A 72,089-nucleotide genomic window follows, 5' to 3' on the forward strand; every position below is an offset into this window, starting at 1 on the left:
GAGGGAGAAATTAGAGTACGAGAGAAAGCTAGCTAGACATATAAAAACAGACAGTAAGAGTTTAGACAGGTAGTTAAAAAGGAAAAGAGTAACTAAAGTAAGCGTTGGTCCACTAGAGACTGAGTCTGGGAATTAATCATGGAGAATAAGGAAATGGCAGATGAATTGAACAGATATTTTGCGTCCGTCTTACCTGTCGAGGATACAAATAACATGGCAGAAATAATTGTGAATCAAGAGATGACACGGAGGGAGGAACTTAAAACATTTACAATCACCAGGGAAAGGATTCTGAAAAAAATTTAGAACTAAAAGCTGACAGGTCTCCAGGTCCTGACGGACTTCATCCTAGGATCTTAAAATAAGTGGCTGCAGAGATAGTCGATGCCTTCGTTTTAATTTTCCAAAATACCCTAGATTCTGGAAGGGTTCAATTAGATTGGAAAAAAAAACAACTATAACTCCTCTAATCAAGAAAGGAGGGAGACAGAAAGCAGGAAACTACAGGCCAGTTAACTTAATATCTGTCATGGGAAAATGCTCTAATCTATTGTTAAGGAGGTAATAGTAGGGCATGTAGAAAATCTCAATGCAATCAGAGTCAACGCGGCTTTGTGAAAGCGAAATCGTGTTTGACTAATTTATTAGAGTTATTTGAGGAAGTGACAAGCAACGTGGATAAAGGAGGCCCTGTGGATGTGGTGTACTTGGATTTCCAGAAGGATTTTGACAGGTTGCCACATCAAAGGCTACTACAGAAAGTAAGAGCTCATGGTGCAGGGGTAACATATTAGCATGGATAAAGGATTGGTTTACTTACAGGAAACAGAGAGTAGGCATAAATGGGTCATTTTCAGGTTGGCAAGATGGAATGAGTGGAGTGCCGCAGGAATCATTTCATGGGACTCAACTGTTTACAATCTATATCAATGTCTTGGTTGAAGGGACCGAATATATGGTTGCTAAATTTGCTGATGGCACAAATATAGGTAGGAAAGTAAGTTGTGAAGAGGACAGAAGTGTCTGCAAAGGGATATAGATAGGTTAAGTGAATGGCAAAAATTTGACAGATGGATTATAATTTGGGAAAATGTGAACTTGTCCACTTTGGCAGGAGGAATAGAAAAGCAGTATATTACTTAAATGGAGAGAGATTGCAGAGCTCTGAGGTACAGCGGGATCTGGGTGTCCGAGTACATGAATCACAAAAAGATAGTTTGAAGGTACAGCAAGTAATTAGGAATGCAAATGGAATGTTGTCATTTATTGCAAGGGGAATGGAATATAAAAGTAGAGATGTATTGCTGCAGTTGTACAGGGCATTGATGATGCCACATTTAGAATACTGCGAGCAGTTTCGATCTCCTTATTTAAGAAAGGATATAATTGCTTTGGAAGTGGTTTAGCGAAGGTTCACTTGACTGATTCCTGGAATGAGGCGGTTATCTTATGATTAAAGGTTGGACAAGTTGGGCCTGTATACAATGGAGTTTAGAAGAATGAGAGGTGATCTTATTGAAACATATAAGATCGTGAGGGGACTTGAAGGGGTAGATGCTGACAGGATGTTTGCCCTTGTGGGAGAGACGAGAACTAGGGGCACAGTTTAAAAATAAGGGGTCTCCCATTTAAGACGGAGATGAGGAGATTTTTTTTCTCTCAGAGTGTTGTGAGTCTGTGGAACTCCCTTCCTCAGAGAGCCGTGGAGGCAGGGTCATTGATTATTTTTAAGGCTGAGTTAGATAGATTCCTAATTAACAAGGAAGTCAAAGGTTATAATAGGTCGTCGGGAAAGTAGGTTTGAGGTCACAATCAGATCTGCCATGATCTTATCATATGGCAGAGCAGGCTCGAGGGGCCGAATGGCATACTCCAGCTCCTAATTCGTATGTTCGTATGTTCATATCAATAATGTTGGAGGAGCGTCACCACCATTAATGTTAGAGTACTGTCACCACCAGTAATGTTAGAGTAGGGTCACCACCAGTAATGTTAGAGTAGGGTCAACACCACTAGTGTTACTGTCGGTTCACCACCAGTAATGTTGGAGTAAGGACGCCATCAGTAATGTTACAGCAGGGTCGCCATCACCAATGTCACGGTCGGGTCACCACCAATAATGTTAGAGTAAGGTCACCTTCAGTAATGTTAGAGTAGGGTCACCACCAGTAATGTAAAGGTGGGGTCACAATCAGTAATGTGAGAGTAGTCTCATAACCAGTAATCTTATTGTGGGATCACCACCAGTAATGTTAGAGTAAGATCACCATCAGTAATGTTAGAGTAGGGTCACCACCTGTAATGTTAGTTGAGGGTCATCACCATTAACGTTAGAGTGGAGGGTCCATCAGTAATGTTATTGTAGTGTCACCATCAGTAATGTTAGGGTGGGGTCACCATCAGTAATGTTACAGTACGATCATCACCAGTAATATTAGAGCCGAGTCATCACCAGTCATCATCAGGGTACAAAACAAATTGCAATATGCAATGAATGATCGAAGACTTCACCGAATTATTGGATGCCTCAAGAACCGAACGTCGAGTCTGGAAGGGATGCTCACTTTAGGTATCACTGAGCATGCGCACAGGTCATTTTCTCTTGGATTCCTTTCTGCTCATTGTTTTTATTCGACGGAGTTTCACAGACTGATGTGTACAATTTCCCCATTGACTTCCCAACGGACAGAAGGGAAAATCGTGCCTTGTTTGTTAAGTGACTGTAACAAATGCCAATTATTGTGTAACCTGATTTTCTCACCGGACACCGATTCTTCTATAAAGGGGGAATATTTACGGATCTCAGATACACTCCAATCGGAACTGTAAAGCCGGACAGAATTCACCCATTATTCTATAAAATGGAACTGCCAATAATTTTACAGATAAAAGATACCTACTACCCTATTCTCGCGGCCTTTGGTGTTCCAGGTAAGTCAATGAGTCCTGATGTTTAATAGCTGTTGACTGTCTCACTGTTAATGAAACAGATTCCGAGATTGTTCTCATTGTAGAGTCACTTATCGGGATAAGTTGGTGAATATCAGCAGGAATCTTACCGGTCCTCAAGGCCGGCGAGGCGCTGTTCTGGTCGATAGATTGTGGGCAACGAGCGATCAACTTTCTTCATCATACCGAGGGAGGGCGAGACTGATTCCCCGGCCCAATTAACAATACATCGATTATTAAAACGTGTTGCTTAGTGTCCATGGACACCATTTTATTTGTACCTTTGTTCCCGGTCCAGTTTAATTTGATAATTCCTCGGTCTGCAGCCACCTGCACCCAACAAGGGCCTTTGAAAGATAATTTCAGAAATAATTTCTTTCACGGAGCTGCTCTCCTCCCCTCGGCTGCAAAAAAACCTTCGCTGTTCCACTAGCTCCCGCTCTGGTACCTAGCGGCTCCCCCGGGGCGAATATAAATAGAAAAAACTCAGTCTCGACCTGAATTGAATGCATTTGCCTCAGCGGAATGTTTTATTTGAATTCATATTTTTCCAGTAATTGCTATGAAATGATATTTAGTACTTGACGATGTCTGACTGAAGGATACTGGAAGGACGGCGGTTTTAGTCCCTCTATTGTTCAATGATTGCTTCCTTTTAAACAAACTGTTGTCAATGTTCGCCTATATTAATAAAAAATAATCTGTGCTCAAAGCTTACGCAGGGACACATCTAAATATTTCTCCACAATATGCTCTGAGATTTATCTGAGTGTCCCCGGTAATTTCCTCTTGTTCCTCTTTCTTACAGCGAACCTGGTGACAATCGTGATTCTCTCCAGAGGAAATTGCGGCCTTTCCAAATGTATTTCTGTCTACATGGTGGCCATGGCAACAGCAGATCTACTGGTCATCATCTTCCATGTAATAGTGTATCACATTTTCAGTTATCACTTTCCATATTCATTCCTGTCCTACACTGCCGTTTGTAAGTTCATTCTTTACATGAATCCTGCTACGCTGGATATTTCGGTGTGGTTCACAGTCGTGTTCACATTTGACCGATTTGTAGCTATATGTTGTCATAAGTTTAAAACAAAATATTGCACAGTGAGAACTGCGTCTGCGGTTTTAACAACCGTCACTGCCCTGTTCTGTTTAAAGGACATCCCCTTTTGCTTTGCATATGAACCTGAACGAATAATTAACAATGTTCACTGGGGTTGCCGCTCCAGAGTAGACTTTTTTTCAAAGCCTGCAGGCGTCGTCTACTCTTGGTTACAAAGTATTTTAATTCCATGGCTTCCTTTTGCTTTGATATTACTGTTTAATTGTTCGACAGTCAGACGTATTGTCGTAGCCAGTAGAGCCCGGAGGGGAATCCGCGGTCACAGCACTGAGAATCAGAGCGATCCAGAGATGGAGAACAGAAGGAAATCAATCGTTTTACTCTTCACGGTTTCGGGCTGTTTTATACTGTTGTGGCTGACAGCTGCAGTGAGCTTTTTAGCTACCAAATTGACAAACACCGTGCATTATCTAGGCGATTATGGAACCCCTGCGTTTATCAGCACTGAAACCGGATATCTGCTCATGTATTTGAGTTCCTGCACAAACACGTGTATTTATGCAGCTACCCAAACTAAATTCAGGGAAGAACTGAAGAAGATGATGACATTTCCTTGGACGTTTATTCTGACATTGGTTAAATGAATGAAAAATCTAACCCAAGCTTCCTCTCCTAACTAAAGCTCAAATATAGAATTATAGAATCTTGCAATCCATCGTGACTGTGCCTGTTCTTGAAAGACCGATCCAATTAATTCCACTCCTATGTTCTTTCCCAACTTCTCTTCATTTTTTTACTTTTCAAGTATTTATCCAAATGCCTTTTGAAAGTTACGATTGAATCTCCATCCGCCACCCTTTCAAGCAGTGCATTCCAGATCAGAACAACTCGCTGCTTCAAAAAATCCTCATCTCCCAACTGCTTCTTTTGCAAATGTTCTTAAATCGGTGTCCTCTGGTTATGAATCCTTCTGCCATTGAATCCAGTTTCTGCCAATAAACCCTTTCAAACCCATCATCATTTTGAACACCTCTCTTAAATCCCGCCTCCACCTACTCTGTTCTAAGTAGAACAATCACAGCTTCTCCAGTATCCCCACATAACTGAAGTCCCTCATCCCTGGTAGCATTCAAATAAATCGCCTCTGCACCCTCTCGAAGGCCGTGACATCCTTCCTATAGTGTGGTGCCCAGAATTGGACAGAATACCCCAGCTGAGGCCTAACGAGAAATTTATAAAGGTTCAGCAGAACTTCCTTGTTTTTGTAATCTATGCCTCTTTTTATAAAGTCCAAGGTGCCGAGTGATTTTTTTTAACAGCCTCATCAACTTGTCCCGCAATCTTCAAAGATTTGTGTACGTAAAGCCCCAGTTATCTCTATTCCTGCACGCCATTTAAAATTGTGCCATTCAGTTTATATTGCCACCCCTCATTCTTCCTTCCAAAATACATCCCCTCAGAATTCTCTGCATTAAATTATTTCGGTCACGTGTCTGCCCATTTCACCAGTCTATCAATGCCCTCTCGAAGATTGCCACTATCATTAGAATCACAGAAACGGAGAATCTTAAAGGACAGGAGGAGGCCATACGGCCCATCGTTCCTGTGATTTGGGACGTCCCGAGTTCATGAAAAGCAAGACATAAATGCAAGTCTTTCGTATCTTTCTTTCTTATTCAGTCTCCCCTTAACCTTCTCTGCTCTAAGGAGAACAATCCCAGCTTCTCCAATCTCTCCATATAGGTGAAATCCTTCATCTCTGATATCATCCTGGGATACCTTCTCTGTACGCTCCCCAAGGCCTTGCTATCCTTCCTAAAGTGTGGTGCCCAGAATTGTACAAAATACTCCAGCTGCGACCTAACCAGTGATTTATGAAGGCTTAGCATGAATTCCTTGTTTTTGTATTCAATGTCCCCATTTACAAAGTCAAGTATCCCATACGCTTTCGTAACCACCTTATCAACTTGCCCTGCCATATTCATGAGATTTCTGAACATGCAACCTCAGGGCCCTCTGCTGTTGCAGGTCCCTCCCCTCAAAATTGTACAGTTTATATAATACCGCTTCTCCACGTTATGCCTCCCAAAGTGCATCACTTCAAACTTATCCTCATTAAGGTGTACCTGCCATGTGTCTGCCCATTTCACGAGTCAGCCTTTGTCCTCCTGAGGTCTCCTACTATTCTGCTCACCATTAACTCCGTTGCCAAGTTTTGTATCATCCACAAACTTCGAGATTGTAGTCTCTATACCCAAGTCCAGGTTATTTATATATAACAACAATGCAATGGCCCCAATACCGACCACTGGGGGACCCCGCTGCATACCTCTCTCCAGTCAGAAAAACATCTGTTCACCACTGCTCTTTGCCTTCTATCCCTTAGTCACTGTTTCATAGATTTCCGAGTTTCGTGTCATCTGCAAACTTTGACATTATAACCTGCATGCCCAAGACCAGGTCATTAATATATATCGAAAAGATCAATCGTCGTATGATTGACCCATGAAAAAAAAACAACCGTTCATCAATGTTTGCTTTCTGTATCTTAGTCAAATTCGTATCCATGGTACAATTGCCCAAATAATCCCATAGACTTTAATTTTGCTAACAAGTCAATTTTGTGAGACTTCATTACAAGCCTTTTTGAAAGTCCATGTACACAACGTCAACCGTTCCACCCTTATCTCTATTATTTCATGGAAGAACTAAATCAAGCTTATCAGACAAGATTTGCCTTCAACAATTTTATGTTGGCTGTCATTTATTAACCCATTGCTGTCCATGTACAATTTAGAATTGGCTTATTTCGTTTATGAAGAAAACGGATTGTCCTTGTGAAAATGAACAGGTATCAGAAAACATTTCTTCCATTTTGTGCCATGCTTTTGATGTCTGCTGCTTTCTGCGGGTGAACAGAATCATTTATTCCGGAAACAGCGGAATTTCCGCTTAAGATTCAAAGAGAACATTCATGATTGAGATTCAGCAGTGAAGGGGGCGTCAGCGTTAACTGTCTGAGGCGTGTCAGATTAATCAATAGATAAAGTTTTCTGTAATGTAGAAATCAAAATGTGTTACAATCGTGGTCATTTGTAATTCGTCTGTAATTTTGTTGTGAATATTGCAGCCGCTGGTCTCCCCAACAGACTCCGCCAGCCTCCCCCCATTGTTTCCTGGCCAAATTGAACCCGTCCCGGCCCTCCTGATAAGTTAGTTGGAGGCAATTGGAAGTTAACTCGTCAATCCGACGTTAGGCATCTTAGTTTGCAGATATTTACTTGAAGTGTCAACTGACCATCAAAATATTGGAATATTATACAAGGGGAACAAGTCAATCGACCCAACCAGTCCTTGTTGGCGTTTTCCTTCCAACTGAGAAAATAGTTCCAATTACTTTACCCACTCTACCTCGACATCCCTTCAACCTATTTTTCCTTATCTAACTATCCAATTTAATCTTGTATATTGATCGAATTTCTGCTTCCATGAATTCGGCAACCTCCCGAATCTCCATGTATAGGTTTCTCCGACCCTCAGTTCTAAATCTCTTCAATGTATTCATTCACCTTTGGCCGTTAGTTCTTGATCCCTCAACGAATGGAAGCAGTCTGTTTCTATCAATCCTGCAGCATCCCTTCTTAAACTAAATCACCCGGACACGACTCGCTAATAGATATCAATATGCAGTCCAGTGAAAGTCAGGAAAGTCGGTAAGATAGTTAATTGTTATCTTTCTCTTCGAGATAGTTGAGTCCTTGCTTATATGGGAAAAATACATTTGATGTTTAGCCACTACCCGAAACATCGGGACCGTGCAGGGGGACATTCTAATCAAACACCTCCAGGCCCCACGATCTATTGAGAGAGATCCAGAAAGGGCAGGAATGGCTTGTATCGGATGTCTCGTGCTGCATGATCCTGGGATATCGCTGTGTACAGAAGTGACGTGTTACACATGAAACAGCCAGCTTTCGACATGCATGATGAAAATGCACTGAAGAACGGATCCAAGGCATGGTCAGTCTCCTGATAACAACACTACATGAAATGGGTAATGAGGCTCTGGACACATATGTAAAATCAGTAGGCAGAGACCCGCGCAATACAATAGATCGAGATGGATAAATGATGATGAGATATTGTTCACTGTTGACCTTAAATACAGTAACGTCAACAAAGAGTGTGCTCTATGAAAAGGTGAATCAGACTGTCATGAGATCTGATAATGTTTTACTGTATTGGTTTAAATTAATATTGTAGTATTCTTAATATTTAGCCTTTGCCTGAGAAGCATCGAAGAAAAAGTCAATTTCAAGTCCCACTGGGCTGTTGGGCCAGGGCTGACCCTGCAGCAATGGTCAGTTTCAGGATAAAGTAGTCAGAGATTTAATTAAACACATGCAATTACATGCTGATTGATCAATTTCAGAGAACATTAATGATTTGTTAACAGTGTGGGAAAGTAGGTAGTTCTGCAAATGGAAATAAACTGGGCATTCTTCATTCATTTTAATTCGCACAAATAATACAGAAAGAAAGGCAGACTTATATTTATAGATTTCACTTCGTCGAATTGCAATTAAATAGATCAAGAGTGAAGTTGTTGAAAAGATAACGAACTAAGTGAATTTTCGGAGTGAGACGAACTGGGAAAGAGGTTGTTAGGTAAGGGAAAATATCGTTCTTGAAAAACAACATCAAAAACATCAGCAACAACTTGCAATAATATCGCGCCTTTAATATAATAAAACGGCACAAGGCGCTTCACAGGAGCGTTGGCAAACAAAGTTTATCACCGAGTCACATTCGGAGGTATTAGGACAGGTGAGCAAAAGCTTGGTCAAAGATGTAGGTTTGAAGGAGCGTCTTAAAGGAGGAGAGAGTGGTAGAAGGCGGAAAAGTTTAGGTAGAGGATAAAGGAAAAGTCAATTCAATTCTCCATGTGTGGATTTGTATTGTAACTGTTATATGACTATGAAATGCAGAATTGTGTAAATTGACACGCACAGTGAGTCAGAAAATGTATAAAAAGTGGCAAGTTGTGATGAGAATTCTTATTCGTAAAGGCCGAAGAGAATAAGCTCAGAACTGGAACAAGTTTGATCCCCAACCAACAGCTGTCGTTCTAATCACTATGTTTTAATTGTAGGTTTAAGCACTATTGGATGTTCTGTGTGTTCAATAAACCTATGACACCTCACTTCAATTTGAAAGAGCCTTGTCTAAAACCTTATACTAACGATAACCTTTATACTTTAATTATATTGTACTTAATTTACTAATTGTGACTAAGTGCCCAGTTTATCCGTTACTATTTAACCTTCGACAACAACCTGAGATTCTCCAAAAGCCAACTTCACATAGTTACAGGTCCTCGTGTATCCCAGGCTCTGCCAATCCGGCTAGCGTCCAGCTTTGGGAGGAAGTGGTGATGAGTTGCGGGCACTTCTGTGTAATAGGCATATTCTCATTTAACTGCATTCAGACGGCCAACAGTATTTAAGATAGGAGTCCGGCATCAGGCTGAGATTTACATTCCATCAGTCAGCGTAGCATCTGCAACCAGTTATAACCGTGAGAAAGCGATGTGCAAGGAATCAACGATAAATTGGAAAGCAAAGTATTCCCCTGACCCCTACTTCTACATTAATGTTTACTGCGTTCCGCTGCTCCCATTTCTAATTAAACAGTTACTATATTTTCTTAAATTCCCCTCTCCTCTATTCTTAATATAACAGTTGCATTGTCCCTCTAATTTCCCCTCTTTAATTCAGAGACTGGGGTAAGTATCAGACTGTGTGAGATTGTGTTTATAATAATTGGATGTCTAACACTGTACATTATTATTAGTATCAGTAATAGTGTTTTTAATAAACACTATATTGCTATTAGTATCAGTAGTAGTGTTATTAATAAACAATGTACATTATTATTAGTTCCATTCGCAACCACTCAGATAATGAAGCAGTCCGAGCCCGCATGCAGCAAGACCTGGACAATATCCAGGCTTGAGCTCATAAGTGGCAAGTAACATTCGCGCCAGATAAGTGCCAGGCAATGACCATCTCCAACAAGAGAGAGTCTAACCACCTCCCCTTGACATTCAACGGCATTACCATCGCCGAATCCCCCACCATCAACATCCTGGGGATCACCATTGACCAGAACAATAACTGGACCAGCCATATAAATACTGTGGCTACGAGAGCATGTCAGAGGCTGGGTATTCTGCGGCGAGTGACTCACTTCCAGACTCCCCAAAGCCTTTCCACCATCTATAAGGTACAAGTTAGGAGTGTGATGGAATACTCTCCACGTGCTTGGATGAGTGCAGCTCGAACAACACTCAAGAAGCTCGACACCATCCAAGGTAAAGCAGCCCGCTGGATTGGCACCCCAACCACCACCCTTAACATTCACTCCCTTCACCACCGGAGCACAGTGGCTGCAGTGTGTACCATCCACAGGATGCACTGCAGCAACTCGCCAAGGCTTCTTCAACAGCACATTCCATACCCGCGACCTCTACCACCGAGAAGGACAAGAGCAGCAGGCACATGGGATCAACACCACCTGCACGCTCCCCTCCAAGTCACGCACCATCCCGACTTGGAAATATATCGCCGGTCCTTCATCGTCGCTGAGTCAAAATCCTGGAACTCCGTTCCGAAAAGCACTGTGGGAGAACCGTGACCAGACGGACTGCAGCGATTGAAGAAGGCGGCTCACCACCGCCTTCTCAAGGGCAATTCGGAATGGGCAATAAATGACGGCCTCGCCAGCGACGCCCACATCCCATGAACGAATAAAAAAATAGCATCAGTAATAGAGTTAATGATAAACACTGCACATTATAATTAGTATCAGTAATAGTGTTATTAATAAACACTGCACATTATTATTAGTATCAGCAATAGTGTTATTAATAAACACTGCACATTACTATTAATATCATTAATAGTGTTATTAATAAACACTGCACATTATTATTAGTATCAGTAATAGTGTTATTAATAAACACTGCACATTATTAATATCATTAATAGTGTTATTAATAAACACTGCACATTATTATTAGTATTAGAAAGAATGTTATCAGTAAACACTGTACATTATTAATAATTTCAGCAATAATGTCATCAATAAACTCTCTGCATTATTATTATCAGCAGTAGTATTATCAATTAACACTGCTTATTATTGTTAATATCGGCATTATTATGAATTAATCTACGCTTTGATTTACGCTAATATCTGTCATTTCTCTCTCTCTCTCTCTGATCCCCAGTCTGTATGATAACGATCTTGCAGATTCCTTTGTCAAGGATATCTGCTCCGCTCTCAATACAAACCTGTCACTAACGGTTCTGAACATGGGTAAAAATAAACTGGGAAACTCAGGAGTGAAACTATTATCTGCGGCTCTGAAGAACCCGGATTGTAAAATGCAGAAATTGGAGTCGGTACCAGACTGCGTGTTTTGAATAAGTGGATCTGATCTGAATTCTCTGCCGTCGTATCTGACATAACTTCTCCCTCCATATCAACTCTCCTACCCCGATTCACGGCCGCCCCTCGACCTTCCCATCTCGCATGGCCTCCCCATTCCCATCGTTTCAATCACAGATAAGGCCACAGTATCATCATCGGTAAAACACAGGAGGAGGCGATTCGGCCCATTGTGCCTGTGCCAGTTCTTGGAAAGAGCTATCGAATTAATCGTACTCCCTGCTCTTTCACGGTCGCCCTGTATTTTGTTTTCCCTTCAAGTATTTGTCCAATTCCCTTTTCAAATGTTCCATTGTATCTGCTTCCACCATTCTTTCGGTCAATGCATTGCAGATTATTACACCTCGCTGTGTAAACACATGTTTCCTCGTGTCGGCTCTGGCTCTTTTGCCAATCACCTTAAATCTGTGTCCTCTGGTTACTGATTCTTCTGCCACTGGGAACAGTTTCTCCTTATTTACTCGATCAAAACCGTTCATGATTTTCAACACCTCTATTAAATCTCCACTTGACCTCCTCTGTTCTAGGGGGAACAATCCAAGCTTGTCCGGTCTCTCCACATAACTGAAGTCCCTCAACCCTGGTACTATTTTAGGAAATCTCCTCTGCACCCTCTCTAAGGTCTTGACTTCCGTCTTAAAGTGCGGTGCCCAGAATTGAAAACAATACTCCAGCTGAGGTCTACCAGTGTTTTATAAATGTTTAGCGATCTCTGGTCGCTTCCTTGTGTCCCTCACCACTCACAAACCCTCCTCTCTCCCAAACCTCAATTCCTTCTGCATCCATCACTGGAAAAAGCTTTTCCCCAAGTCACTAGCAACGACACTTTCAGATTCTGAACTTAGACCTTTGGCCCTCCAGCCACCACGATATTTCTGCTGCTGCCAATCTGCTCAATCGCATCCTCACCTCCACCTGTGATGACGTTGTCCCCGTTAAAACCATTACTCTCTCTGACCCTGGCTGTTCCCTCTGCTCCCCACCACCATCAACGCTCCCTTGTCCAAGGGCCAAAGACTTGAACGCTTATTCCGGACAACTGTTTCAGCCATTCTGGCTGGATCGCATTAAACACTGTCGAGTCCCGCTCTCCTCTGCCAGAACTCCTCACAACTCCAGGATCATCACGGAATGCAAAGATAAAGGGGTGGATAAAGGGGAACCAGTGAACGTAGTGTATTTAGACTTCCAGAAGGCATTCGACAAGGTGCCACATAAAAGATTATTACTTAAGATAAAAAATCACGGGATTGGAGGTAACATTCTGGCATGGGTGGAGGATTGGTTATCGAACAGGAAGCAGAGAGTTGGGATAAATGGTTCATTTTCGGACTGGCAACCAGTAACCAGTGGTGTTCCACAGGGGTCGGTGCTGGGTCCCCAACTTTTTACAATCTATATTAACGATTTGGAGGAGGGGACCGAGTGCAACATATCAAAATTTGCAGATGATACAAAGATGGGAGGGAAAGTCGAGAGTGAGGAGGACATAAAAAACCTGCAGGGGGATATAGACAAGCTGGGTGAGTGGGCGGAGATTTGGCAGATGCAATATAATATTGGAAAATGTGAGGTTATGCACTTTGGCAGGAAAAATCAGAGAGCAAGTTATTTTCTTAATGGCGAGAGACTAGAAAGTACTGCAGTACAAAGGGATCTGGGGTCCTAGTGCAAGAAAATTAAAAAGTTGGTCTGCAGGTGCAGCAGGTGATCAAGAAAGCCAACGGAATGTTGGCTTTTATTGCTAGGGGGATAGAATATAAAAACAGGGAGGTATTGCTGCAGTTATATAGGGTATTGTTGAGACCGCACCTGGAATACTGCATACAGTTTTGGTCTCCATACTTAAGAAAAGACATACTTGCTCTCGAGGCAGTACAAAGAAGGTTCACTCGGTTAATCCCGGGGATGAGGGGGCGGACATATGAGGAGAGGTTGAGTAGATTGGGACTCTACTCATTGGCGTTCAGAAGAATGAGAGGCGATCTTATTGAAACATATAAGATTGTGAAGGGGTTTGATCGGGTGGATGCAGTAAGGATGTTCCCAAAGATGGGTGAAACTAGAACTAGGGGGCATAATCTTAGACTAAGGGGCTGCTCTTTCAAAACTGAGATGAGGAGAAACTTCTTCACTCAGAGGGTGGTAGGTCTGTGGAATTTGCTGCCCCAGAAAGCTGTGGAAGCTACATCATTAGATAAATTTAAAACAGAAATAGACAGTTTCCTAGAAGTGAAGGGAATTAGGGTTATGGGGAGCGGGCAGGAAATTGGACATGAAGCTGAGTTCGGATCGGTCAATGCCCTGTGGGTGGCGGAGGGGGCCCAGGGGCTGTGTGGCCGGTTCCTGCTCCTACTTCTTGTGTTGTTTAGATTTGTGTTTGGGATCAGATCAGCCATGATCTTATTCAATGGCGGAGCAGGCTCGAGGGTCCGATTGGCCTACTCCTGCTCCAATTTCTTATGTTCTTATGTTCTTATAACATCGACTTCTCTTCACTATAAACCAACTATTTAAACCCTTCGCCCCTGTCTCCTCCACCCTTACAACAACAAGACGGACAATTTGCATTTATATAGCGCTTTTAACGCAGGAAAACGTCCCAAGGTGCTTCACAGGAGCGATTATCAAACAAAAATTCTCACCGAGCTACATAAGGAAATATTAGGACAGGTGACCAAAAGCTCGGTCAAAGACGTAGGTTTTGAGGAGCGTCTTAATGCAGGAGGGAGAGGTAGGGAAGAGGAGAGGTTTAGGGAGGGAATTCCAGAGCTTAGGGCCGAGGCAGCTGAAGGTGAGGCCTCCAGTTGTGGAGCGATTAAAGTCAGAGATGTGCAAGAGGCAAGAATTGGAGGAATGCAGAAATATCGGAGATTTGTAGGGCTGAAGAAGTTACGGAGATAGGTCGGGGCGAGGCCATGGAAGGATTTTAAAACAAGGATGAGACATTTAAAGTCGAGATGTTCCAGGATCGGGAGCCATTGCAGGTCACCGAGCATAGGGGGTGATGTGAGAACGGGACTTGGTGCGAGTTAGGATACGGACAGCAGAGTTTTGGATGAACTCTAGTTTATGAGGGTGGAAGATAGGAGGACAGCCAGGAAACTATTGGAATAGTGGAGTCTGGAGGTAACAAAACATGGATCAGTGTTTCAGCAGCAGATGAACTGAGGCAGGGGTGGAAACGGGCAATGTTACTTGGGGGGGAAGCAGGGGTTCTTTGTGATGGAGCGGATGTTTGGTCGGAAGCTCTTCTCAAGGTCAAATAGAACGCCAAAGAGGCGACCGGCCTGGTCCAGCCTAAGACAGTAGCCAGGGAGAGGTATGTAGTCGGCGGCTGGGGAACAGCGTTTACAGCAGGGACCAAAGACAATGGCTTCAGTCCTCCCAATATTTAGTTGGACGACATTTTTGCTCATTCAGTGCTGGACGTCGGAAAAGCAATGTGAGAAATGAGAGACAGTGGAGGGGTCGAGGGTGAGGTAGAGCTGGGTGTCGTCAGTGTACATGTGGAACCTGACTTTGTGTTTTCGGATGTTATCGTTGAGTGGCAGCTTGTAGATGAGAAATAGGAGGGGGACAAGGATACATCCTTGGAGGACACCAGAGGTAACATTGCAGGAGTGGGAATAGATGCCATTGCAGGAGATTCTCTGGTTATAACTGGAGAGAATGGAATTGAACCAGGCAAAAAATCCACCCTTGATCCCTCTGTCCTTGCAAACTACTGTCCATCTCCAACCTCCCTTTCCTCTCCAAAGTCATTGATTGTGTTGTCGCCTCTCAAATCGGTGCCGATCTTTCCCGCAACTCCATGTTTGAATCCTTCCAATCAGGTTTCCGCCCCGATACTGAAAAGGCCCTTATCAAAGTCACAAATGACAGCTTATGTGATTGTGACGATGGTAAATTATCACTCCTCATCCTTCTCGACCTCTCTGCAGCCTTTGAAATGGTTGACCACACAATCCTCCTTCAACCCCTCTCCTCAATCGTCCAGCTGGGTGGGACTGCCCTCGCCTGGGTTCCATTCTTTTCTATCCAGTCGTATCCAGAGAATCACCAGCAACGGCTTCTCTTCACGCTCCCGCACTTTTACCTCAGGAGTCCCCGAAGGATCTATCCTTGAGCTCCTCCAATTTCTCATCTACATGCTGCCCCTCGATGACATCATCCGAAAACATACCGTCAGGTTCCACATGTTTTTTTTTATTCGTTCACGGGATGTGGGCGTCGCTGGCAAGGCCAGCATTTATTGCCCATCCCTAATTGCCCTCGAGAAGGTGGTGGTGAGCCGCCTTCTTGAACCGCTGCAGTCCGTGTGGTGACCGTTCTCCCACAGTGCTGTTAGGAAGGGAGTTCCAGGATTTTGACCCAGCGACAATGAAGGAACGGCGATATATTTCCAAGTCGGGATGGTGTGTGACTTGGAGGGGAACGTGCAGGTGGTGTTGTTCCCATGCGCCTGCTGCTCTTGTCCTTCTAGGTGGTAGAGGTCGCGGGTTTGGGAGGTGCTGTCGAAGAAGCCTTGGCGAGTTGCTGCAGTGCATCCTGTGGATGGTGCACACTGCAGCCACAGTGCGCCGGTGGTGAAGGGAGTGAATGTTTAGGGTGGTGGATGGGTTGCCAATCAAGCGGGCTGCTTTATCTTGGATGGTGTCGAGCTTCTTGAGTGTTGTTGGAGCTGCACTCATCCAGGCAAGTGGAGAGTATGTACGCTGACGACACCCAGCTCTACCTCAGCCCCACCTCTGTCGACCCCTCCACTGCCTCTGATTTATTACACTGCTTGTCCTACAATCAGCAATGGATGAGCAGAACTTTCCTCCAACTAAATATTGTGAAGACTGAACCCATTGCCTTCGGCCCCACCATTAAATCCGTTCCCCAGACACCGACTCCATGCCCTTCCCTGGGGTCTATCATTGGCTGAACCAGACTGTTCGCAACGTCAAGGGCCTATTTGACACTGAGCTGAGCTTTCAACTCAAAATGCATCACCAAGACCGCCTACTCCATCCTGTGGAATAATGTCCGTCTCTGCCCCTGCCTAAACCCATCTGCTGCTGAAACCTACATCCATGCTTTTGTTATTTGCAGAATCGGCTATTCCAATGCTCTCCGTCAACTTGAGCTCATCCAAAACTCTGCTGTCCATATCCGAACTCGCACCAAGTCCCGTTCTCCCATCACCCCTGTGTTTGCGGACCAACATTAGCCCCTGGTCCGTGAAAGCCTCAAATTTAAAATTCTCATCTGCACTGCATGGCCTCACCCATCCGTATCTCTGTAGAATCCTCCGAGATCTCCGCGCTCCTTCAATTCTTGCCGCTTTTGCGTCCACAGTTTCCTCACCTCCACCACTGCAGCCGGGCCTTCAGCAGTCCAGACCGTAAGCTCGGGAATTCCCTCCTAAACCTGTGTACCTCTTTCTCCTCCTTAAAGACTCTCCTTAAAACTACCTCTTGTCCTAATATCTCTTTAGGTGGCTCGGTGTCAAATGTTGCCTGATAACTCTCCCGTGACCCACCTGGGGTTGTTTTACTACATTGAACGCCTAGTATAATTGGAAGTTGTCGTCGTTCTTGAATGTCTCACACGGTACAATAATATCAGTGTAAGTTACAGTGTTTTTAATAATCACGGTACATTAATTTTAGTGTAAGTAATAGTGTTATTAATATCACTGTACAATGTTATTAATAAACACTGTATGTTATTACTAGTGACAGTAACAGTATTGTTAATAAAAACTACATTATTATTAGTGTCATTAATAATTTTATTAATAAGCTCTGTACATTTTATTAGTATCAATGATAGTGTTATAAATAAACACTACATTATTATTAGTGTCATTGATAGTGTGATTAATAAACACTGTACATTATTATTAGTATCAGTAATAGTCTTACTAATAAACACCGTATATTATTAGTCAGTAATAATATTATTATTAATAAACACTGTACATTTTATTAGCATCATTCATAATGTCATTAATAAACACTATATTGTTATTACTGTCAGTAATAGTGTTATTAATAAACACTGTACATTATTATTAGTATCAGTAATCATGTTATTAATAAACACTGTACATTATTATTAGTATCAGTTGTAGTGTTATTAATAAACATTGTACATTGTTATTAGTGTCAGTGATAGTATTATTAATAAAGACTGTAAATTATTATTGGTGTGAGTAATTGTTTTATTAATAAACACTGTACATTATTATTAGTGTCAGTCATCATTTTATCAATAAACAATATACATTATTATTAGTATCAATAATAGTGATATTAATCAACACTATATTATTTTTAGTGTCAGTAATAGTATTATTAATAAACACTGGACATTATTGTTAGTATCAGTAATAGTATTATTAATAAACACTGTATATTATTATTAGTGTCAGTAATAGTTTAATTAATAAACACTGTACACTATTACTAGTATCAGTAATAGTGTTATTAAAGCACTGTACATTATTATTACTATCAGTAGTAGTGTTATTAATAAACACTGTCCATTACTATTCGTATCAGTAATAGTATTATTAATAAACACTGTAAATTATTATTAGTATCAGTAATAGTGTTATTAATAAACACTGGCTATTTACTATGATTCCTGTTATATCTCTCTCTCTGTCTCTCTGATCCCCAGGCTGCATTGTAACGGTTTCACAGATCCTTGTACGGAGGATCTGGTTTCCGCTCTCAGTACAAACCGGTCATTGACGGGTCTGTCCTTCGGGTTAAACTCCTTCACAGACCGATCTGTCCCCGCTCTCCGCAGCCTCATACTGCCCTGCAGGAGTCTGGAATAGATCCGGTCAGTGTTTGTGTAAAGTTTAATGTAATAAATAAAATGTAGATGGGATTCAGTCACTATCATGGGTGATATTTGTCTGTAATTATTATTGAAATATTAAGCCCAGTCTTCCTGTTATTTACACTATTGTTCAATCTGCTTATTTCCTGTTTAATCTTTAATCTGTTTCAGGCTGGAGAAGAATCAGTTCAGTTCAAACGGAAAGAATCAGCTCAAGTCGCTGCAGGACACAAGACGCGGACTGAAAGTGGACTTGTCATCGTTTCAATTTATGAACATTAATGGTCTCATTATTTGGCCGATTTTCTGTCCCTCCCCTTTAAATGGCCGCGCTCCAGGTTTAAATCCGAACGGCCGTTGAACGGTTTCCAGCTCGAGCTGAGCGAGCGCCATCTCCCGTTGTGACGTCATGAGGCCGAGCAACAGGGTCACGAGACTCAGTCACCGAGGTCCCCAGCGCTGATTCTGCAGGATATCCGGGGCTGAATGTTCTCCAATGGGGCAATGGGTAAATGTGGAGAGAGGAAGGGCCGAGGGTGGGGCTCAGTCTGGGCTGCAGTTGGACTCAGTGGGTAAATGTACAGACAGGAAGGGCCCAGGGTGGGGCTCAGTCTGGGCTGCAGTGGGACTCAATGGGGAAATGTACAGACAGGAAGGGCCCAGAGTGAGTCTCAGTCTGTGCTGCAGTGGGACTCACTGGGGAAGTGCACAGACAGGAAGGGCCCAGGATGGGACTCAGTCTTTGCTGCAATGGGGCTCACTGGGTCATTTTACAGTGTGTGTGTGTCTCCCAGTGACGTGCAGGACTCTATAACAAGTGTCCCTGTGTACCGTGTGTGTCTACCAGTGAGGAATCCGACTTTGTAACAAGTGCATAGTGTGTGTCTCTCCCAGTGAGGAGTCGGACTCTGTAACAAGTGTCCCAACATTCCTCCGAGATCTCTGCGTTCTTCCAATTCTGGCCTCTTGCCCATCTCCAATTTTAAACGCTCCACCATTGACCGCCATGCCTTCAGCTGCCTAATCCCAAAGCTCTGGAATTCTCTCCCTAAACTTCTCTGTCTCTCTGCCTCTCTCTACTCCTTTAAGATGTTCCTTAAAACCGACCTCCTTGACCAAGTTTTTGGTCACGTGTCCTAATGTTTTCCCAAGTGGCTCACTGTCAAATGTTGTTTAATAATCGCTCCTGTGAAGCGCTTTGAGACATTTTACTATAAAGGTGCGATATAAATGCAACTTGTTATCCTTGTGCTCTGTTAATGAGACTCCACCGATTGCTTCAACTCGGGCTTGATTTTGTCATTATTTTCAATAAACTGGTTTGATTGTTTTAAAATACTGATAAAAACGACATCCCACCTCCTCCAAACAGCATCGCAGATACAACCGATAAGTGTATTGATCCGTGTGGGTGCTGCTCGAGAGGCTGGATCTGCAATTGACACAAAATGTGAGACTGAGCGAAGGAGCTCAGCTGGGACTCAACAAAATGGCCGACATTAACCTGACACAAAATGGCCGACATGAACCTAACACAAAATGGCCGACATAAACCTGACACAAAATGGCCGTCATGAACATGACACAAAATAGCCGACATGAACCTGCCACAAATGGCCGATAGAAACCTGACACAAAATGGCCGTCATGAACCTGACACATAATGGCCGACATTAACCTGCCACAAAATGGCCGACATGAACATGACACAAAATGGCCGACATGAACCTGACAAAAAATGGCCAAGATGAACATGACAAAAAATAATGGAATGATACAGCACAGAATGAGGCCATTCGTGCCATCGTGCCTGTGCCAGCTCTTTGAAAGAGCTATCCAATTAGTCCAACTCCCCCCCCTTTTTCCCCATTGACCTGCATAGTTTCTACATTATTAAATATTTCTTCGATTCCCTTTGCAAAGTTATTATTGAATCTGCTTCCTCCGCCCTTTCAGGCAGCGCATTCCAGATCTGAACTCGATGAGTAAAATTTGGTCCTCTTCAATCCCGTGACATATTTGCCAATTATTTTAACTCTTTTTCCTCTGGTCGCCGGCCCTCCTGCCAGTGGAAACAGTTTCTCCTTATTTAGTCTTAACAAAACCGCTTAAATGGCCGCTGTCTTCCCTCAAGGCATCTCCCCGAAACACCAGCATTGCTCTAAAATTAGAATAAACCCCGAAGCCCATACATCGGTTCACGTTTCCAACTATAATTATCTCTCAGGCCCTGTTTGTGTAACATTGCAGACCGGGCTACTTTCATCACAGGCATTAACCTGTTTAAAACACAAGGGCCCCAGTTAATTTTCAACATTTTAAACCGAAACACCAAAACGAGGGCCCAGAGAGGCAATTAAACCCCGAGGTAATAAACAGACAGAACTCGTGGGTGCAGACTCCGGGGAGGCCCCGGCCCGCCCGCTCTGGGGGAGGCCCCGGCCCGCCGCCTCGAGGGGAGGCCGTTGTCCAAAGATTCCTCTTTGCTAAAACTTTCTCTCTGAATTTTCTTGTCCCAGTTTTTCAAAACAAATTCTCAGGAGCAAGAAAAGAAATTGATTGAAACAAAGTAAAAACATAAAAAAACACAGCAAGAGCCCAGGGCTCCCTCACTCCCTCAGTAACACAGCCAATTTGTCAGCAACACCATTTACAAATAATTCGCAGTTATAAACCAGTTACTCTATAGAGGCTAGAGAGAGATTGAGGACACAAGGCTGATCAAGACTGAGATGTTTTCGCTCCAGAGAGAGGGGAGGGTTTGGATTGGGACTGGGACCCCGCAGTTACCCTCAGGTGAGCAGTTTGTTAACTGTCGGCTGGAGCTCCTCTCCTGAGCCTTTGACCTGTTGGATGTCTCTATCTCTCTCTACCCCTGGCTTTCTGCTGATTGTCATGTTAATCTGGGCTTATCCTTCCCAGGTCAGGCCTAGTTTGCCCAGGAACACCAGGGGGCTGTTTGTTGGGATGTGCGACATTCCGGGGAGCTGTTGAGCTGATTTGAAAGCTTTAACTCGAAGACCTTGTTGGGAATATTACTTCAGATTCAAAATATCTAATACTGATCCCACTCACAGGCCCCACACAGGGCTGGGCAAAGGACAGGCCCGAGTGACACAGATCAATTCTACCCACAGCTCAAACCAAAACCCACAGACAGGGCTGGAAGGAGCAAGAGTGACATGGGGCAGACTGCTTCCCCATCACCTCCCCCCTCGTCTGCTCCAAACCCTCCTGTGTGTATTCCCAGCCTGGGGTCATCCCGTCCAACACTCCCTCCATCCCCTGCTCCAGAACCCCTGTGTGTATTCCCAGTCTGGGAAAATCCCCTCCATTCCTCCTTCCCCTACTCCAAACCCCCTTTTGGTATTCCCAGACTTGGGATATCCCCTCTCTCGACCTCCCTCCCTCCCTCCCTCGCCTGCTCCAACCCCCACTTTGTGTATTCCAAGTCTGGGGATATCCCTTCCCTCCCCCTCCCTCGCCTGCTCCAAATCCCCCTGTGTGTATTCCAAGTCTGGGGATATCCCTTCCCTCCTCCTAACCCGCCTGCTCCAAACCCTCCAGTGTGTATTCCCAGTCTAGGTATATCCACTCCCTCTCCCTCCCTTCCTGCTCCAAATCCTACTGTGTGTATTCCCAGTCTGGGGTTATCCCCTCCCTCCCTCCCCCTCCCTCTCCTGCTCCAAACCCCACTGTGTGTATTCCCAGTCTGGGGCTATCCCCTACCTCTCCCTCCCTCTCCTGCTCCAAGAACCGTTGTGTGCATTCCCAGCCTGGGGATATCCCTTCCCTCGCTCTCCAGAAAGTGCTGAACTTTCCCTATAAACTGGGAGATTAACCTGCTGATTCCTTTGGACGCTTTTTAAACTCACCGTTCCAGGATTTATATTTTTAACTCAGACATTCTGGAAGGGTGTGAGAGAGGCGCGTTTTTCCAGTGGCTGGGAACTGGGCAGGCTGACTGCACACTGGAGACATCCTGAGCCTGTGTCTCTCCCTCTGCGTTTAACCCGGTTACCTCCATTTGTCTGTCTTCTCTCTCCCCTTGTTTCTCCCTCTGTCTCTCCTGCTTCTCTCTTTCTCTCCCTTTCAGTCCATCTACATCTCTCTGCCTCTCCATTTCTTTCTCTCTGCCTGTCTGCCCCTCTGTCTCTCCCTCATTATAATGACACAAATTATGGGGATTCCAAACCCCTCTCACTCTCACTGCCCTGTACCCGCTTGGACCAAGATTGGTGCTGAGCGCACATTAAATGGTACAGGAAATATACCACTTCTGGTATTTAACCCAGTCACCTCCATCTGTGTGTCTCCCTTTCTCTCTCTCTCGATGTCCCTCTGTGTTCCTGTCTCTCCCCCGCTCCCTCTTTCTTTCTCGATCCTTATCTGTTCCTATTTAAATGCCTAGCTCTCACCCTCTTTCACTTTCTTTCTCATTCCCACAATATCTATACTTGTTTGAAAAGTATTCTGAAATATTCTGACACACACGGGCCGTACAGTACCAGACAGGAGTGAATCGTTCCCTTTTACCCACTATGTACTGTACATGTACAGGAGCTGACACTGAGACACACACGGGCCGAAAGAACCAGACAGCCGTGACTCATTCCTTTTTACCCATTGTGTACTGTACACGTACAGGAGCTGATACCGAGACACACGGGCCATACAGTAACAGAGAGGAGCGAATCGTTACCTTTTACCCACTGTGTAATATACATGCACAGGAGATGATACTGAGAGGCACACGGGCCGTGCAATACCAGACGGGAGTGAATTGTTGCTGGCGAATGGTATCTTATTGGCTCTGTTCTCGTGGACAGGAGGTTCAGAGCTCTCAGGCCATTTAATGGCTCACAGTGAATGAGTGTCTGACACTTCCACAATTGGCCCCTGTCCCACACTTCAGTCCATCATTACGTTTAATCCCCACAGGCTCCATATAACCCAACGCGTCCGAACCCAACAATCCCCGATGGTCTAAAATCTCCATTATGAGGAGTTCCTTAATCCGAACATGGATAACTTAAGTAACACGAGTGTGACACATCAGCCAGTGTAGGATGTCCAGAAAAGCTCCTTAAAGGAGGAAACGATCTGTACTCAAACCATGAGTCCGAGGGTGTGAGGGATGTAAGATGGAGGCAGACGATCTGATGTCAATAACATATTCCGTCAGTGGCCTCCATTAATGCTGACAGAGACTACCGGTCACCTCCCCTCGTCAGAGCGGAACCTCACTACCGGTCACGTCCCCCCCTCACCCCGCACTCGCCACACTGGAACCTCACTACAGGTCAAGTCCCTTCGTCACTGTAGAACCTCACTACCGGTCACAACCCCTCGTCACAATGGATCCTCACTACCGGTCACCGCCCCTCGTCACAGTGCAACATTACTACCGGTCACCCCCTCCTCACAGCAGAACCTCACTACAGGACACCCCCCCCCCCCGCCCTCGTCACAGCAGAACCTCACTACAGGTCACCCCCCCCCCCGCCCTCGTCACAGCAGAACCTCACTACCGGTCACCGCCCGTCGTCACAGCAGAACCTCACGACAGGTCACCGCCCGTCGTCACAGCGGAAACTCACTACAGGTCACCCCCCTCGTAGCAGCGGAAACTCACTCGAGGTCACACCCGCTCGTCACAGCGGAACCTCACGGCAGGTCACCCCCCCCCCCCGCGCCTCGTCACAGCGGAACCTCCCGACCGGTCCCTCCCCCTCGTCACAGCAGAACCTCACTAGCGGACAACCCCCCTCTTCACACTGGACCCTCACTACAGGTCACACTCCCCCTTCTCACAACAGACCCTCACTACTGGTCACTCCCCCTCGTCACATCGTATCCTCACATCTGGCCATCCCCACTCCTCACTCTGGAACCTCACGACCGCTCACCTCCCCTCTTCACACTGGACCCTCACTACAGGTCATCCTACCCCGTCTAACACCAGACCATCACTACTGGACATTCCGCCTCGTCGCACAGTATCTATGCTACCTTGTTATTGACCCCTCCGATAAGGGAAATAGATCCACTCTATCTAGGCCCCTCATAATTTAGCACACCCCAATCAAATCACACCTCAGCCTCCTCTGTTCCAAGGAAAACAACACCAGCCTATCCAATCTAACGAATATTCTCTAGTCCTGGCAACATCCTCGTAAATCGCCTCTACATCCTCTCCAATGCAATTACAACCTTTCTCTGATGTGGTGACCAGAACTGCACGTAATACTCAAGTTGTGGCCTAACTAGTGTTTTCTACAGTTCCAGCATAACATCCCTGCTTTTATTTTCGATGCCTCTGCTAATAACGTAAGGCATTCCATATGCCTTCTTAACCACCTTATCTCCCTGTCCTGCCACCTTCAGGGATCTGTGGACATGCACTCTAAGTTCCGTCACTTCCTGTACACCTCTCAGTATCCTCCCATTTATTGTGTATTCCCTCTACTTTGTGAAGACAGATGCAAAGTATTCATTTAGAACCATACCCACATCTGCTGCCTCCACACATAGTGTATCTTTTCCGTTTCTAAAAGGCCCTACTATTTCCTTAGTTATCCTCTTGCTCCTAATGTATTTTTAAAACATCTTTGGGTTTTCTTTGAATTTACCTGCTAATATTTTTTTCAGGCCCTCTGTTTGCTTTCCAAATTTCCTTTTTAGCTTCACACCTGCACTTTGAATAATCCTTTAAGCTTTCCGTGGTATTAAGTTCCCGGTGTCTATCAGAGACTTTCTTTTTCTGCCCTATCTTACCCTGAATGCTTCTTGACATCCAGGGGGCTCTAGATTTGGCAGCCCCTCCCTTTTTCTTTGTGGGAACATATTTATCCTGAACCCTTTGAATCACCCCTTTGAATGTCTCCCACTGCTCTGACACTGATTTACCTTCAAGTCGCTGTTTCCACTTTACTTTTGCTAAATCACTTCTCAGTTTCGTACAATTGGCCTTTCCTCAATTGCAAACTTTAACTCCTGCTCTGTCTTTGTCCTTTTCTATAACTATGCTCAAACTAACTACATTATGATCACGACCACCAAAATGCTCTCCCACTGATATTCCTTCCACTTGCCCCTTTTCGTTTCTTTGAACTAAATCAAGAGCTGCCCCCGCCCCCCCCCCCCCCGCCGCCTCTCCCCCATCCCACCCCCGTCCCTCGTTGGGCTTGCTATATACCGGCTAAAAAAAAAATCTCCTGTGTTCAATTGAAGAATTCTGCGCGCTCTGCACCATTCACACTGAGATAAAGTAAAATGTACAACAAACTTTGTTCACAGTTGAATTGGCAGCAAATTTTCAAACCTGTTGGATGTGATTTTACCAGAAAGGCCGCTCCCTGTTCTGAAGTTTTGAATAACTGAAATCCATCCTGCGGTTTGGCAGCAGCTTTCACCCAGAGGGCCGAACTCTGAATCTCACAAAACAATGGTCAGGTCAAATTCTAAACATGTGACCTGTCAAAATGAACAAGGAGCCTGATTGGTTGTAATGAAATAAGGAAACAAGCTGAAAAATCTGCAGCGAAATAAAGAGACTGACAATCCTTGCGGGCTCGAGGTAAGGTGGATTTGGATTCCCAGCTTCTGCCCTGTGTTTTATTGCGGGCTCGAGGTAAGGTGGATTTGGATTCCCAGCTTCTGTCCTGTGTTTTATTGCGGGATCGTGGGAAGGTGGATTTGGATTCCCAGCTTCTGTCCTGTGTTTTATTGCGGGCTCGAGGGAAGGTTGATTTGGATTCCCAGCTTCTGTCCTGTGTTTTATTGTGGGATCGAGGTAAGATTGATGGAAATTCCCAGCTTCTGTCCTGTGTCTTATTGTGGGATCGAGGTAAGATTGATGGAAATTCCCTGCTTCTGTCCTGTGTTTTTTTCTTTCATTCCTCCCGTTCACCTTTCTCTCTAAAGCCTATTTCCAGCGGTCTGATCATGTTCTCCAGCGCCGGAGAACCGATAATTCTATGAGTATGAGATCAGACCGCGACTGAAGGCAGTCCATTTTACAACCGGGCTTTCAGGGCTAAACCCATCTGGTCCCCACCAGTGTCCCCACAAACACCTTTTAAGAGCGGTTGCGGGGCAGAAATCAAGTACACGGACATTGGGGATTTACCCCATCCTGCTCCAATGGCGCTTCATTTAGAATTTGCAGTTCAGACAGCAGGCATTGGAACCTGGTCCTTCTCGCTCCAGACGGATTTTCACTGTAATACTCACTCAACCTTTTTGTTCCCAGAACATTTTTTTTTACTATTCCTGGTTAACGTGGCATTGTCAGTTTCGGTCATTTAGAAACGGATGTGAATTGATTGGGAAAATTGAACAGGATCTCCTGTTCATGCTGAAATAAGTTGAGGTTAATGAGGCGTTTATTTTGAAACTGGCTCAACTTCAAAGCGAGCCGGCTCCCTTTTGAGAGAAATTGAATAAAATAATGTTTTAGTTCGAAACCGACCACAGGACAGAAATCAACTCCCACACAGACAGGAGGATCCTGGTTATTTTTTATATCATCAATTATTCAAAACAACTAATGTTAGGAGGGTTCATCACTAATGTTTCAATAAAAAGTAAGGACACGAATTAACAACAATTACGAGGGTCCATCAATAATCTTTAGAAAAAAAGTTACCTCAGAAATTACCAAAAGGTAGGAGGGCCCATCAGTAATCATTATACAGAAAGTAACCACTGAAATTACCAACAGGTAGAAGAGTCCACCACTAAGCTTTATATAAAAAAGTAAATACTCAAATTATTAACAGGTAGAAGAGTCCCTCATTAAGCTTTATGTAAAAAGTAACTTCAAAAATTGCCAACAGTTGGAGGGTCAATCACGAATCTTTATATAAAAGTAATTACACAAATTAACAACGGAAGGCGGGTCCATCACTAATCTTTATGTAAAAAGTTACTACACAAATTACCAACTACTAGGAGGGTCCATCACTAATCTATATATAAAGATAAATACTCAACTTTTCAAAAGTCAGGAGGATGTATCACTAATCTTGACGTAAAGATAAAATACTCAACTTACCAAAAGGTAGGAGGGTCCATCAATAATCTTTATACAAGAAGTAACTACACAAATTACCAACAGGTAGGAGGGCCCATCACCAATATTTGGATAGAAAGTAACCACCCAAATTTCAAACAAGTAGGAGGGACAATCACGAATCTTTATACAAAAAGCAACTACACAAATTACCAACGGCAGGAGGATCCATCACTAATCTTTAAATAGAAAGTAACCACGCAAATTTCCAACAGGTAGGAGTGTCCATCACTCATCTTTATATACAAAGTAAACACTCAAATTTCCAAGAGATCGGAGGGTCCATCACGAATCATTATATAAAAAGTAACGACACAACTTACCAACTGGTAGTAGGGTCCATTATTAATATTTGTATGAAAAATAACTACTCAAATTACCAACTGGTAGTAGGGTCCATTATTAACCTTTATATGAAATGTAACTACTCAAATTAGCAACAGGTAGGAGGGTCCATCATTAATCTTTATATAAAATGGAATCACTCAAATTACCAACTGGTAGGAGTGTCCATTATTAATCTTTATATGAAATGTAACTACTCAAATTACCAACAGGTAGGTGGGTCCATCACTAATCATTATACAAAAAGCAACCACTCAAATTACCAACAAGTAGGAGGGTCCATCACTAATCATTATATAAAAAGTAACCACTCAAATTGCCAAGAGGTAGGAGGGTCCATAAGTAATCTTTATATAAAAAGTAACTGCACAAATTTCCAACAGGTAGGAGGGTGCATCACTAATTTTAAAAAGAAAATTAGCTACTAAAATTGACAACAGTTGGGATGGTCCATCAGGCATCTTTATAGAATAGAAACTACTCAAATTAGCAACGGGTAGGGGGGTCCAACACTAATCTTTATACAAAATGTAACCACTCAAATTACCAAGAGGTAGGAGGGTCCATAACTAATCTTTATATAAAAAGTAACTATTCAAATTACCAACAGGTGGGTCGATCCATCATTTACATTAAAATAAAAAGTAACTACACAAGTTATCAAAAGGTTGGAGGGTCCATCAGTAATCTTTATATAAAAAGTAACTGCACAAATGTCCATCAGGTTGGAGGGTGCATCACTAATCTTTGTATAAAATTAGCGAATAAAATTGACAACAGGTGGGATGGTCCATCAGCATCTTTATATAAAAGGTAACCACTCAAATTACCAACAGGCAGTAGGGTCCATATCTAATCTTTATAGTAAAACTAACCACTGTATTACAAACAGGCAGTAGGGTCCATCAATAATCTTTTTAAAAAAGTAATTACACAATTTACCAAAAGGAGGAGGGTCCATCACTAATCTTAATATAAAATGTAACCACTCAACTTACCAACAGGTAGGTGGCACGTCACTAATCTTTATATAAAAATGAATTACTCAAATTACCAACAGGGAGGAGGGTCCATTACAAAGCTTTATATGAAAAGTAAATATTCAAATTATTAACAGGTAGGAGGGACCATCTTTAATCTTTATATGAAAAGTAATTTGCACAAATTACCAACAAGTAGGATGTTCCATCAATAATCTAGAAATATAAAGTAATATCTCAAACTACCAACGGGGAGAAGGGTCCATCACTAATCTTTATATAAAAAGTAAATACTGAAAGTTTTCAAAAGGCAGGAGGGTGAATCACTAATCTTGAACTAAAGATAAACTACTCAAATTACCAATAGGTAGAAGAGTCCATCAATAATCTATATATAAACAGTAAGTACACAAATTAACAACAGGCAGGAGGGCCCATCACCAATATTTGGATAGAAAGTAACCACCCAAATTTCAAACAGGTAGGAGTGTCCATCACTAATCTTTATATAAAAAGTAAACACTCAAATTTCCAAGAGATAGGAGGGTCCATCACGAATCATTATATAAAAAGTAACGACACAACTTAGCAACAAGTAGGATGGACCATCACTCATTTTTATATAAATTGTAACCACTCACATAACCAAAAGGTAGGAGGGTCCATCACTAATCTTTATATAAGCAGTAACCACTCAAATTACCAACTGGTAGGAGTGTCCATTATGAAATGTAACTACTCAAATTACCAACAGGTAGGTGGGTCCATCAGTTCCATTTGTATAAAAAGTAGCCACTCAAATTACCAACATTTGGAGGGTCCATCACTAATCATTACATAAAAAGTAACCACTCAATTTACCAAGATGTAGGAGAGTCCATCAGTAATCTTTATATAAAAAGTAACTGCACAAATTCCCAACAGGTAGGAGGGTGCATGAATAATTTTCAAAAGAAAATTAGCTACTAAAATTGACAACAGGTGGGATGGTCCATCAGGCATCTTAATATATGAAGAATCTACTCAAATTACCAACGGGTAGGAGGGTCCATCACAAATCTTTATACAAAATGTAACCACTCAAATTACCAAGAGGTAGGAGGGTCCATGACTAATCTTTATATAAAAAGTAACTTTTCAAATTATCAACAGGTGGGTCGATCCATCATTTACATTAAAATAAAACGTAACTACACAAGTTATCAACAGGTAGGAGGGTCCATCAGTAATCTTTATATAAAAAGTAACTGCACAAATTTCCATCTGGTAGGAGGGTGCATCACTATTCTTTATATAAAATTAGCTAATAAAATTGACAACAGGTGGGACGGTCCATCAGTCATCTTTATATAAAAAGTTACCAGTCAAATTACCAACAAGTAGAATGGTCCAACACTAATCTTTCTGTAAAAGTAACCACTCAAATTACCAACAGGTAGGAGGGTCCATCATTAATCTTTATATAAAAAGTAACCACTCAAATTACCAACAAGTACTAGGGTCCATCAATAATGTTGATACAAAATCTAACCACTGAAATCACCAACAGGTTCGAGGGTCCATCTCCAATCTTGATATAAAATCTAACCACTGAAATTACCAAAAGGTAAGAGGGTCCAACACTGATCTATATGTAAAAAGTAATTACACAAATTACCAACAGGTAGGAGGGTACATCACTATTTTTTATATAAAAAGTAACGACTCAAATTACCAACAGGAAGGAGAGTCCATCACAAATCTTTATATCGAAAGTAAATACTGAAATTCCCTACAGTTAGGAGGGTCGCATCACTCATTATTATGTAAAAAGTAACTCCTCAAATTACCAACACGTCGGAGGGTTCACCACTAATCTTCATATAAAAAGTAACGACACAAATTTCCAACAGGTAGGAGGGCCCATCAGTCGTTTTTATCTTAAAATATTCTACGCAACTTACCAACAGGTAGGTGGTTCAATCACTAATCTTTATATAAAAAAATAAATACTCAAATTATCAACAGGTCGGGGCGTCCATCACTATTCTTTATATAAAGAGAAACTACTCAAATTAACAACCGGTAGGAGGGTTCATCAATAATCGAGATATGAAAAGTAACCTCTCAAATTATCGATAGGTAGGAGGGTCCAGCACTAATTTTGATATAAAAATTAACTACTCAGTTACCAACAGGTTGGAGGGTCCGCTCTAACCTTAATATAAGAACTATCTACACAAATTACCAACAGTTAGGAGGGCACATCACTAATCATTATGTAAAAACTAACTACACATATTACCAACAAGTAGGAGGGTCCATCCATAATCTTTATATAAAAATATCCTCTCAAATTACCAACAGTTAAAATTGTCCAATACCAGTCATTATACAAAAAATATACTCAAATTACTAACAGGTAGGAGGGACCATCACCAACATTTATTAAAAATATGTAACCAATCAAATTACCAACAAGTAGGATGGTCCAACACTAAAATTTATGTAAAATTAAGTACACAAATTACAAACAGGTAGGAGGGGCCATCACTCATCCTTATATTGATAACTAACCATTCAAATTGCCAGCAGTAAAGATGGTCCATCACTAACCTTTACAGAAAAAAATAACTACTCAAATTGACAACAGGTGGGAGGGTACGTCAGGCATCTTTATATAAAAAGAAACTATTCAAATTACCAACAGGTGTGGAAGGTCCATCACTAATCGTTACATGACAAGTAACGACACAGATTACCAACAGGTAGGTGGGCCTAATCATAAATGCTACGCCTTAAGTAACTGTTTAAAGTTACATGATTCATAACATTACGCATCAGTGTTAATATGAGTAGAACAGTGGTAAATATCCTCACAACCTATAAAGTTAATAAGTATTATTATTAAAATAGTGGTAAATCTCCTCACCTCCTGCAAAGGTCATTAGTCTTCATAATAGAACAGTGGTAAATCTCCTCACCTCCTACAATGCTCATTAGTGTTAACAATAGAACAGTGGTAAATCTCCTCACCTCGTACAATGCTCGTTCTTGCCAATATTAGAACAGTGGTAAATTTACTCAACTCCGACAGTGCTCATTATTGATAATATTAGAACCGTGGTAAATACCCTCACCTCCTACATTGTTCATTGGTGTTAATATTAGAGCAGTGGTAAATTTCCTCACCTCCTACTGTGCTCATTATTGATAATATTAGAACAGTGGTAAATCTTCTCGCCTCCGACAGTGCTCATTAGTGATAAAATTAGAACAGTGGTAAATCTCCTCACATCCTACAGTGCTCATTAGTGTTAATATGAGAACAGTTGTAAATCTCCTCACCTCCTGCAATGTTCATTATTCAAGTGCTGACACCATGACAGATGTGTTTGCTGTAATCAAATGAAAGCACCAACCAGGACACAGCTCCATAAATACACAGACAATGTCACTGTCCATACAGACCATGGAATCACTCCCACCTACATATTATGAATGTGGCTATAGAGCATATTGACCAAATGCATAATTTAAAAGCAAAACTTCACAAACGATAGCGTCCAACAAAAATATGTGAATAAAGTAATACAACAGTGCCAGTTTGTATAAAACCTAGGGAAGAATGTTTTAATTCCATAATGACCGTCCCGCTTCGTATTTCCCTGCAGAATATTCACTACCTCAGGAATAATGCTGGTGCTGGCCTGCACTGTGAGTGAATTTTATCAATGGCCGCTCCCAGTGCAGAGTCTCAGCCGACAGGAGCCCGTCTGGAACTGGGTTGTGGAGATCAGCGGGACTCACTGGGTTTCACTGGGCAGCTGTCTGTCTCACACTCGATGTGGAGAGTTGATGGTAACACTCGGGAAATGCTAATCCCAGAGCTAACAGCTGTTGTACTGATGGGGCAGGAGGGGCTTGATTTCATATTTAAAGAAATTTTCTCCTTCTCGCTTTAATATTTCCATCTAAACCTCCTATTAATATTGTATTAGATTTATTACAGAGCATCAGAATTTCAAAACTCCTGTCACCGCTAGGGCAGTATGAACAAACAGCTGGAAAATCAAAAATCTTCAACGAGAATGAAAATGGGCTTCGGTATGTGCACAACATTCTTTGAAATATCAATTCTGTCCTCACAAGGGGTCCATAATTCGATCAAGACCCTCCAGCTCCCACAGGGATTGAGAACAGGGCAGATAAACTGCAGAAAGAGTGACCATCTCGAGGGTCAGTGCAGTCACAGTTGGTGGGAGCCCCTGAGTACTGGAACTGTTCAAAAGTCACCTGGTACTGGGGACTGTAAGGTGGATAGAGACAGTGATCAGAGGAGTATCTTCCTCAGCAACAGTGTGGTACCAGGGAGCAGGGGGTCGCCCCGAGTATCGGGGGGAGGATGAGAGAAGTTTACCCACAGGAATAGGAGAACGATCGTGTTGTCAGGCTGTCGAGTTCGGGGAATAGGCAGATTCTGATGTCAGACGGAAGAATATCCTGGAACGCATGAGGTCTTTTCTGGGAAGGCGAGGAGAGCAGTTAATAGTCCTGGTCAGAAACAGTAACGTGAATAGAACTTCGTTTATTTTAATCATTGTCGGGACGTTCAAGGCCAGGATTAATTGCCCATCCCTGCTTGCCATTGAGAAGGTGGTCGGGGCCCTTCTTCTAGAAGCGCTCCATTCCAGGTCATTAGTCATCGAATCATAGAACATTTACGGCACAGAAGGAGGCCATTCGGCCCATCGTGTCCGTCCCGGCCGAAAATGAGCCACCCACCCTAATCCCACTTTCCAGCTCTTGGTCCGCAGCCTTCTGGATTACCGAATTCCATGTGCATATCCAAGTATGTTTTAAATGTGATGAGGGTTTCTGCCTCTACCACCCTTTCGGCCAGTCAGTTCCAGACCCCCACCTCCCTCCGGGTGAAAAAAACGTTTTCCTCAGCTCCCCTCTCATCCTTCTACCAATCACTTTAAATCTGTGCCCGAAGGTTATTGACCGCACTGCGAAGGGAAATAGGTCCTCCCTATCCAATCTATCTCGGCTCCTCATCATTTGCACACCTCAATTAATTCTCCGCTCAGTCTCTTTGTTCCAAATGAAACAACCCCAGTCCATACAATCTTTCCTCATCGCTCAAATTAATTCTCCAGTCCTGGCAACATCCTCGTAAATCTCCTCTGCACCCTCTCTCGTGCAATTACATCATTCCTGTAATGTGGTGACCAGAGCTATACTCAAGCTGTGACCTAACTAGTGTTTAATAAATTTCTGTCATAATCTCCCTGCTCTTATATTCTATCCCTCACCTAATAGAGGAAAGTATCCCGCATGCCTTCTTAATCACCTTGTCTACCTGTCCTGCTCCCTTCAGGGATCATGCACTGCAAGGAACCTCATTTCGTCCACACGTTTCAGTATCCTCCCATTTATTGTGTACTCCCTTGCCTTGTTTGATCTCCCCAAATGCATTACCTCACACTTCTCCGGATTGAATTCCATTTTCCACTTTTCTGCCCACCTGACCAGTCCATTGATATCTTCCTGCAGCCGACAGCTTTCCTCCTCACTATCAACCACACGGCCAATTTTGTATCATCAGCAAACTTCTTAAACATGCCTCCTGCATTCAAGTCCAAATCATTAATGTATACCACAAAAAGCAAGGCACAGAGTACTGAGCCCTGCGGAACCCCACTGGAAACAGCCTTCCAGTCGCAAAAACACTCATCGGCCATTACCCTGTGCTTCCTGTCACTGAGTCATTTTTGGATCTAACTTGCCACATTCCCTTTTATCTCATGGGCTTTAACATTTTTTACCAGTCTGCCATGTGGTACCTTGTCAAAAGCCTTGCTAAAAACCATGTAGATTACATCAACCATATTACCCTCATCGACCCTCCTTGTTACGTCCTCAAAAAAATTCAATCAAGTTAGTCAGACACGACCTTCCCTTAACAAATCCATGCTGACTGTCCTTGATTAGTCCGTGCCTTTCTAAATGATGATTTATCCTGTTCCTCAGAATTGATTCCAATAATTTGCCCACCATCGAGGTTAGACTGACTGGCCTGTAATTACTCGATCTATCACTCTCTACCATTTTAAACAACGGTACAATGTTTGCAAGCCTCCAATCCTGCGGCACCACGCCTGTATCCAGTGAGGATTGGAAATGATGGTCAGAGCCTCAGCTATTTCCTCCCTTGCTTCTTTTAACAGCGTGGGATACATTTCATCCAGGCCTGGTGATTTATCTACTTTCAAAGATTCTAATACTTCCTCTCTCACGATATTTATCCCATCCAATATTCCACACTCCTCCTACTTAACTACAATCTCTGCGTTGTCTCTCTCTTTTGTGAAGGCAGACGCAAAGTGTTCATTAAGAACCATACCCACATCTTCCACCTCCACACATACACTTTCCTTAGCTATCCTCTTGCTCTTAATGTATTCACTAAAAGTTCTTTGGATTTTCCTCAATTTTACTTGCCACTCTTTGCTTTCCTAATTTCCATTTTAATTTCACCCCTGCACTTTCGGTACTCCTCCAGGCTTTCTGCAGTATTGAGCTCTCGGTACCTGACATAAGCTTCCCTTTTTCCCTTATCTTATCCTGTATGCTCCTTGACATCCAAGGGGTTCCAGATTTGACAGTCCAACCCTGTTTCTTTGGGAACATATTTACTCTGAACCCCTGGAAACCCACTTGAATGTCTCCCATTGCTCTGACGTTGATTTACCTTCAAGTGGCTGATTTCAGACTTTTTTTTGCTAAATCACGTCTCAGTTAAGTAAAATTGGCCTTTCCCCAATTGAGAACTTTAACACGTGTTCTATCTTTGTCCTTTTCCATAACTATGCTAAAACTAACTGAGCCATGATCACGACCACCAAAATGCTCTCCCACTGATACTCCTTCCTCCTGCCAAGCTTCATTTTCAAAAACTAAATCCAGAGCTGCCCACTCTCTTGTTGGGCTTGCGATATACTGGCTAAAGTTCTCCTGAATGCAATTTAATAATTTTATGCCTTCTACACCCTTCACTTTGTTTGTGTCCCAGGTTAGTTGAAATCCACTACTATTACAGCCATATTGTTTTCGCACCTCTCCGAAATTTGTGCAGATATTTGTTTTTCTATCTCCCCCTGACGCTTTGGGCACAATAGTTAGAGATAAATGAAGAGAAGGATTGGGATCTGAAAAAGTTGCCGAGGTGGATAAATCACTGGGCCCAAAGATGACGCACCCGAGGCTGTTAAAGGAAGTCGGAGAGGAGATAGGAGGGACTCTGCACAATTCCTCAAACATTCTGAGATGTAAAATATACACTTGTGCATTGAAGGAGACCAAGTGATTTATCTGTTCAAGATTGGAGGAGAGACGATAAATAGGCTAATCAGAGATCGATTCGTGATGAATCTGTTCAAGATTGCAAGAGAGAAGTTAAATCGGGTAATCAGAGATCTATTCGTGATGAATCTGTTCAAGATTGCAGGAGAGAAGATAAATCGGGTAATCAGAGATCCATTAGTGATGAACCTGTTGAAAATTGCAGGAGAGAAGATAAATCGGGTAATCAGAGATGGATTAGTGATGAATCTTTTCAAGATTGGACGAGAGAGGATAAATCGGGTAATCAGAGATCCATTAGTGATGAATCTGTTCAAGATTGGAGGAGAGAGGATAAATCGGGTAATCAGAGATCCATTAGTCTGCGCCCGTTAGGGGCAAACACATCGAATCCGAAATTTAAGCTCGAATAAGTGAATGTTGAGACACATCGGATGATCAAATGATGCTGGAACGGATTAGCTGAAGGCAAGTCCTGTCGGAGGGGATGTGCCGCGCTGTCGCGGGTGGTGAGGGCAGCGCTGAGGCAGTGCCGCGCTGTCGGAGTGGGGGTGGGGGAGCAGCGCTGAGGCAGTGCCGCGCTGTCGGAGTGGGGGTGGGGGAGCAGCGCTGAGGCAGTGCCGCGCTGTCGGAGTGGGGGTGGGGGAGCAGCGCTGAGGCAGTGCCGCGCTTTCGGGGTGGCAGGGTGGGCAGCGCTGAGGCAGTGCCGCGCTGAGGCAGTGCGGCGCTGTCGGGGTGAGGGTGTGTGGGGAGGGGGAAGTGCTGAGGCAGTGCCACTCTCTGATGCCAGTACGAAGGGAATGCTCGACTCTTGGAGGGGCAATGCCGAAGGGTGGAGGTGGTGTTGGGCAATATTGAGGGGGTGCTCTACAGTCAGTGGCAGTTGTGAGGGAGTGCTGTACTGTCCGAGTTGCCGTGTTTCTGATGAGAGCTGAACCAAATCTGGGGCAAGTCTGCCTTCTCAGGTCGACGTAACGGATCCAATGGCCTCAGTGCCCAGCCAATATTTATCATTAAACCAACGTCACTGAACCAGATGATCTGGACATTATCGAATTGCTGTTTGTGGGATCTTGCTGTGCGCAAGTTGGCTGTTAGGTTTCCTAAATTACAAAGTGACTACACTTCAAAAGTACCTCATTGGTTGTAAAAGCCTTTGGGTCGTCCTGAGGTGGTGAACGGCTCTATATAAATGCAAGTCTTTCATTCTTTCCCCCCCCCCTCCCCATGGTTGACGCCATGTTCTCTTGTTCTAGACTCTGGGAAACATGTTGTTGATTTTCTTGACCATACTGTTTAGGATTTTGAATCTTTTATGAGACAAGGCCGAGCCTTCTCGTACCTTCATGAAGGAAAAGTTTATGGAAAGGCCTAAATTACAAAAAACGGCAACAGAGAATGTGGAATCTCGACACTAACTGACAGCAGTTACAGAACACAAATCACACCGGAAGGGTGGACAACGCACCACGAGCAGGTGGGACCTGTCCAACAAAGCTGACAGCTGAAAGCCAATGAAGCCACAATTGTTGCTTTCATCCGACTTGAATTAATTGGAGGCTGGAAATCCCTGGAACAAAGTGCCGACTGGTCAAGAGCACAATTCCTCTATTTGTATATTTGCAAAAGAATTTTATCTGGAAATCGTGTCACATATTTATGTTTTAAATACCATTGAAAGAGCAATGATGATATTGGCATGGTGTTCTTACAGGCGGGCGGTACTGATGTCAATCCTGGGCGGACTCTCTATGACTTTTCTTGTTGGATATTTTTGCCAGGGAGGAAATCTGTTCGTAAACTATTGGAAACCAGTTAAACTAAAACCGGGTTATGACGTGCGATATGCATCTCTCGATCTGTCAGAAATGAACTCGAGTTGCTTGAAGATAATCAGCGGTGACCCAGAATCCCTTGAAAAAGCTCTTATCAATTCGATTACAATCGCGAACAAGCATAAAGTCTTCACTGAAATCGATTATTTAAAAATGACCCGAGACTGCGATTCTTTTGTTAAAAACCGGAAATACATCACTTTCTCCTTAAGCACGGAGGAACGCGATTTTCCTCTGGCCTATTCCATGGTGATCTTTGAAAAGATCGAGATGTTTGAGCGGCTCCGAAGAAGCATTTACGCCCCTCAGAACGTGTTTTGCGTCCATGTGGACAGGAAGTCTCCAAAGCCGTTTCACTCGGCCGTCCAGCCCATCGCCTCTTGTTTCAGTAATGTCTTCATTGTCAGTAAATTAGAGACAGTGACGTACGCCTCATGGTCCAGGGTTCAGGCTGATCTGAATTGTATGGAAGAGCTGCTGAGGAGCTCAGTCCCCTGGAGATATCTCATCAATGTGTGTGGACAAGACTTTCCAATGAAAACTAACCGAGAGATGGTCAACACTCTCATGGCCATGAACGGCTCAAATGTGATAGATTCGGTCCCTCCACCGGGATATAAACAGGTAACTGGGCCAGCTTCATATTTGCCCAGCCGCCAAATGTAATCAAAAGGAACGGAATGGACATTTGAAGGACTGGATGATTGGAGCGTGCTCTTCATCAGACTGCAGTGACACCACACGTCACCTGAAGCACAAGGAATGTGACACGACCCCCGTCCGGTGGTCTCACATCTCCCGCTTCACTGCATTGGAGAATCAAGCGCTGACCTGAACTTCCAGTTCGGCGGCCTCATGCCTCACATCGTATGTTTGATATCATTCGGTATGGGCAGGAGAATAGGAGGATAACTTCATACTTAACGGTATTGGGCCTTCTTGGCAGGCAACTGAAGACGTGGCAGATGATTATTTGCTGTTTATTACTTTATTTTCAAAGCGTTGACATACTGTCCTTTCAGGTGTGTTTTTTGTTTGGCTTAATTAATTTCATGTGTCTAAATTCCAGGCTTGTGAGTGACCAGAGCAATTCTGGATAACCAACCTGCTAACATCTCCCATATCATTTCCCTTCAAGAGGCCATTTGTCGCAATGCAGTGTGCCTCCGCCTTATCATTACTGCTCGATATTCCTCTTGTGAGCCGCTCTGTGTATCAGAATTTTGTAGGCCAAATTTATACAAGCAAAAAACATTAGCTAAAGTCTCAATGCATTGTTAATCGTTACTGCTGCAAGTTGTGGTGCGCTACAAAAATAGGATGAAGTCGGAAAATGAGAAATGATTGCTCTTTTATTGACTTTCAGAGACGATGGAAGTTTCATTATGATATCCGTGGAACTGTGGTCTTAACAGATCGAGAGAAGAGCCCCCCTCCCATACATAGCCCCATGTTTGTGGGGGCCGCATACATTCTGGTCACCAGAGAATTTGTCAGTAATTTATTCGTGAACTCGGAAATCCAGGCGTTTTTCAAGTGGTCGGAGGACACCTACAGTCCCGATGAACACATCTGGGCAACTCTGCAGAGAATGCCCGAGGTACCCGGCTCCATTCCATACACTCCCGGGCACCGCAATGGTGACCCACCAATCCTTACTCGAGCAGTGAAGTGGTCATTTGAGGCTGGTGATGTAGAGAAAGGAGCCCTTTATCCGCCTTGTAGAGGGAGGATCCGTCATCAACTGTGTGTTTATGCTTCTGCAGATTTGCACTGGATCTCCCAACAGAAACCGCTTTTCGCCAACAAGTTTGATTCTGAACTGGACAACACAGCGGTGCAATGCATGGAGGAATATGTCCGACATAGAGCGATTCACGGCACAGGAAGTTAAGAGTGAATGGGGAGATATGAGCACCAGGCAGAAAGTAGGGCTGTAACAACGAATCGATAACTATTTCAGATGAAGCATTGTGCTGAATAATAATGGGGGAATATATCACACCTCAAAAAATAAATAACAGGGGACCTATTGTTAGGCCAATGAGGACCCTTGTAATGAATATGACCATGATAGTGAACGCATAATTAATTCAAACTGGAGTATTGTAAAGAATTGGACTGTGATAGAGGCTGCATCCATCGTTGGAATTGAAGCATTGTAATTAATAGGACTGTAATTTTTGCTGCATCAATCTGTGGAATTGGATCATTTTAATGAAAGGACTGTAATATTTGCTGCATCAATCGTTGCAATTGGAGCATCGTAAATAATAGGACTGTAATAGAGGCTGCATCAATCGTTGGAATTGGAGCATTGTAATGAAAGGACTGTAATAGAGGCTGCATCAATCGTTGGAATTGGAGCATTGTAAATAATCGGACTGTAATAGTGGCTGCATCATTCGTTTGAATTGGAGCACTATAAATAATAGGACTGTAATAGTTGCTGCATCAATCGTTTGAATTGGAGCATTGTAAATAATTGGACTGTAATAGAGGCTGCATCAATCGTTGGAATTGGACCATTGTAAATTATAGGAGAGTCAAAGTGGCTGCATCAATCGTTGGAACCGAATCATTGTAATGAAAGGACTGTAATAGAGGATGCATCAATCGTTGGAATTGGAGCACTATAAATAATAGAACTGTAATAGTTGCTGCATCAATCGTTGGAATTGGAGCATTGTAAATAATCGGACTGTAATGGTGGATGCATCAATCGTTGGAATTAGAGCACTATAAATAATAGGACTGTAACAGTTGCTGCATCAATCGTTGGAATTGGAGCATTGTAAATAATTGGACTGTAATAGAGGCTGCATCAATCGTTGGAACTGGAGTATTGTAACTTAAATGTTCCGATGTGTTCCCACTTCGGATAATGCACTTAGGATTTTTTGTAAAATTTAGGCAAGCGATGACGACACTTTGTTTCACAGAAAGGACACATTACATACTCAATACAGAGGGATTGAAAATCCGCCGTTCTTCCAGCATCCTTCAGTCAAACGCTGTCAAGGCAGCGGGGGGAGGGTCGCCAGGAATCAGTCTGGGGAATAGTAAGGGAGAGCGACCCCATGACTATCGACACCCAGGCACTGATGAGTCAACGGGGGGATTTTGAATTTGGGCGATAGTGTAAAACAGGCGACATCGGATCAGCCGTCCGTCATATATAGAATCATAGAAAATTTACTGCACAGAAGGAGGCCATTCGGCCCATCGAGTCCGCACAAACCGAAAACGAGCCGTCCAGCCTAATCCCACTCACTAACACCTGGTCCGTAGCCCTGTCGGTTCCGGCACTTCAGGTTCACAGCCAGGTACTTGTTAAATGAGTTGAGGATTTCTGCCTCTCAGGCAATGAGTTCCAGACCCCCGCCACCCTCTGGGTGATTATTTATTATTTAGCTCCCCGCTAATCCTTCTACCAATCACCTAAAATCTATGCCCCCTGGTTATTGACCTCTCTATTAAGGGAAATTGGTCCTTCCTATCCACTCTACCAAGCCCCCCATAATGTTGTACACCTCAATTAGAACAACCCTCAACCTCTTCCGTTCCAAAGAGAACAACCCCAGCCTATCCAATCTTTCCCCATAGCGAAAGTTTTCCAGTGCTGGCAACATCCTCGCAAAACTCATCTGCACCCTCTCTAGGGCAACTCCATCCTTCCTGTAATGAGGTGACAAGAAATCTACTCAGTACTCAAGTTGTGGCCCAACTAATGTTTTATACAGTTCCAGCATAACCTCACTACTCTTATATTATATTCCTCAGTTAATAAAGGAAGTATTCCATATGCCTTCTTAACCACCTTATCTACCTGTCCTGCTACCTTCAGGGACGTATGGACATGCACTCCAAGTTCCCTTACTTTTTCTACACCCTTCAGTATCCTCTCATTTATTTTGTACTCCCTTGCCTTGTTTGCCCTCCACAAATGCATGAGCTCACACGTCTCAGGATTGAATTCTATTTGACACTTTGTGCCCTCCTGAGCAATCCATTGATATCTTCCTACAGTCTACAGCTTTCCGCCTCGCTATCAACCACACGGTCCATTTTTGTATCAACTGCTAATTTCTTCATCATGCCCACTACATTTAAGTCCAAATCATGAATATATATCACAAAAATCAAGGGACCTAGTACTGAGCCCTGTGGAGCCCAACTTAAAACAGCCTTCCAGTCACAAAAACACCCGTCAACCTTTACATAAGAGCATAAAAACACAAGAAATAGGAGCAGGAGTAGGCCAACCGGCCCCTCGAGCCTGCTCCACCATTCAATAAGATCATGGCTGATCTGATCCCAACCACAAATCTAAAGAACACAAGAAGTCGGAGCAGCACCCGGCCACATAGCCCCTGGGCCCTCTCCGCCACCCACAGGGCATTGACCGATCCGAACTCAGCTTCATGTCCAATTTCCTGCCCGCTCCCCATAACCCCTAATTCCCTTTACTTCTAGGAAACTGTCTATTTCTGTTTTAAATTTATCTAATGATGTAGCTTCCACAGATTCCTGGGGCAGCAAATTCCACAGACCTACCACCCTCTGAGTGAAGAAGTTTCTCCTCATCTCAGTTTTGAAAGAGCAGCCCCTTATTCTAAGATTATGCCCCCTAGTTCTAGTTTCACCCATCTTTGGGAACATCCTTACTGCATCCACCCGATCAAACCCCTTCACAATCTTATATGTTTCAATAAGATCGCCTCTCATTCTTCTGAACTCCAATGAGTAGAGTCCCAATCTACTCAACCTCTCCTCATATGTCCGCCCCCTCATCCCCGGGATTAACCGAGTGAACCTTCTTTGTACTGCCTCGAGAGCAAGTATGTCTTTTCTTAAGTATGGAGACCAAAACTGTATGCAGTATTCCAGGTGCGGTCTCACCAATACCTTATATAACTGCAGCAATACCTCCTTGTTTTTATATTCTATCCCCCTAGCAATAAAAGCCAACATTCCGTTGGCTTTCTTGATCACCTGCTGCACCTGCATACCAACTTTTTGATTTTCTTGCACTAGGACCCCCAGATCCCTTTGTACTGCAGTACTTTCCAGTCTCTCGCCATTAAGAAAATAACTTGCTCTCTGATTTTTCCTGCCAAAGTGCATAACCTCACATTTTCCAATATTATATTGCATCTGCCAAATCTCTGCCCACTCACCCAGCCTGTCTATATCCCCTTGCAGGTTTTTTATGTCCTCCTCACTCTCTACTTTCCCTCCCATCTTTGTATCATCTGCAAATTTTGATATGTTGCACTCGGTCCCCTCCTCCAAATCGTTAATATAGATTGTAAAGAGTTGGGGACCCAGCACCGACCCCTGTGGAACACCACTGGTTACTGGTTGCCAGTCCGAAAATGAACCATTTATCCCAACTCTCTGCTTCCTGTTTGATAACCAATCCTCCACCCATGCCAGAATATTACCCCCAATCCCGTGATTTTTTATCTAAAGTAATAATCTTTTATGTGGCACCTTGTCGAATGCCTTCTGGAAGTCTAAATACACTACGTCCACTGGTTCCCCTTTATCCACCCTATACGTTATATCCTCGAAGAACTCAAGCAAATTTGTCAGACATGACTTCCCCTTCATAAAGCCATGCTGACTTTGTCCTATTAAATTATGCTTATCTAAATGTTCCGTTACTGTCTCCTTAATAATAGACTCCAAAATTTTACCCACCACAGATGTTAAGCTAACTGGCCTATAATTTCCAGCCTTCTGCCTACTACCCTTTTTAAATAACGGTGTTACATTAGCAGTTTTCCAATCTGCCGGGACCTCTCCTGAGTCCAGGGAATTTTGGAAAACTATCACCAAAGCATCCACAATCCCTACTGCCACTTCCCTCAAGACCCTAGGATGGAAGCCATCAGGTCCAGGGGATTTATCCGCCTTGAGTCCCATTATTTTACTGAGTACCATCTCTTGAGTGATTTTAATCGTATTTAGCTCCTCCCCCCCAAGAGTCCCCTGTTTGTCCAGTGTTGGGATATTCTTGGTGTCCTCTACTGTAAAGACTGAAACAAAATATTTGTTCAGCATTTTTGCCATCTCCATGTTTCCCACCATTAATTTCCCGGTCTCATCCTCTAAGGGACCTATGTTTGCCTTCGCCACCCTTTTTCTTTTTATATAACTATAGAAACTCTTGCTATCTGTTTTTATATTTTTTGCTAATTTCTTTTCATAATCTAACTTCCCTTTCTTAATCAATCCTTTAGTTACTTTTTGCTGTCTTTTGAAGAATTCCCAATCTTCTATCTTCCCACTAAGTTTGGCTACCTTATATGTCCTTGTTTTTAGTCGGATACTATCCTTGATTTCTTTACTTAGCCACTGGTGGCTGTCATTTCTTTTACACCCTTTTTTCCTCAGTGGAATATATTTATTTTGAAAGTTGTAAAATAACTCCCTAAATGAACACCACTGCTCATGTACCGTCTTACCCTTTAATCTATTTTCCCAGTCCACTTTAATCAATTCCGCTCTCATACCATCATCGTCTCCTTTATTCAAGCTCAGTACGCTTGTTTGAGAATCAACCTTCTCACCCTCTAATTGGATATGGAATTCAACCATGTTGTGGTCGCTCGTTCCAAGGGGATCCTTAACTAGGACATTATTAATTAATCCTGACTCATTACACAGGACCAGGTCCAAGGTTGCCTGCCCCCTTGTAGGATCAGTTACATACTGCTCAAGAAATCCATCCCTGATGCACTCAATGAACTCGTCCTCAAGGCTGCTCTGCCCAATTTGATTTGTCCAGTTAATATGATAATTAAAATCCCCCATAATTATGGCTGTTCCCTTATTACATGCCCCGACTATCTCCTGATTAATACTTCTTCCAGCAGAGTTGCAACTATTAGGAGGCCTATATACTACGCCCACTAATGTTTTTTTTCCCTTATTATTCCTTATCTCCACCCAAACTGTTTCATTATCTTGATGCTTTGTCCCAATATCATTTCTCTGTATTACAGTGATTCCTTCCTTTATTAACATAGCCACCCCACCTCCCCTTCCTTCCTGCCTGTCCTTCCTGATTGTTAAATACCCTGGCATATTTAATTCCCAGTCGTTGTCACCCTGCAGCCATGTTTCTGTAATGGCCACAAGATCATACCCATACGTAGTTATTTGTGCCGTTAACTCGTCCATTTTATTACGAATGCTGCGTGCATTCAGATAAAGAACTTTCAAATCTGTTTTGTGACGCTTAGTTCCTGCTTTTTCCTTTTTAAACACTTTACCTATTACTCCATACCTTCTGTCCCTTCCTGTTACGCTTTCCTCTCTCTCCCTGCTCAGGTTCCCAACCCCCTGCCACTTTAGTTTAAACCCTCCCCAACAGCACTAGCAAACACTCCTCCTAGGACAGCGGTCCCGGCCCTGCCCAGGTGCAGACCGTCCGGTTTGTACTGGTCCCACCTCCCCCAGAACCGTTTCCAGTGTCCCAGGAATTTGAATCCCTCCCCCTTGCACCATTCCTCTAGCCACGTATTCATTTGAAATATCCTCCTATTTCTACTCTGACTAGCACGTGGCACTGGCAGCAATCCTGAGATTACTACCTTTGAGGTCCTATTTTTTAATTTACCTCCTAACTCCCTATATTCTGCTTTTAGGACCTCATCCCCTTTTTTACCTATATCGTTGGTGCCTATGTGCACCACGACAGCTGGCTGTTCGCCCTCCCCCTCCAAAATGTTCTGTAGCCGCTCCGAGACATCCTTGATCCTTGCACCAGGGAGGCAACACACCATCCTGGTGTCTCGGTTGCGGCCGCAGAAACGCCTGTCTATTCCCCTTGCAATTGAGTCCCCTATCACTATAGCTCTGCCACTCTTTTTCCTCCCAGCCTGTGCAGCAGAGCTACCCGTGGTGCCAGGAAGTTGGCTGCTGCTGCCTTCCCCTGATAAGTCATCCCCCCCAACAGCATCCAAAGTGGCATATCTGTTTGAGAGGGGGATGGACACAGGGGACCCCTGCACTACCTGCCTGCATCTCTTACTCTTCCTGGTGGTCACCCATTCACTTCCTGCCTGTATACCCTTTACCTGCGGTGTGACCAACTCGCTAAACATGCTATCCACGAGTTTCTCTGCATCGCGGATGCTCCACAGTGAGTCCACCCGCAGCTCCAGCTCCGAGATACGATCGGTCAGTAGCTGCAGGTGGACACACTTCCCGCACACATGGTCGGCAGGGACACTGGTAGTGTCCATGACTTCCCACATCTTGCAGGAGGAGCATATCACGGGTGCGAGGTCTGCTGCCATGACTTGCCTTAGCTGAGTTACCCCTTTTAAATTACGTTGAAATTAGAAAATGTTAACTATACTAGGGACCTAGGTTCACTAAAAAAAACACTATCTGCTATAAAACCTGCAGATCTTCCCTTTCTTATTACTTTACTTACAGTAAAATGGTAGAAATACTCACCTGAACCTACTCACCAATCAGCTGCCTCCCCTGTGCCGCGTCACTTTCTGACTGGTGACGTCACCCCGAACTGCCGCTGGTCTCAGAGTCTCGCTCTCAGAGTAAGCTCTGGTCTCGCTCTCTCCGCGCTGTTTATATCTCCGCTCTGGTCTCGCTCTCTCCCGCCGCTCACCGCTCTCAGGTCCACTACCGCTCTGCAAGAAAAGCAAGGCAAAGCAGCACCTCCTTCCCCCACTTCACCTAACTCCCACACGTACCGAACTCTCAGCACACTGTGTAATATCCGCATTCAACAAGATCATGGCTGATCTTCCAGCTCAACGTCATTTTCCTGCACCATCCCCATATGCGGTGATGCCTTTAATGTCCAGAAGTCTTTCTGTCTCTGTTTTGAATGTCCTCAATGACTGAGCATCCACAGCCCTCTGGGGTAAAGAATTCCAAAGGTTCACCACCCTCGAGTGAAGAAATTTCATGTCATTTCAATCCTAAATGGCCTACCCCTTATTTTGAGACTGTTACCCCTGGCTCTAGACTCACCAGCCAGGGGAAACATGCTCCTTGCATCTACCCTGTCGAACCCTGTAAGAATTTTGTATGTTTCAATGAGATCACCTCACATTCTTCAAAACTCGAGAGAATATAGGCCAAGTCCACTCAATCTCTCCTCATACGACACTCCCGCCATCCCAGGAATCTTTCTGGTGATCCTTCGTTGCACTCCCTCTCTGGCAAGTATATCCTTTCTCAGGTAAGTCGACCAATATTGTACACAATACTCCAGGTGCAGTCTCACCAAGGCCCTATATAATTGCAGTAAGACAACTTTAGTTCTACACACAAGTCCTCTTGTAAAAAAAGGCCAACACACCATTTGGCTTCCGAATTGCTTGTTGCACCTGCGTGTTAGCTTTCAGTGACTCATGCATTTGGACACCCAGGTCCCTTCGACCATCAACATTTCCCAATCTCTCACCATTTAAAAATACACTGTATTTCTGTTTTTCATACCAAAGTTGATAACTTCACATTTTTGCAAATTATATTCCATCTGCCTTGTCCTTGCCCACTCACTTGGGCTGTCTATATGGCTTGAAACCCTTTTCATAGAATCATAGAATAGAATCAAAGAAGTTACAACATGGAAACAGGCCCTTCGGCCCAACATGTCCATGTCGCCCAGTTTCTACCACTAAGCTAGTCCCAATTTCCTGCACTTGGCCCATATCCCTCCATACCCATTTTACCCATGTAACTGTCCAAATGCTTTTTAAAAGGCAAAATTGTACCCGCCTCTACTACTGCCTCTGGCAGCTCGTTCCAGACACTCAGCACCCTTTCAGTGAAATAATTGCCCCTCTGGGCCCTTTTGTATCTCTCCCCTCTCACCTTAAATCTATGCCCCCTCGTTAAAGACTCCCCTACCTTTGGGAAAAGATTTTGACTATCTACCTTATCTATGAACCTCATTATTTTATAGACTTCTATAAGATCACCCCTTAACCTCCTACTCTCCAGGGAAAAAAGTCCCAGTCTGTCTAACCTCTCCCTATAAGTCAAACCATCAAGTCCCGGTAGCATCCTAGTAAATCTTTTCTGCACTCTATCTAGTTTAATAATATCCTTTCTATAATAGGGTGACCAGAACTGTACACAGTATTCCAAGTGTGGCCTCAGCAATGCCCTGCACAACTTCAACAAGACATCCCAACTCCTGCATTCAATGTTCTGACCAATGAAACCAAGCATGCCGAATGCCTTCTTCACCACCCTATCCACCTGTGACTCCACTTTCAAGGAGCAATGAACCTGTACTCCTAGATCTCTTTGTTCTATAACTCTCCCCAACGCCCTACCATTAACGGAGTAGTTCCTGGCCCGATTCGATCTACCAAAATGCATCACCTCACATTTATCTAAATTAAACTCCATCTGCCATTCATCGGCACACTGGCCCAATTTATCAAGATCCGGTTGCCTCCTTCTCACAACTCACATTTCCACCGAGTGTTATGTCATCAGGAAACTTGAAAATATTACATTTGGTTCCCCCATCCAAATCATTGACATAGATTGTGAATAGCTGGGCCCCTTTGCCCGCTGCTACTCAGTCAATTTTGGATCCATCTTGCCACTCTCCCTTGGATTCAATGGGCTTTTACTTTTTTGACCAGTCTGCCATGTGGGACCTTGTCAAAAGCCTTGCTAAAATCCATGTAGTACAACAAATGCATTACCCACATCGACCCTCTTTGTTACCTCTCTCCCGAATTTCATTTCCATCTCGATCGCCCCGAACACTTGTTTGAGGTTCCACTCACACTATAACTGTGCGGTCCAGGCTAAGCTGGAGCACCTCGCCGGGACAGTACAAGTGCAGATAAAAGCGCCTTAATGGGAATCTTTGGATGGTTCTATGACTTGTTCAATTTCGGCAGTCAATAAATAATTAGATTCCCTTACATGCATCCAAAGACACAAGAACATAAGAAATAGGATCAGGAGTAGGTGATACAGCCCCTCGATCCTGCTCCACCATTCAATCAGATCATGGCTGATCTTCAACCTCAACTCCACTTTCGCGCCCTATCCCCATATTCCTTGATCCCACTTGGACTTCAAAAATGTAAATCTCTCAGCCTTGCACATAATCAACGACTCAGCATCCACAGCCCTGTGAGGTAGAGAATTCCGAAGATTCAGCACCCTCTGAGTGAAGAAATTCCTCCTCATCTCAGTCTTAGATGGTCGACCCCTTATCCTGAGACGATGCCCTCTCGTTCTATGCTCTCCAGCCAGGGGCAAAAACCTCTCAGCCTCTCCCCTGTCAAGCCTCCTCAGAATCTTATATATTTCAATGAGGTCACCTCTTATTCTTCTAATTTCCAGAGAGTGCAGGCCCATTCTACAGCATAGTGGTTATATTACTGGACTAGTAATCCAAAGGCCTGGACTAAAAATCCAGAGTGATGAGTTCATAATCCCGCCACGACAGCTGGCGAATTTAATTTCAATTAATCAAATAAAAATCTGGAATTAAATGCTAGTGTCAGTAATGGTAGCCATGAAACTACCGGATTGTCGTAAAAACCTATCTGGGTTACTGATGTCCTTTCGGGAAGGAAACCTGCCATCCTTACCCGGTCTGGTCTGAATGTGACTCCGAGACCCACAGCAATGTGGTTGATTCTTAATTGCCCTCTGAAATGGCCTAGCAAGCCACTCAATTATAAAATCTCGCTCCGAAAAGTCATAATAAGAATAAAATCGGAAGGTCCACTCGGCACCTGACACGACAAAGGCAAACGAAGGCCAGTCGACCCGGCAAAGTCCTCCTCACCAACATCTGGCGAATTGCGCCAAAATTTGGAAGCTGTCCCACAGTCAAGCAACAGCCTGACATAGACATACTAACAGAATCATACCTTTCAGCGAATGTCCCAGACTCTTCCATCACCATACCTGGGTATGTCCTGTCCCACCGGCAGGACAGACCCACCAGAGGTGGCGGTACAGTGATATACAGGCAGGATGGAGTGGCCCTGGGACTCCTCAACATTGACTCTGGACCCCATGAAATCTCATGGCATCAGTTCTAATTTGGGCAAGGAAACCGACTGCTGTTTACCACCCACCGTCCTCCCTCAGCTGATGAATCTGTCCTCCTCCATGTTGAGAAGCACAGAGGGCAGCAAGGGCACAAAATTTACACTGGGAGGGTGACTTCAATGTCCATCACCAAGAGTGGCTCGGCAGCACCACTACTGACCGAGCTGGCCGAGTCCTGAAGGACACATCTGCGAGACTGGGCCTGCGACAGATGGTGAGCGATCCAACACGAGGGAAAAACTTACTTGACCTCGTCCTCACCAATCTACCTGTCGCAAAGGCATCTGTCCATGACAGTATTCGTAGGAGTGACCACCGCACAGTCTTCGTGGAGACAAAGTCCCGTCTTTGCACTGAGGACACCATCCAACGTGTTGTGTGGCACGACCACCATGCTAAATGGGATAGATTCAGAACAGATCTCGCAGCTCAAAACTGGGCATCCATGAGGCGCTGTGGGCCATCAGCAGCAGCAGAATTGTATTCCAGCACAATCTGTAACCTCATGGCCCGGCATATTCCTCACTCTACCATTACCAACAAGCCAGCGGATCAACCCTGGTTCAATGAGGTGTGCAGAAGAGCATGCCAGGAACAGCACCAGGCGTAACGAGAAATGAGGTGCCAAACTGGTGACGCTACAATTCAGGACTACATTCATGCTAAACAGCGGAAGCAACATGCTATAGGCAGAGCTAAGCGATTCCACAACCAACGGATCAGATCAAAGCTCTGTAGTCCTGCCACACCCAGTCGCCAATGCTGGTAGGCAATTAAACAACTAACGGGAGGAGGAGGCTCTGCAAACATCCCCATCCTCAATGATGGCGGAGTCCAGCACTTGAGTACAAAAGACAAGCTGACGCGTTTGCTACAATCTTCAGCCAGAAGTGCAGAGTGGATGAACAATCTCGGCCTCCTCCCGAAATCCCCACCATCGCAGAAGCCAGTCTTCTGCCAATTCGATTCACTCCACGTGATATCAAGATACGGCTGAGTGCACTGGATACAGCAAAGGCTATGGGCCCTCACAACATCCCGGCTTTCGTGCTGAAGACTGGTGCTCCAGAACTAGCTGCGCCTCCAGCCAAGCTGTTCAAGTACAGCTACGATACTGGCATCTACCCGACAATGTGGAAATTTGCCCAGGTATGTCCTGTCCAGAAAAAGCAAGACAAATACAATCAGGCCAATTATTGCCGTATCCGTCTCCTCTTAATCACCAGCAAAGTGATGGAAGGTGTCGTCGACAGTGCTATCAAGCGGCACTTACTCACCAATAACCTGTTCACCGATGCTCAGTTTGGGTTCAGCCAGGGCCACTCGGCTCCAGACCTCATTACAGCCTTGGTCCAAACATGGACAAAAGAGCTGAATTCAAGAGGTGAAGAGAGAGTGACTGCCCTTGACATCAAGGCAGCATTTGACCGAGTGTGGCACCAAGGAGCCCTAGTTAAATTGAAGTCAATGGGAATCAGGGGGAAAACTCTCCCGTGGCTGGAGTCATACCTAGCTTGGAGGCCAATCATCTCAGCCCCGGGGCATTGCTGCAGGAGTTCCTCAGGGCAGTGCCCTAGGCCCAACCATCTTCAGCTGCTTCATCAATGACCTTCCCTCCATCACAAGGTCAGAAATGGGGATGTTCGCTGATGATTGCAGTGTTCAGTTCCATTCGCAACCCCTCAAATAATGAAGCAGTCCGGGCCCGCATGCAGAAAGACCTGGACAACATCCATGCTTGGGCTGATAAGTGGCAAGTAACATTCGCGCCAGATAAGTGCCAGGCAATGATCATCTCCAACAAGAGAGAGTCTAACCATCTCCCCTTGACATTCAACGGCATAACCATCGCCGAATCCCCCACCATCAACATCCTGGGCGTCACTTTGGACCAGAAACTTAACCTGACCAGCCATGTAAATACAGTGGCTGCGGGAGCAGGTCAGAGGCTGGGTACTCTGCGGCGAGTGGCTCACCTCCTGACTTCGCAAAGCCTTTCCACCATCTACAAGGCACAAGTCAGGAGTGTGATGGAATACTCTCCACTTGCTTGGATGAGTGCAGCTCCAACAACACTCAAGAAGCTCGACACCATCCAAGATAAAGCAGCCCGCTTGATTGGCACCCCATCCACCACCCTAAACATTCACTACCTTCACCACCGGCGCACTGTGGCTGCAATGTGTACCATGCATAGGATGCACTGCAGCAACTCGCCAAGGCTTCTTCGACAGCACCTCCCAAACCCACGACTTCTACCACCTAGAAGGACAAGTGCAGCAGGCACATGGGAACAACACCACCTTCTCGTTCCCCTCCAAGTCACACACCATCCCGACTTGGAAATATATCGCCGTTCCTTCATTGTCGCTGGGTCAAAATCCTGGAACTCCCTTCTTAACAGATCTGTGGGAGAACCTTCACCAGACTGACTGCAGCGGTTCAAGAAGGCGGATCACCACCACCTTCTCGAGGGGGCAATTAGGGATGGGCAATAAATGCCGGCCTCGCGAGCGACGCCCACATCCCATGAACGAATAAAAAAAACCTCACCTGATAGGACAACGCTCTTATCATTGAATAGAATCATAGCAAAGCTACAGCACGGAAGGAGGCCATTCGGCCTATCGAGTCCGTGCTGTTCCCAGGAAAGAGCAATCCAGCTAGTCCCACTCCCGTGTCCTATCTCGTAGCCCTGCACATTTCTTTTCGTTTCAAATACTTATCCAGTTCCCTTTTGATGGCGATGATTGAATCAGCCTCCACCACCCCTTCGTGCAGCGTATTCCAGATCATAACCACTCGCTGTGTTAAAAATGTTTTCCTCATGACACCTTTGGTTCTTTGGCCAATCACCTTAAATCTATGCCCTCTGGTTCTTGACCCTTCCACGAATCAGAACTGTTTTTCTCCATCTACTCTGACTGGACCCTTCATTATTTTGAATACCTCGATCAAATCTCCTCTTAACCTTCTCTGTTCCAAGGAGAACAACCCCAGTTTTTCCAAGTCTATCCGGGTAATTAAAGTCCTTCGTCCTTGATATCTTTCTGGTAAATCTCCTCTGCACCCTCGAAAGCCTTCACATCTTTCCTAAACTGCGGTGCCCAGAACTGGAAATAATAATGCAATTGTGGCCGAACAAGTGTTTTATAAACGTTCATCATGACTTCCTTGCTTTTGTACTGTATGCCGCAATTTATAAAGTCCAGGACCCCGGATGATTTTTTAACCGTTTTCTCTACCTGCCCAGCCACCTTCAACGATTTATGCCCATATCCCCCCAGATCCATCAGTCCCTGTACTACCAAGTCCCAGGAATTAATCCAGTAAACCTTCGTTCCACCGCCTCCAAGGCAATTATATCTTTCCTTAGATAAGTAGACCAAAACTGTACGCAGTACTCCAGGTGTGGTCTCACCAAAGACCTAAACAATTGTGTTAAGACTTCCTTTCACTTGTACGCCAAAGCCTTTCTAATTGCCTGCAGTACCTGCAGACTAACTTTTTGTGTTTCTTGTGCCAGGACACCCAAGTCTCTGTGAACATCAACATTTAATAGCTTCTCACCATTTAGAAATTATTCTGGTTTTCTATTCTTTGTACCAAAGTGAATAACCTCACATTTCCCCTCATAATACTCCATCTGCCACATTCTTGCCCACTAACTTAACCTTTCTGTAACGTTTTGCAGACTCTGGTTGTCCTCCTCTCAGTTTGCTTTGTATCGTCAGCAAACTTGGATACATTACACTCGGTCTCTGCACCCGCTCGAAGGCCTTGACATCCTTCCTAAAATGTGGTGCCCAGAATTGGACACAATACTCCAGCTGAGGCTTAACCAAAGTTTTATTAAGGTTTAACATAACTTCCTTTCTTTTGTACCCAAGACTCTATTAATAAAACCCAGCTTCCCATTTACTTTTTAAACTGCCTTCTCAACTTGTCCTACCACCATGAAGCTTGATATATGTGTAACCCCAGGTCTCTATGTTCCGGCACCCCCTTTCAAATAGTGTCATTTAGTATATATTGTCGCTCCTCCTTCTTCCTACCAACATGTATCACTCCACACTTCTCTGTGTAAATTTCATCTGCAGTTCACCAGTCTGTCCATTTCCTTCTGAAGTCTGTTACTATCCTCCACATTTCTTCCTGCATTTCCGAGTTTTGTGTCATCTGCAAACTTAGAAATTATGTTCTCTATACTCAAGACTGGGCTATATCAAAATGAGCAGTGATCCTAATACCGACCCCTGGGGAACACCACTGTACACGTCCCTCCAGTCTGAAAGCAACCATTCACCACTATTCTCTGCTTTCTGTCCCCTAGCCAATGTTGTATCCATGCTGCCACTGCTCCTGTAATTCCACGGGCTTCAATTTTGCTGACAAGTCTATTATGTAGTGTGTTCCAAATGCCTTTTAATAGTCCAGCACACAACATCAACCGCACTACCCTCATCAACTATCTCCGCTATTTCATCAAAGAACTCAATCAAGTTAATCAAACGCGATTTAGCGATAATAAATCCGTGATGACTTTCATTTATTATTCCAAAATTTTCCAAGCTCTAATTAATTTTGACCCGGGTTATTGACGATAAAACATTCCCCACCACCAACGTTAGGCTGGCTGGCCTGTAAATGACAGGATTAGCCCTTTTAGGAGGTGTAACATTTGCAATCGTCCGGTCCTCCTGCACCATCCCCATATTTAAGGAGGATTGGCAGATTTGGCGCAGATCCGTCCCAATTTCCATCCTTACTTCCCTTAGAAAACCGAGGATGCATCCCATCTGGACCGGGTGACTTTTCAACGTTGACTTCTGCCAATCTTTTAAGTACCTCCTCTTTGTCTATTTTTATCATATCCAATATCGCTGCTCCTTCCCCCTTTACTGCTACAATGGCAGCATCCTCTTCTCCAACGAAGACGGATGCGAATTGTCCATTTCGTTCCTCAGCCATGCCTTCTGCCACCACAAGATGATCGCCTTTTTTTGTCCCTATTCGGCCCCACCGTTCCTTTGACAAGCCTTCACCATGTATATGTTTATAAAGGACTTTTGGTTTCCCTTGTTTTAGCCGCTGATGCTATCTAGACCTTCTCTGTGCTTTCTGTATTCAGCCTGGTTCTCAACTGCAATATCATCCTTACATTGGTCTTAAGCCTCATTTTTCTGTTTCATTTTCATCTAAATATCTTTATTAATCCAGTGAGCTGTAGCTTCGGATGCCCTTCCTTCCACCCACCCCATCCACCAAGCCTCGCCCACCGCCCACACCACCGCAGAAATGTGCCGACTATCTACCCGAACTAACTCTCCCATGATTGCTGATTTACTGTTCTGCAAATTTTTGATTCCAATCCACCTGGGGAAGAATCATTTTTAACTCACTGGAATTAACCTCCTGCAGTTAAGTATATTTACGCCTGATTGTTTCTTGTCCTTTCCCCTAACTATTCTCAACCTAATTATATTATGATCACTGATCCCCAAATATTCCCCCACTGAAACATACTCCGCCGGCTCCGCTTCAGTCCACAGAACTAGATCCAGCACCGTCCCCTTCCTGGTTGGGCTGTGAGCGCACTGTTCCAGATAGTTCCCGAGGTGACCATGCTTCTTCGGTACTAGTGCTGCCCCTAGACTTCCACTGGAGGTGAGCATTCTCCTCCGGTACAAATGGCAAGCTACAATTACACTAGCGGTGACCTTGTTCCTCTGTTGTTTTGGTACCTCTGCACTTCCAATAGAGGTGATGTGGAGATGCTGGTGATGGACTGGGGTTGACAATTGCAAACAATTTTACGACACCAAGTTATACTCCAGCAATTTTATTTTAAATTCACAAGCTTTCGGAGGCTACCTCCTTCCTCAGGTGAACGATGTGGAAATGAAATCCTCGAAATGAAGTCGCATTTATAATTCACAGAACAATGCATGGTGATTACAGACAGTTTTTTCAACTGCCCGTTGCCAAGGCAATCAGTGTGCAGACAGACAGGTGTTACCTGCCAGGTCTCAGAATATGCAAATCACCAAAAAAAACAACAAACAAAAAAAAACAGAGATAGAGAGGTAGAAACATAGAAAAGACAGCAACTGACCCGTTATATTAAAAACAGATAACATTTGTTCGCTGGTGGGGTAACGTGTAGCGTGACATGAACCCAAGATCCCGGTTGAGGCCGTCCTCATGGGTGCGGAACTTGGCTATCAATTTCTGCTCGACGATTTTGCGTTGTCGTGTGTCTCGAAGGCCGCCTTGGAGTATGCTTACCCGAAGGTTGGTGGATGAATGTCCATGACTGCTGAAGTGTTCCCCGACTGGGAGGGAACCCTCCTGTTTGGCGATTGTTGCGCGGTGTCCGTTCATCCGTTGTCGCAGTGTCTGCATGGTCTCGCCAATGTACCATGCTCTGGGGCATCCTTTCCTGCAACGTATGAGGTAGACAACGTTGGCCGAGTCACAGGAGTATGAACCATGCACCTGGTGGGTGGTGTCCTCTCGTGTGATGGTGATATCTGTGTCGATGATCTGGCATGTCTTGCAGAGGTTGCCGTGGCAGGGTTGCGTGGTGTGGTGGGCGCTGTTCTCCTGAAAGCTGGGTAATTTGCTGCGAACGATGGTCTGTTTGAGGTTGGGTGGCTGTTTAAAGGCGAGTAGTGGAGGTGTGGGGATGGCCATAGCGAGGTGTTTGTCCTCATTGATGACATGTTGAAGGCTGCGGAGAACATGGCGTAGTTTCTCCGCTCCGGGGAAGTACTGGACGACAAAGGATACTCTGTTGGTTGCGTCCCGTGTTAGTCTCCTGAGGAGGTCTATGCGATTTTTTGCTGTGGCCCGTCGGAACTGTCGATCGATGAGTCGAGCGTCATATCCCGTTCTTACTAGGGCGTCTTTCAGCGTCTGTAGGTGTCCATCGCGTTCCTCCTCGTCAGAGCAGACCCTGTGTATTCGCAGGGCCTGTCCATAGGGGATGGCCTCTTTGACGTGGTTAGGGTGGAAGCTGGAAAAGTGGAGCATCGTGAGGTTGTCCGTTGGCTTGCGGTAGAGTGAGGTGCTGAGGTGCCCGTCTTTGATGGAGATTCGTGTGTCCAAGAAAGAAATTGATTCTGAGGAGTTGTCCATGGTGAGCTTGATGGTGGGATCGAACTTGTTGATGTTATCGTGTAGTCTCTTTAGGGATCCTTCGCCGTGGGTCCATAGAAAGAAAATGTCGTCAATAGAGGTGACCGTGCTCCTCCAGTACGAGTGGTAGCCTGTACTTACACTCGATGTCACTGCGCTCCTCCTGTACTAGAGTTAGCCTGTTCTTACACTAGATGTGACTGTGCTCCCCCGGTACTACTGGTACCCCACAATTACACAAGAAGTGACTGTGCTCCTCCGATACCAGAGGTAGCCTGTACTTACACAAGATGTGACTTTGCTCCGCCTATATTAGTGGCAGCCTGCACTTACATTAGAGGTGACCTTGCTCCTCCGGTACTAGTGGTACAATACACTTACACTGGAGGTGTGTGTTCTCACCTGTTAGTAGTGATACCCTACAGTTATACTCGAGCTGACCTTTCTCCGGTTCTAGTGATAACCTAGACTTACAGGAGAGGTATCCGTGCTCCTCCAGATCGAGTGATGCACTAAAGTTATACTGAAGGTGACCGTGCTTCACCGATAATAGTGATACCCTACATTATAGTAGAGGTGACAAATGCTCCTCCGGTACTAGTGGTATCCTACACTTACACTGGAGGTGAATGTTCTTCTCTGGTACTATCTGTACTGTACACTTCAGCTCGAGATGACCGTGTTGCTCTGGTATTAGTGCTATCCTGCACTTGCACCAGAGGTCACAAAGCTCCAACTGCGCAATTGCTGATCCTATTCCTACAGTGCTCTTCGTGGCACTACACTTACTGCACTGCCGATGTCTCAACTCCTCTGGTACAGGCGATGAGTCCACGGTTGGAGAACTGCTGATATACCTAGTACTGGGCACTAGTGCTTACTCTACTTTTGCAGGACTGGAGGAATAGCTACTGCTTTGACACCAGTGCTGACACTACATGTGCAGCACTCGTGGTATATGTACTGCTGGGGCCCTAGTACTGACCCTACTTTTGCCGCACTTGTGGTATACCTACTGCTGTGACACCAGTGCTCAGTCCACTTTTCCAGCACTGGTGATATACCTCGGCTGTGACAACCATGCTGCTCCTACATTTGTTGCACTAATGTTATACAATTGCTCGGACACCAGTGTCGCACTAATATTATACCTGCTGCTGTGACACTTGTCATCACTCTACCAGTGTCGCATTAATGTTCTGTGTACGGCTGTGACATCAATGATCATTTTCCTTGTGTCGCACTGATGTTATACCTGCTGCTGTGATACCAGTGATCACTCTACTAGTGTCGCACTAATGTTATACCTACTGCTGTGACACCAGTGATCACTCTACTAGTGTCGCAGTAATGTTATAACTGCTGCTCTGACACTAGTGATTACTCTACCAGTGTTGCATTAATGTTATATATACAGCTGTGACACTAATGATCACTCTACCAGTGTCGCACTAATGTTATACCTACTGCTGTGATACCAGTTATCACTCTACTAGTGTCGCATTAATGTTATACCTGCTGCTTTGACACGAGTGATCACTCTCCTAGTGTCGCATTGATGTTATACCTACTGCTGTGATACCAGTGATCACACTACTAGTGTCGCACTGATGTTATACCGACCGCTGTGATACCAGTGATCACTCTACTGGTATCGCACTGATCTTATACCTACTGCTGTGATACCAGTGATCACTCTACTGGTATCGCACTGATGTTGTACCTACTGCTGTGATACCAGTGATCACTCTACTAGTGTCACACTGAAGTTATACCTACTGTTGCGACAGCACTGCTGACTCTACTTTTGCAGCAATGTAGTTCTAGCTACTGTTGGTACCCCAGTGCTGACTCTGCTTTTGTCGCTCTGGTGTTATACCTTCTACCGTGACACAAGTGCTGACGCTACTGTGGACTTGAAGTCTTATATTTAAGGTAATTTGCAAAAGAACCAGAGAGGTGATACAAAGATTTATTTTACGCAGCGAGTTGTTATAATCTGGAATGCACTGCCTGAAAGGGCGGTGGAAGAAGATACAATAACAATTTTGGAAAGAAAATTGGTTAAATACTTGAAAAAAATGTAGGGCTCTGAAGGAAGAGCAGAGGAGTGGGACTAATTGGAGAGATCGTTCAACGAGCCGGCACAGGCGTGATGAGTCTTCTACTGTGCTGTAAGTTTCTATGATTCGATGATTTTATGAACAGTCTACGGCCGAAAATGAAATTAAATTGCAGTCAAACATGTGTCCAATTCATTACCTCTGATCACTGATTCCCTGCCTGGCCAATCGAATGTATTACATTTTACAAATCGGAAGGAAGCCATTTTGTTCATCAACCATGTGCCGCCTCATTGGAGGAGCCATCCATTCATTCCGAGCCCTCTGATTTATTGAATTATAACTCATTGAGCTGCAGGCTCTGATCTTCCACGCTCGGACACAAAATATCACATGGGTAGAGCACATATTGGAAAATCGAGCGGGAATGAACACATGCCTGGATGTGAGCCCGGAGCCCGCCTGAAAAGGAAACCTAATATTAAGTTTATGCCGCCTTGTTGTGGATTCCCCCACCAAAGGAAATAGTTTCTCTCCACCTACCCTGCCAAATCCTTTAATCATCTTAAACACCTCAATTAGATCACGCCTTAATCTTCTATATTCAAGGCAATGCAAGCCTAGTCTATATAACCTGTACTCATAATTTAACCCTTTAAGTCCCGCTATCATTCTGTTGAATCTTCACTGCGCTTTCTCCAAGACCAATATACACTTCCTGAGGTGCAGTGCCTTGAACTGAATGGAATACTCCAGATGTGGTCTAACCAGAGCTCTATACGAGAGCTATAGCATAACTTGCACCACTTGGTATTCCAGCCCTCTTGAGATAAAGGCCACCATTCTATTCGCCGTTTTAATTATTTTTATCTGTACTTGTCAATTAGTTTTAAGTGATTTGTGTACTTGTGCCTCTAAATCTCTCTGTTCATCCACAGTTCCTAGCTTCTCGCCATGTTAAAAATAATCCGCTCTTTCTTCATTAGGTCCAAAGTGGATGACCTCACACTTTCCTACCTTGAATTCCATCTGCCACCATTTTGCCCAATCACTTAATGTATCAATGTCCCTTTGCAACGTTCTGCTCCCATCTACACTATTAAATGTGGCACCTAACTTAGTGTTGTCAAAAAACTTAGATACACGGTTTGCTATTGCTTCATCGAGTTAATTTATAAATATAATGGAAAGCTAAGGTTCCTGTACAGATCCCCTGGCGACAACAATAGCCACCTCTTGACAATTTGAGTCGATACCCATTGTCCCTAATCTCTGTCTCCTACCATCTATCCAATTCAGCGAATAAATTGGCTCCAATTTCATGCACTCTCATTATTGTTAACAGTCTGTTATGTTGTGCCTTGCCAAATGCCTTCTGTAAGTCCATATAAATAACATTCATGTTCACTCCCTTTTGTACCACATTTGTTACCTCCTCAAAAATTCAACTAGGTTTGTTAGACATGACTTACCTTTTACAAGTCCACGTTGGCTCTCTCTGATCCGCTCATATTTGTCGAAATGCTCAGTCACTTTTTCCCGAATGCCAGATTCTAGTAACGGCTCCATAACTAACGTTAGATTAATAGGCCTGTAATTTCGTCATTTATCTCTCCTACCCTACTTAAATAATGGAGTGGCATTGGCAGTTTTCCAATCCAGGGGGGCAATTTTTGAATCGAGATCATCAATAATTACCTCTCCTACTTCTTTTATTATCCTGGATTAGAACACATAGGGCCCTGGAGATTTGTCGATCTTTAATCACATAACCATTTTCGAACTTATATTGGATCTAGTTAGTTCCTCCAGTTGATTTATTTTCCGTTTTCCTTGCATCACTGATCCTATATTCCTAATTACATTATCATCTGCGTCTGTCATTATGGGCCATATTACTCCAAGCCACCCTCTTTCTCTTAATAGATCTGTAAAAACCCTTATTGTTTTCCTTGATATCCCTCGCAAGCTTTATCTTGCATTCCCTTTTTGCAACTCTTACCACTTTCCTTGTATCCCTTTGCTGTTCTTTATATGTCTCCCAGTCCACGGGATGTTTACTGTGCTTTGCGTTCATGTAGGCCCTTACTTTTAGTTTCATACCATAAATCACTTCCCTTGTTGACCAACATTATTTAATTACACACGTAGAGCTGTTGCCCTTGATGGCGATGTACAGGTCTTGTATTCTATCAAATACTTCTGTGAATACCTTCCACCTTTCATCTATAGTTTCCTCTGTTAATAGTTCTGCCCAGTCTATCGTGTTCAATTCCGACCTCATCTCTCCAAAGTCAGCCTTTCCCTAAATGGATCACATTGGTTCGTGACTCACCTTTCTGCTTTTCATATCGAATTCTATCATATGAAGGTCAGTGTTAGCGAGGTGTTCCCTTCCCGTTAGATTATTGACTCATTCAGGCTTATTTCTAATCCCTAATCTGAATCTGGCCCGTTTTGTTGTTGGTTCAAGAACATATTGTTCCAGAAAACTGTCGCAAAGATGAAACTTCATAATTTATTTAAAAATCATTATGAAAGTGAAAAGACGAAACCTCAATAATTATTCACACATATAAACATTGGGAAAAGTGCAAACACGACATCCTAACATCTATTCAGAAGTGTTAATAAACAATAAACTTTAAAAACAATTATTCAAAGATTTTAATGTTGGAAACGTGCAAACAAGAAAATTGAACAATTATCAAAAAAATTCTGTCAGCTGCCTCCCCTACCCAACTCCCCCCTCCCTCCGCGGACGACAAGGAAGAGAACGTAGAGTTAATAGAGACAGAAATGATAATCCCCAGACTCTCTCAAGGCACCCCACTTTCCTCCGTGCCCAGATGAACTCTTCTATCTGCTTCCTCCTGCCCTGCTGCCAGTCACTGTGGATTGCACGTCTACCAGCGGTGTGCTGGATGAATGTTGGTCTGATGAGTCATTGACCTATGACTTGCCGACTCTTATGGCCATCTGCCTCTGGAGCAGGGATGCTACTGCCTGCATTCTAGGATTGAGATCCTGAGTTGCTTCGTGCAGTGTGCCGTGTGTAGCTGACAACATGCCTGCTGCTGTAAAGATGTATGATATTTACTCGGCAGCTGATTCGATAACGCCCATTCTGCACTATTGCCCACAGATAGACTTGACCCCTGCGAACTGCAATAAGAATATCATTGGGAATCCGTCAATGCATCAAACATGCAGCAACAACAGTGAGATTGTGGGTCCAGAAGCGCAACCCTTTTATAGAACTTGAGCACTCAGTAATAATTTCAGCTTTTATAACATCCGGCATTAGTTCCAGTCTATTAATGAGGAAGTGGCGATATTCCAGTTCAGCGCAATACTGGATCGCAAATGGGGCAATGACGCACCTCAGCCCATGAAACTTTGTCCATTCAAGTTAAGGAATGCGAAATCAGACCGAACATTATGCGCTCTGGGCTCTCCCGGGGCCACTGAAGTGAACATCCTCCCCACTCATTTTGTAATTCTGTGGAATATTTATGAAGATTCAAACATTGTTTGCAACGTGAAAATTGTATTCGTGTATCCCGGGTGCTGACCCTACTCGAATATTTTGGTGGTGATCCTGCACTACTGTTATCGGCGCAGATCCTTCTCGAAAATTACTGATCTTCACAAAACGCTTGCATTTCTGTAAGGCGACCTTCATCCTACAGTACTGCTGTAGACCACATACTTGCAGTAGAGCTCCGAGCGATGATCTTCAATGAACTGGTGGTGATCCTCCTCTTCTATTGTTGGTGGTGATGCGACTCGTGCAGGACTGGCGGTGATCCGACTCTTGTATTTTGGCAGTGATGTGACTCCTGCAGTACGGGCGGTGATCCTACTCTTGTATTGATGGTGGTGATTCGACTCCTGCGGTACTGGCGGTGATCCTACTCTTGTATTGATGGTGGTGATTCGATTCCTGCGGTACGGGCGGTGATCCTACTCTTGTATTGTTGGTGGTGATGGGACTCCTGGAGTACTGGCGGTGTCCGCCGTCTAACATTAATAATAAAGGTTTTATTCTGACAGCCTTTGCCGGTCACAATAATCTGACAGAAGCTCGAATAATCTCCTCTTGCATGATTTGTGTTCAGATTACTCTTTCATTGGTCGTGGTGAAGATAACGCCACAGTGCTGATGATGACTCCACTCCACCAGTGCTGGTGGTCACCTTCGTGTTGCAGTATTATTGACGACGCTATTCTTACAGTAAAGGTGGTGCCTCCAATCTCGCTGTCGCTGTGGTCACTGTACTCTTCCAATCTTAGTGATAACCTTGCTTTTACAGTGTGGGCGGTGAGCCTAACTTACAACACTGCCGGTCGCCTTATTTTTGCAAACTGCTGTTGTTTCTATTAATACAGGTGGTATCAGTACACATGCACCATTGGTGGGGATCCTCACATTGCAGTACTGATGGCAAATGAAATTTGCAGTATCCTTGGTGACAACATACTTGCAGCACTGATGGTGACCCAACGGTGACATTAATTGTGCTCACCCTATTCGTACAGTAATAATACCCACACTGCTGCAAATGTAACGGTGTTGATCTTACGTTCGCAGGGCAGCTGGTGACTCTACTCCCAGTCATGTCTAATCATGTCCAGCTTGTAGCCATGTCCCAATTTGCAGTCTGGTGCTCAATTATAGTAGGAATAAAATATCCGCATTGTCCAGTTAAGTTTTGAAACTAAATTTAGCGATCATCTTTTCTGACTCATTTGATCGTGCGGCCGCATAAGTAACATGGGGGAATCTCTCCTGGTGCTTCCCAAGCCTATCTCCATTGGGGTTACTGCAGCCCCTGTGCCTGGCACGGCTTACTGTCACTTGCTGAGCGGTTTGGTCTTTCAGTTCAATTCCCACAATGCCCGAGTGATTCAGGCTTTGCACTCAAGGCCACATCTGCAACCAGTGTCTGTTCTACCAGCCTCGATGTACATCAGAAGTGAATATCTGAGAAACATTGACTCGGCCTGATTCCTTCCAGTATCGACGTTGGAAGCTGACTTGGGAAATGGCTCGGGTCACGTTTCATCATTTTTTGTTCATTTCTTCATTTATTCGAAATGTCTCTTGATTATTAGGAATTCGCACAATTAAGGTTCCGTGACGTTGAAGCTGAACGAACAGTCTGATATATATATGGGACCTTCCCTTCCATTGAAGCACATGGGATTAAACGGACAGTTGTTTTTGGGACCACTGCTCTTTCTGATTTATATTAATGACCTGGACTTGGGTGTCGATGGCATAATTTCAAAGTTTGCAGATGACACGAAACTCGGAAATGCAGCAAACATTCAGGAGGACAGTAAAAGGCTTCAGGAGGATGTAGACAGATTGCTGAAATGGGCAGAAACATGGCAGATGAAATTTAAGGTATGCAAGTGTGAAGTGATTCACTTTGGTAGGAAAAATGAGGAGAGGCAATATAAACTAAATTTTACACTCTTAATGGTGCCGCAGCAACAGACAGATCTGGGGTGTACGTACAAATGTCCTTGAAAGGGGCAGGAGAAGATTTTTAAAAATTTGTTCATGGGATGTGGGCGTCGCTGGCAAGCCCAGCATTTATTGCCAATCACTAATTGCCCTTGAGAAGGTGGTGGTGAGCCGCCTTCTTGAACCGCTGCAGTCCGTGTGCTGAAGGTTCTTCCACAGTGCTGTAAGGCAGGGAGTTCTAGGATTATGACCCAGCGATGATGAAGGAACTGCGATAAATTTCCAAGTAGGGATGGTGTGTGGCTTGGAGGGGAACGTGCAGGTGGTGTTGTTCCCATGTGCCTGCTGCCTTTGTCCTTCTAGGTACAGAGGTCGCAGGTTTGGGAGGCGCTGTCGAAGAAGCCTTGGCGAGTTGCTGGAGTGCATCCTGTAGATGGTACACACTGCTGCCACAGTGCGCCGGTGGTGAAGTGAGTGAATGTTTAGTGTGGTGTATGGGGTGCCAATCAAGCGGGCTCTTTTGTCCTGGATGGTGTGGAGCTTCTTGAGTGTTGTTGGAGATGCACTCATCCAGGCAAGTGGAGAGTATTCCATCACACTCCTCTCTTGCGCATGTAGATGGTGGAAAGGCTTTGGGGAGTCAGGAGATGAGTCACTCGCCGCAGAATACCCAGCCTCTGACCTGCTCTTGTAGCCACAGTAGTATGTGGCTGGTCCAGTTAAGTTTCTGGTCAAAGGTGACCCCGAGGATGTTGATGGTGGGGAATTCGGCGATGGTAACGCCGTTGAATGTGAAGTGAAAATTGTCAGGTTCTCTTTTATTGGAGATGGTCATTGCCTGGCACTTGTCTGGCGCAAATGTTACTTGCCACTTATGAGCCCAAGCCTGGATGTTGTCCAGTTCTTGCTGCATGAGGCCTCGGACTGCTTCATTAACTGAGGGGTTGTGAATGGAACTGAACACAGTGCGATCATCAGCGAACGTCCCCTTTACTGACCTTATGGTGGAGGGACTTTCATTGATGAAGCAGATGAAGATAGTTGGGCCTATGACACTGCCCTGAGGAGCTCCTGCAGCAATGCCCTTTGGCTGAAATGATTGGCCTCCAGCAACCACGAATATCTTCATTTGTGGTAGGTATGACTTCAGCTATTGGAGAGTTTTCCCCCTGATTCCCATTGGCTTCAATTTTACTCGTGCTCCTTTGTGCCACACTTGGTCAAATGCTGTCTTGATGTCAAGGGCCGTCGCTCTCACCTCACCTCTGGAATTCAGCTCTTTTGTCCATGTTTGGACAAAGGCTGTAATGAGGTCTGGAGTCCAGTGGTCCTGACATCCCATGGCCTTTCCACCATCTCTAATGCACAAGTTAGAAGTGAGATGGATTACTCTCCTTTTGCCTGGGTGAGTGCAGTTCTAGCTACTCTCAAGAAGCTCTACACCATCCAGGACAAAGCAGCCCTCTCGATTGTCACCCCACGCACCACCCTGAATATTTATTCCCTTCGCCACCGGCGCACCATGGCTGCAGTGTGTACCATCTACTGGATGCACTGCAGCAACTCGCCAAGACTCCTTCCACAGCACCTCGCAAATCCTCGAGCTCTACCGCCTAGAAGGACAACGGCAGCAGGCACATGAGAACAAAACCAACTGCACGTTCCCGTCCAAGTCACACACCATCCCGACTTGGAAATATATCGCCGTTCCTTCATTGTCACTGGGTCAAAATTCTGGAACTCCCCACCTAACTTCACTGTGGGAGAACCATCACCACACGGACTGCAGCGGTTCAAGAAGGCGGCTCATCACCACCTTCTCAAGCTCAATTAGGGATGGGCAATAAATGCTGGCCTTGCCAGCGATACCCACACCCCATCAATGAATAAAAAATAAGTAAAAATGAACAAGTGGCTCCGTTAGTATTGCTGAGATTATGACCCGTGTGGTCCGAGCTCCTGATGCTTCCTTACCTGGACCTCCTCCCTGTTCTTTCCTCTGTCATTGGACCCGACATGCCCCACAGCAAATGGATCTCAACCCTCCATTTTCAAGTATCTCTCCAGTTGCGCTGAGGTAACTTTTATCCTGGCAACAGGTAGACAACACACTCTCATGGACTCTCGGTTGTGACTGCAGTGGATGCTATCGAGACCCCTAATTATCCAATTTGCTATTGCTGAACGTTACAAATATAATTTTGAACACCACCACTCGCCACACCGCCTTGTGCTGTCTCCTGCTCCACGTTGCCATGGTGAGCTTCAACGCATCCTTCCTACATCCTTCATCCTTATCCTCACAGGCAGAAAGTACGTTGCACCTGTTAGAAATAACCAGTGTCTGCTTGACTTGCTTCTCTACCTCCACTAGGTTCTGCCTACCCTGCTGAATGACAGTCACGCTCACCCCTCCCTACACCTGTACTTTCCACTGAGCTGTGACTGTACTGTGGAGAAAACTATCTAGAAATTCCATCACCTTCCATACGTGTCAGAGTATCTCTAACTCGCAGTCCAGCTCAAGGATTCTGAGCTGGAGTGTTTCAAGGCAGAGATATTACCGACAGGAGTAGTTATCCGTTGCAGTCTCCCTGTTCACAATTTCCACAGTCTGCAGTCCCGACACATGTCCTGTGCTGCTATTTCTAATCTTTATTTATTTATTTATTCATTGTTAGCTGTCATTTATTTCTAGAGCTAATAGATTCATTTGAGATCTACATTATAATTAGTAGATGAATTTATTTTGATTTCACATTGGTTAGTAATCAATTACACTCGTTATTAATTAATTAATTATTTACTTACATTGCTTAAGATATTTAATCAAGGATAACAACCATATACTTAAAGTAGATTGTGGATGATAAATTAACAGTTAGCTGAAATTAATTGGGCTCCGCCGCTCCTTCCGTTGCATTCACCAGGACTTCAATTTTCTCGAATATTCCCCCGTTTTTGTTCACCCTCTCGCTCGGCACCCTTTTTTGAAGGTTATGGGCCGCACCAGTGATGCTACTCTCCGAATTAGAAATCGAGGGCAGGCAAATTAAGGGAACACAGTAAATGTGCAATTAAAAATAGTATACAGGGGAATACAGTAACTGTTTAATTAGAAATAGAGAACACGGGAATATAGAGGGAACAGAGTAAGTGTTTAACTAGAAATAGAGAACGGGGAATGTGGGGAACAGCGTAACTGTTCAATTGGAAATAGAGAACAGGGGAATTTAGGGGAACAGAGTAACTGTTTAATTAGAAATAGAGAAGAGGGGAATTTAGCGGAACACAACAACTGTTTAATTAGAAATAGAGAACAGGGGAACAGAGTAACTCTTTAATTAGAAATGGAATGAAGGGGAATTTGGGGAACAGAGTAACTGTTTAATTAGAAATAGAGAACAGGGGAATTTAGGGGAACACAACAACTGTTTAATTCGAAATAGAGAACAGGGGAACAGAGTAATTGTTTAATTAGAAATAGAGAACACGGGAATTTGGGGGAACACAGTAACTATTCAATTAGAAATAGATGACAAGTGAATGTAATGGAACTCGGTAACTGTCCATTTAAAAATTGAATCAAGTGAATTAAAGGGGAGCACAGAAATTTTTAAATTGTATATAGGGGCCAGAGGAATTAAGGGTTACACAGTGAGGTTTCAATTATGAATAGATCAACGGGGTATTTAGGGGAACAAAGTGACTGTTTAATTAGAACTCGAGAACAAGGTAATGTAGGAAGAACACAGAAACTGCTTAATTAGAAATAGAATAAATAGAATTTAGGGCAACACAGTAACTGTTCAATTAGAAATACAATAAAGGGGAAAAGGGGGAATACAGTAACTGTTTAAATAGTAAAATAATAAAAGGGAGTATCGGGGGATAACGCCTCTGTTAAATTAGAAATGCAATAATGGGAAATATCGTGGAACACAGTGAATATTTAATTAGAAAGAGTGGACTTAATCAGAAGTAGAATAAAATGGAATTAAGGGGAGCACGGTAAATGTCCAATTAGAAATAAAAGACGGGGAAGTTAGGGGAACACATTAGCTGCTTAATTAGTAATGGAGGACAGAGAAGTACAGGGGAGCAATCTAACGAAACGGGGAATATTGATGAACACAGTAATTGTATAATTAGAAATAGAGGACTATATAATTTAGGGGAATAAAGTAACAGTTTAATTAGCAATAGAGAACACTAGAATTTAGGGGAGCACAATAACAGTATAGATGGGAATAGAAGCCATGGAATTTAGGGAAACACGGAATTCATGAGAATACAGTAAGTGTTTAATTGGAAATAGAAGACCGTAGAATTAACAGGAGCAATGTATTTCCTTAATTAGAACTAGAAAACAGGGGAATGCATGAAACACAATAGTGGTTTCATTAGAAACATAATAAAGGGGAAGGTAGGGGAACACAGTAACTGTTTGATTAGAAATAGAGGGCACTGGATTTAGGGAACACCGGAATTGTTCAATTAACAATAAAAAACTTCGCAATTTAGGGGAATACAGTAACTGTTTAACTCTAAATAGAATGAAGGGGAATATAAGGATAAAACAGGAACTGTTAATTTAGAAATATAATGAAGGGGAATATAAGGCGAACACAGTAACTGTTTAATTAGAATTAGAGGTTAGGAAAATATAAGGGGAACTCAGAAACTGTTTCATTCGAATTAGAGGATGGATAATATGAGGGGAACACAGTACCTGTTTAATCAGAAATAGAGGTTAGAATAATATAAGGGGAACAAAGTTATTCTTTAATTTGAAGTAGAGGATAGGATGATATAAGGGTTCACAACAATTCTTTAAGTAGAAATAGAAAAAAGGATAATATAAGGGGAGCACAGTAACTGTTTAATTTGAAATAGTGGGCACGATAATATAAGGAGAACATATTGAAATTGATGAATTGTGAATTAATGTGAATACATCAACTGTGTAATCAAAAATAGAAGACAAGGCAATTCAGGGGAACACACTGACTCTTTAAATTGAAATTGAAGCCAGGAGAATTTAGAGGAACACAATGTCTGTAAAATTAGAAATAGTTAACGGGGTAATTTCAGGGAACACAGTAACAGTTCAATTAGAAATAGAGAAGAGGGGAATTAGAGGAACAATGCAACTGATATATAAAAAATAGAGGACAGGAAAATTGAAGAAAATATAGTAACTGTTTAATTACAAACAGGGAGCCGCAAAAGGCAGTAACCATTTCCGTAGAAGTAGGGGTCAGGGGAAGACTTTGCTTTCTATTTTATCCTTGGTTCCTGACACTTCGCTTTCTCACGATGAGAACTGGTTGCAGATGCATCGCTAACTGATGGAATTTAAATCTCAGCCTGATGCCTGACTCCTGTATTAAATACTGTTGGCCGTCTGAATGCAGTTAAAGAAGAATGTGCCTGTTACACAGAAGTGCCTGCTACTCATCACCACTTCCTCCAAAAGCTGGACGCCAGCCGGATTGGCAGAGCCTGGGATGCACGGGGACCTGCAACTATGTGACGTTTGGCTTTTGGAGAAACTCAGGTTATTGCAGAAGGTTAGATAGTGACGGATAAAGTGGGCACCTAGTCACAATTGATAAATTAAGCCCAATATAATTAAAGTATAAAGGCTATTGTTAGTGTAAGGTTTTAGACAAGGCTCTTTCAAATTGAAGTGAGGTGTCATAGGTTTATTGAACACACAGAACATCCAATAGTGCTTATACCTACACTTAAAACATAGTGATTAGAACGACAGCTGTTGGTTGGGGATCAAACGTGTTCCAGTTCTAAGCTCATTCTCTTAGGCCTTTACGAATACGAATTCTCATCACAACTTGCTACTTTTTATACATTTTCTGACTCCCTGTACGTGTCAATCTACACAATTCTGCATTACATAGTCATATAACAGTTACAATACAAATCCACACATGGAGAATTGAATTGACTTTTCCTTTATCCTCTACCTAAACTTTTCCGCCTTCTACCACTCTCTCCTCCTTCAAGACGCTCCTTCAAACCTATCTCTTTGACCAAGCTGTTGCTCATCTGTCCTAATACCACCTAATGTGACTCGGTGATAAACTTGGTTTGCGAACGCTCCTGTGAAGCGCCGTGTGCCGTTTTATTACATTAAAGGCGCGATGTAATTGCAAGTTGTTGCTGATGTTTTTGAAGTTGTTTTTCAAGAACGATATTTTCACTTACCTAACAACCTCTTTTCCAGTTCGGCTCACACCGAAAATTCACTTTGTTCGTTATCTTATCAACAACTTCACTCTTGATCCATTTCATTGCAATTCGACCAAGTGAAATCTATAAATATAAGTCTGTCTTTCTTTTGTATCATTTGTGCGAATTAAAATGAATGAAGAATGCCCAGATTATTTCCTTTGCAGAACTACCTGCTTTCCCACACTGTTATCAAATCATTTATGTTCTCTGAAATTGATCAATCAGTATATAATTGCATGTCTTTAATTAAATCTCTCACCACTTTATCCTGAAAATGACCATTGCCGCAGGGTCAGCCCTGGCCCAACAGCGCAGTGGGACTTGAAATTGACTTATACTTCGTTGCTCAACAGGCAAAGGCGAATATTAAGGTTACTACAATATTCATTTAAACAAATACAGTAAAACATTAGCAGATCTCATGACAGTCTGATTCACCTTTTCATAGAGCACCCTCTTTGTTGGCATTAGAGTATTTAAGGTCAACAGAAAAAACAATATCTCTTCACCATCATTTATCCATCTCGATCTATTGTATTGCGCAGGTCTCTGCTCATTGATTTTACATTGTCCAGAGCCTCATTACCCATTTCATGTAGTGTTGTTATCAGTAGACTGACCATGCCTTGGGCCCGTTCGTCAGTACATTTTCATCATGCATGTCGAAAGCTGGTTGTTTCATGTGTAACACGTTACTTCTGTACACACAGCGATATCCCAGGCTCATGCAGCACGAGACATCCGATACAAGCCAGTCCTGCCCCTTCTGGATCTCTCTCAATGGATCGTGCAGGTGTTTGATTAGAATCTCCCCCTGCACGATCCCGATGTTTCGGGTAGTGGCCAAGCATCAAATATATTCATCTCATTGTTCATTATAAGCAAGGACACAACCATCTCGAAGAGAAACATATCAAATAACTATCTTAACTAAGTTTCCTTAATTTCACTCGACTGCGTATTGATACCAGATTGATATCTATTAACGAGTCGTGCCCGGGTGATTTAGGTTAAGAAGGGATGGTACAGGATTGATATAAATAGACTGCTTCCATTAGTTGAGGGATCAAGAATTAACGGCCAAAGATGAAAGAATACATTGAAGAGATTTAGAACTG

The 72,089-nt window shown here is 43.8% G+C and overlaps 2 protein-coding genes across 2 annotated transcripts; both read left to right on the forward strand.

Moving 5' to 3' along the window:
• Positions 1-2,861: 2,861 nt before the first annotated feature.
• On the forward strand, positions 2,862-4,659 carry LOC137318118 (probable G-protein coupled receptor 139). The gene is made up of 2 exons (XM_067981092.1): positions 2,862-2,931; positions 3,758-4,659. Exons 1-2 carry the CDS (start codon positions 2,862-2,864, stop codon positions 4,657-4,659), a joined length of 972 nt encoding a protein of 323 aa, XP_067837193.1.
• Positions 4,660-7,973: 3,314 nt separating this feature from the next.
• Positions 7,974-39,847, forward strand: LOC137318119 (beta-1,3-galactosyl-O-glycosyl-glycoprotein beta-1,6-N-acetylglucosaminyltransferase 3-like). Its single transcript, XM_067981093.1, has 4 exons — positions 7,974-8,035; positions 11,307-11,481; positions 37,900-38,577; positions 39,320-39,847. Exons 1-4 carry the CDS (start codon positions 7,974-7,976, stop codon positions 39,845-39,847), a joined length of 1,443 nt encoding a protein of 480 aa, XP_067837194.1.
• Positions 39,848-72,089: the final 32,242 nt, after the last annotated feature.

This window comes from Heptranchias perlo, unplaced genomic scaffold (assembly GCF_035084215.1).
Source record: "Heptranchias perlo isolate sHepPer1 unplaced genomic scaffold, sHepPer1.hap1 HAP1_SCAFFOLD_65, whole genome shotgun sequence".
NCBI lineage: Eukaryota > Metazoa > Chordata > Chondrichthyes > Hexanchiformes > Hexanchidae > Heptranchias > Heptranchias perlo.

Coding starts and splice junctions, on each gene's coding strand:
- LOC137318118 (XM_067981092.1), top strand. CDS start 2,862: ATGGAACTGCCAATAATTTTACAGATAAAAGATACCTACTACCCTATT. Junction 2,932..3,757: donor CGCGGCCTTTGGTGTTCCAG/GTAAGTCAATGA, acceptor TCTTTCTTACAG/CGAACCTGGTGACAATCGTG.
- LOC137318119 (XM_067981093.1), top strand. CDS start 7,974: ATGAAACAGCCAGCTTTCGACATGCATGATGAAAATGCACTGAAGAAC. Junction 11,482..37,899: donor AAATGCAGAAATTGGAGTCG/GTACCAGACTGC, acceptor TATTTTTGCCAG/GGAGGAAATCTGTTCGTAAA. Junction 38,578..39,319: donor CTCCACCGGGATATAAACAG/GTAACTGGGCCA, acceptor ATTGACTTTCAG/AGACGATGGAAGTTTCATTA.